This window comes from Polyodon spathula, chromosome 2, assembly GCF_017654505.1.
Source record: "Polyodon spathula isolate WHYD16114869_AA chromosome 2, ASM1765450v1, whole genome shotgun sequence".
Classification (NCBI taxonomy): Eukaryota; Metazoa; Chordata; class Actinopteri; order Acipenseriformes; family Polyodontidae; genus Polyodon; species Polyodon spathula.
The window spans coordinates 19,300,822-19,372,910 of record NC_054535.1 but is presented as its reverse complement, the minus strand read 5'-3'; the positions used below and the strand labels follow the sequence as shown (position 1 = coordinate 19,372,910).

Below are 72,089 nucleotides of genomic sequence, written 5' to 3'. Positions count from 1 at the left end.
AAAGTCGTATCCCAAATTGCAGGACTGAAGTTTAGCAACTAGCACTTACATGTTATCAGGGTAGTACAGATGGGGTTTTCCAATCAGTGGGCCTGGGCACTGTCAAGCTTGTCAGATGGGACCCGCTACTAAGCTGCTTACATAAGCTTAGCAATGTGATTGCAACTTTTTTTTTCCCCTGACCTGCTGGCCACTTTTATGATACTGTTATATTAGCCATGACACTGAACTGTCAGTATTAAAAAGCAGGAGTATTTCTCACACACTATCTGCTTTGCCAGTCTGTTTTACAAAGCATGGAAGAGAAAGTACAGTCTCAACTTGATTAGAGATAGCCACCGAGCACTTACAAACATATTATGTCATTAAATCTAAATTAAAGAAATTAAAAAACAAATGCAAACCTGACCTTAACATACTTAATCAGCTTATATATTTTATTTATTGCATTTATATAGTGCTTTTTATACAAAGGTATCGCAAAGCACTGTACAGTACATAGCAGAAAAAAAGAACAAACCACACATACAACTGCCTCAGTCAGACCATTTAAATAACAGATTTAAATAACAGTATACACATAATACATTAAAACCCACTAAGATAAGAAAGCCATTTTATAAAAATGCATTTTTAGTCTTGACTTGATAACTGTAACAGTCCCCGCGTCCCTGACAAACAAAGGCAGAAAAAGTCCTACCTCTTGTGTTGCTTTTGATGACCGAAGGAATAAGCAGCAGGCCAGCATCTTGTGATCTCAGAGTGGAGATACAGGGTCAGTAACTCTTGCAATTAACTAGGTGCTAATCCATTCAGGGCCTTGTAAGTGCACAGCAAACTCTTAAAATCAATTGTATAATACACAGGAAGCCAGTGTAAAGAGGCCAAAACAGGGATAATATGATCACTTTTCCTGGTTTTAGTCAGAATTCTTGCGGCAGTAATCTGAACAAGCTGCAAGCAGGGTTCCACACATTTTGGGACACCAGGAAGAAGTGCATTACAATAATCAATTCTCGATGAAACAAAGACATGCATTAGTCTCTCTGTATCAGATACGAAAATAATTGGTCTAAGTTTGGCTACATTTTTCAAATGGTAAAAAGATAATTTAGTAACTTCCCTAATCAAAGATCAGATCAGAATCAAAGATGACCCCCAAACTCTTAATTTCTAATTTAAGTTTTGATTGAGCTCATGTAATCCCACATTTCCTTTTGGTTGGTTCAGCGAGCCCACTAGCATAACCTCTGCTTTATCTGAATTTAGCATTCAAATTACTTAGTGTCTGTAAGGCAAGTAGCTAATAACACCTAGGCAGAAAAAAAAATACCTGGCTTTAGGAACATATATAGCTGGGTATCATCAGCATTGCAATGGAAGTTCGCTCCGTGTCTGTGCATAATGTCACCTAACGTAGCATATATAATGAAAACAGCAAGGGACCTAGAATGGAGTCCTGTAGAACACCACAGACAACTTCCGATAATGCTGATTTCACCTCCCCATTAGAGACGAACGTCACAAATCAGAGCTAACAGATTGCCTATAAGGCGGAATATAAAGCAAGAGCTCTGACAATAAGACAGTGTTAAGGTCATGTGATCACTCTGCTGGCCGATGTAAAAAGCGTGTTCCGTATTAATAAAATTACAATAGCTCAAATTCACTAACAAAGAATAAGTTTTTCAAAGAATACGTTTTCAAAGAATATGTTTTTTTCCAGGACCCTCTGAGTCACTCAGTCAATGTTTGATATCACAACTAATCGTTATCTCATCCACATAAGAAGATAAGAACATCTACATCTGTGTGATATGCTGCCATTACAAATTAGGTCCTGTCCCCTGTTGGTGAGATGAAAGGAGGTTAAAAGCTCTATAACCACAAATGCAGCAAAGCATTTATTCAAATGTTACTGCAGTGCAATCCTAAGAAAATCTTTTAAAATTCCTATGACTATGTGGCCATTATTTTAGTATGTTACAATGTTTGATGTTTATTAATGTTAGGAATGTGGATTTTAAACCCTTAAATAGATATCAGAAGAGTGGAGTGGTGTGTTGGTGTGTTTGGAGTGGTGTGTAGATGAGTTTGAAGTGGTGTGTAGGTGAGTTTGGAGTGGTGTGTGGGTGAGTTTGGAGTGGTGTGTGAACTGTGTATGGAAGTCTGTAGTGAAGGCAAATGCCCAGCTTAGAGTCGCTTGTGTATTGTTTTGTTTAAACCTTTTATTTTGGCCTTTGTGCCTGTTTATTTGTTCCTGTTTTTGGCTATTAAAAATGTGCATTAGCGCTTAAACTGCAGCTATCCAGACGCTATCCTGCTACAACAACTTTCACATACATGTCAGTTTCAGATCTGTACAGTATGCAGGTTCTCTTTGTAGCCCGCTTGTTGTAAAATTGGTTTCCTTATTGAACAGGACGAAAGGTGTTCATTAAACAAGATGCTTCTGTTTGTTTAAATGTACTTTCAGCAGCTTGTACTCATAACGACCTGGGCACTGCAGTTCAGTTTGACAACCACTCCACAGCCGAGCCTTGTGTCTTGTGTGAGTTACCTTTTTATTTGATCAAATGCAGAACAAATTTTATGTTTCTAAGTTGTCTTTCGTTTGAGTAGCACTATTTGCAGTCGATCGTCTTAATTTCAGACAAGTGATGACAAATCCAGCAACACACTAAGGCACTTTACATCATCATTTGTGCAATGCCGTTTTTTTTATAATACATGTACATGATCAGGCAATTATGTAGTTGTGTGCTAACCACATTTGGTAACTATTAGTAAATGATAACTGCAGTGTAACTACATGTAGCTAATGTACCTGTATTTACTTGTATTGAATAAGGGTTAGACACAAATTGAGACTTTGAGTTGAAACCTTTGTCATTGAATGTACAATTATGTTTCTTGTGGTATTTTTTAAATTCAGAACTATTTAATGTTTAATAGTTATGGATTTCAATTGAGGATATGGAAATACTTTCCGTTTGAACGTAGGCCAAAAGAAGGTTGATGACTGCAAAGCAAAAACAAACCTACATTTCTTAAATTATGTAAGCATTTAACATAATTCCTATGGACAACACTGTTTCAAGAATGCCTGGGGTAACAGACAGGGAAGAGCAGTGGCATGCATTCCTCCATAGTTACAAATGACATTAAATTAAGCAGTTTTTGTTTTGTAGCAAGTAAACCAAGCAAACACAATGTTTAGCTAAATTCAAACAAAATGTACTGGAATGCAGCATTCAGGTTCAAGACTATGTCTTGACCACAGTTTGATCTAATTGGCCTGCACTTAGATAAAATGCAGGACCTGTTAGTATTGCCTTTGTTATTGGTCCTGAACCCTGGGGCTGTGATGTTAACATTAGTTCCACAAGAAATTATGCCTTTGTGTTAACTTTTCTCGAAATCCCAGTTAAATAATTAGATGAACATCTTGGCACTTGAAAACAATCGTAGTAGACAAAGAACGTGGGAGTTCATAAAAGATTTGAGCCATTTCTGTGATCACATGCCTCGCAGTTTTCAGAGTGGCAGTTTGGAACCTCTGGTAATTCCTTCAGTTTTGCACACAGTGGGTTACACCATAACTGTACAGTATAGACATGTTACAGTAAACTAGATATATGTCAGACTATCTTGGGGAATACTATTTCTTAAATACTGTAAGTGTGGCTGGTATGACAATACTACTGACATTGATAGTACTGATAACTGAAATGAGTAAAACCAAGACCCTGTAGACATTGTATAACCAACCAGAAAACATTTGCTAAATATATTATGATATCAGAAGCAGCACCTTCTGGTGTGTTTTCTTTTGTTTATTTTAGGTATTTGACACAGAGGGGCAACATAGTTACAAAACAAGCCACTATTAGAAGGTCCAAAGGAGAAAAGAAGGGGTGAGTGGGCAGTCAGAAGGTCCATACAGTACAGCAGTACATTAAGAGCGCACCTCCGCATAACCGATTTCACTTCATGCAAATACTGTGGAGATGGCAAACTGTGCTCCAACATGCAGACCTTACTTCAGTACACAGGTGGAGGGACTTTCCAACACATTTGCCTACTTTTCCCAGTTTTTTATAGTATTACCTAACTAGTGAAGATTGAATGCAGATGTTTCACTGGGAAATCCAAAGAGTGAAGGAATAATTGGACAGACAAGTAGGTAGTAAATACCTGTGCACGAAGCTGGCTCAATTTGATGACTGGATAATTGTAGAAGATAAACGTGGCGTGTACTGTAAGAGTCAAATTAGATAACTTTTTCTCCCCCTGTAACATTGCCAGGAGCGCGGTTAGCTACGGAAGGAAGCAAACTAATTGAAGTAAGCAGCATCCAAATATAAACCTCAGGAGCCATTTTATTAATTATCAAAGATAGTTCATACAATGAAATATAAAGCACAAGCAAAGTCCTTACAGTAGGTGAGGTTTCTGCAGCAATACAAAAGTATGTGCACAAAATGCAAACAATAGAAACAGAAAAAAAACATACGTTAACAGAACTTTTATAGTAAATACAGCGTGTTATTACTTATTACTGAGCTAGATAGGTTAAAATCATTCAGATCCAGGTGGTCAAGGTAAAACACTAAATGGTACCTTATGATTCCCCAGCCCTGCATTAGAATAACTGTAACTCTTTATACCAAGTTTCAATTACAGCACAGACCACATTACAGGAATGTCAGGGTAAAATTATAAAGGTGTAGCTGTATACCTTTGCAGTCAGCATTTCACAACTACAGTATTTTGATAAGAGCAGTGAGTGTCACTGAAGCATAACAAGACATTCTGTAGACATTTCCATGAGGAAAGCGGCACAGCAGGAGAGATTTAGATAGTAGTCATATTACCTTTATTCTTTAACAATAAAAATGGAGGAATGTATATTTTAATAAGATCAAACACATTTCACATGTACAAAAACAGCCAAGTCTGAATAAAAAGATCAGTCAAATAAACACGTATTTTATCTACAAAAGGATCAAATTATAAAACACTGGGACTATGTGTTATTATAACAAGAACTACTAGAAACAAATTAAACAGGGATTTGAACCCATGTCTGACTGATACACTTCCTGAAGTATAATATATGAATGAACCATGAATGCTGCAATAATTAAACCTGTTTTAATAATAGCTTTGAAAAAAAATAAAAATAAAACCAAATACCTTTTTCCCATAACACATGCACCTACGAAATGACCATAAGGTAATAACTATCTTTATATAGCGCCTTTCACAGTGGAAAACCATCATAAAGCACTTACAAGATACGAGACTAGGGTGTGTGAACAATGAATCAGTTGCAGAGTCACTTACAATGTCTCACCCGAAAGACAGAGCACAAGGAGGTTAAGTGACTTATTCCGCGTCACACAATGAGTCAGTGGCTGAGCTCCTGGGACCTCCTGGTTACAAGCCCTTTTTCTTTAACCACTGGACCACACAGCCTCCTATAGGTTTACTGGAAGTATCTCGTCAGCTCTATGTACATTGAGTTCTTTTCTCAACAAGGAAAAAACTGCATTAAAAAGATACTGTATTAAGAAGAAAATTGATTTTTCACACTGCAGATCTATATGGCATATGCCACTTACAAATACTGTGTATGAAGAAAAAGTAACAAAAACTGTTCTACAAACACAAGATGTCTAAAATCAAATAACACTGCAGACAGTGTCTCAACAGCCTGTCAACATCAATGTTAAACACAAGAGTGTATCCTAATAGCATTTCAGCAACACAACGTTGGCTACAGCCACTCCTCCCTGGCTTAGTGACAGCTCTGTGACTAATCTGACAGGACACATACAGTATGGTAGCGCGGAAATTATATTTTGATGATAGGGTTTGTCAGCCCATTTATCTGTTTCAGTGTTCTGAGTCATTCATAATTAGATCTCCATTTTCAAGTTCTGTAGCTTTTAAGCTCAAAAGTTTAGGAGTGTTCTTTGAAGAAAAATACAAGTTTTATGATGACCCATTTTGAGTAATCAAGTTCGCTGTTCAAGAACACTTTTTCAAAGTGTTTATTTGTTTATTCTCTTTATTCTCAGAGCACTGCTAAACCAAAAAGAATAAATACTTACAGGCACCATTCATTTTACAAAACAGTGCTTGAAAGTTTGGTAAACAGAGCCCAGTGTATTACAAGGGTAACACTTTAAATTAAGTGCCTCTAATTACTGTGTATATACCTAGTAGTTACTTAGTAAGTGCTTGTATGTACACATAATTACAGTGTTATTGTGCATAATTACAATGTACATAATATGTACATATTTTTGCACAATATAACATTAAAACCCTAATCCTAACCATGTTCTAACATAACTGTGTACTTACATATATTGTGCAAAAAGATTTGCACACTAAGTACATTGTAACTATGCATAATAACATTGTAATTATGTGTACATACACAGTAATTACAGACATGTAATGCAAAGTGTTACCATTTCAAGACATTATCCCTCCATTGTCTTCATTTCCATCCAAGGCAGGGGTCTGGGACATTAGCCCTGGTGTCATTATCTTAAACACACTTTTCCATTACAACCAAAAATGTACCATAACAGAGAAAGTTTGGGAATCGCAGGCTGCAGTATTTTAGCCAAGTGGTGGTTTTATCAGACTGACTAACGTAATTTATATGAATATGTACCATTACTTGTTTGAAGGGGGTGTAGGCTTTTTGCTGATATACCTGTAGCCTTCCACAGCTGTAACTTACAGGGGAGTAAAGATAACAAATATAACACTGATCACATTCATTAGTTCTGTTGTTATTCTTATACTTTCTTGGCAATGTATGTTCCTTTCTAACTCATTATATCTGTTATTGCGTTTTGTAACTGCAGCTTCTTGCCCGTGAGTGTATAATACTTGTTTTAATTGTGTGTGTGGCACAGTAAATAGTAAAAGAGACTGAAAAATTACCCCCATTTAAAAAGAAAGTAATTAAAATAAGATACATTTTCAATAGGTATTGTTTACTAATTAACTAAATACTTCAACTGTAGTGTTAAGTTTCTGTCAGTAGGTGGAAGCACTCGCGCCAGCATTACAATGAATGCCACTAAGGAAAGTCCCATAGATAAAATATTGATGCCAAAATTAATGGTTAAGAAACCAAAAATATATAAACTGTTAACAACAGTAATTAGCAAGAAAGGAAATAAAATGGAAACTAAGATAAAAGGACAATAATATGTTAACAATAAGGAAGAGATGTTACAGCTATAAACAGATGGATCAAAAGACCCTAAACCTGGGAAAACAGGTTATGCTTGCTATAATATTGAAATATGTAAAAGGGGAAGATTATCAAATGATTTATCTGTATTTACTGCAGAGATGGTGGCAATTCTTATGGCCACAGACAAATAGAGGAATTTAAAGAAAAAGATATTGTGATTTTTACAGATTCTCTAAGCGCGATAGAGGTATTAGAATCAGAAAAAGGAGATATGATAGACCTTATATATAAAATTATCCAGAAATTATATTTTAGCTATAAAAATGGTAGAAATATTCTGATAGAGTCTAGATTCCAAGCCACTGGCATCTTAGGAAATGAAATTGTGGATTTTGAAGTAAAAAAACAACTCTAAATAAAGACATGGAGATAATAATACCTTATTATTAGTCCTGCAGAGGCGAGTGCTGTGGCTAAAGAAAACATAATGGTAATGGATGTATGGCAAGAACAATGGGAAAAACAGGGAGGAAGAAACTGATATTATTAGACTTAGGTAAGGGCATACATCATTAAATTATCACCTATACACGATTGGGAGTCAGGAGTGAAACAGTTCAGGAAATGCAATCCATTAAAATCAACAAAGAAACAGATTGAATAGGAAATTAAGGGCTATAGCCCAGATATTCGAAAGGTTTGCGCACCACTCAGAGGGTTACGCGCGCCACAAATGGCCGTTATGCGCGAATGCACAAAATGTACCATATTCGACATTTCTTTTTGCTTACCACAATACGTTTTGCGCCGTGCACAAATATAATGTATGCATAGCGCAATTTGGCAGGTGTGGTCAGCAATTTGCGAGATTCTGCCATGTTCAAAACCATGGTTTTGCGAGGCGCAAAATAACACTTTTAAAAAGCAAGCCATAACTCCGTGCACATCGACACAGCACTCACTCACCCAATCACTGAAGTGAAATGCAGGCGCTTTCCGAGGTACTACAACAATGAAAAACACCCAGCGATAATACAAGGTCCCGTCTACATCTATATAATGATTATATTCAAAAGAACAATTGTGATAGCAGCATCATTAGTGTTAATACGTGTATAAAAAATAAAAAGGGAAGCTGCAATCATGATCTTTCTTCGGACTGAAAGAAAACTAATCACTTTCCCAAGCCCGCTTTCTTGGTGCTGAAAGAATAACGCCCAAAACAGAATCAAGAGTACAGCATGGTATTATAGTACATCCTGTCGGTATGATCGAGAGGGCAGATACTAAACAACTACCTGCATAATGCAGGAAAGCTTTACTTTAACAGACACATACAGCAGTATATCAACCCTAGATCGATCAAGCAACAGTTTGCGCCTCCTTACCTTGCATTCACATAGATTTCAGTTTCAAAGACACTGCTTATACAGTAGTAGGCTAGGCTACTGATTACTGTATTGGTAATTTTTGTAGGCGTTTTGAATGTAAAATTATGAAAGGTGCCCTTTTCTCATTCCACTGCCTGTTCAGCCTGTTTTATTTAAGTTGAATTAATTGCCCCCAGGTTTGTCAAGAAAGTTTTTATGCGGTGCCATGTGTAAAATAAATAAATAAATAAATAAAAATGTGTTAATATTTTAACATGTCTTTCTTTTCCAAATTTAACTTAAATAACAAATAACATCCCAGCATGCTTAGGGTCATGAATAAAAATGCTGGACAGGCCTGTTTGCCTATAATTATGGCTAGCATGGCTGCATGAGGAGACCTCAGTGACTTTGAAAGAGGGGTGATTGTTAGGGCACACTTGGCAGGAGCTTCAGTGGCCAAGACAGTTCAACTGGCTGATGCATCATAAGCAATGGTGTCTAAGGTGATGTCGCCATGGAACTCCGAGGGAAAGACATCAGCAAAGGACAACAGAGAGCGGAAGAGCATACTCCAGGATCGTGATATCTATGCATTAATTTGAAGTGCAAGGCAAAACAGGTGAGCAACTGCAGATCAATTGACTGCAAATTTCAACCTGGGGTGTAAGCAGCCAGTTTCATCAAAAACGGTACGCCCAGAACTCCACAGAGCGATACCATAGTCAAGTTGCAGTGTCCAAACGCTCATCACACCTGACGATGCACGTTTGAGAGTCCAGTGGTGCAAAGAGCACAGGCAATGGACTACCAAGCAGTGGAGAAATGTGATATGGTCAGATGAATCATCCTTCACCATGTTCTCAACAAATGGATGAGTGCACGTGTAGCGCCGACCTAAAGAACTCTATAGCCCTGAGTGCCTGGTTCCAACAGTGAAGGGTTCTTGTGGTTCTGTAATGTTGTGGGGTGCATTTTCCTGGCATGGTTTGGGTGCACACATTCCCTTAGAAGGCAAGGTCAATGCCAATCGCTACGTAATGGTACTGAGTGATCATCTTCACCCCATGTTGCAGCATTTCTTTCCTGCCAGGAGCGGTGTCTTCCAGGATGACATTGTCCCCATCCACAGAGCCCAATGGTTTAATGAGCATGACACTGATGTTATCCATGTCATGGCCTTCTCGGTCACCAGATCTGAACCCAATCGAGCATTTATGCAATATTCTAGAACGATTTCCACGTCTATCAACCAGGCGTGAGTTGATTGACTTTCTCATGGAATAATGGTGCCGCATCCCTCCTGCAGAATTCCACAGGCTGGTAGACTCTATACCACGGTGCATACAAGCCGTACTGGCCACACATGGTGGCCTAGTGCCCTATTAAGTTACTTTACATTGATGTTTCAATTTATTTGTCCACTACCTGTGTGTATCTATGTATGTATAAAGTAGATGGGCTAAATAATTTCATCTAGGGTTTCTGTGACGTCATAAATTACCAGACTGAAGGTTGAATAATTTATAAACTGTCACAGTTTATAGGTGTGATTACGTCATCTACCAGCCCTGCTGCTGCCTTTCTGCCTGTATTGACCAATCAGGTTAAAGGGAATTTCCGATCCATTTCATGACTGTGTATTAAAGAATATAAGACACGTTTATATTCAATAGAGACACGCACTCTACTGTCTGTATAGGCACTAGTGGAATCTAATCATTGTAAAATGAAAAAGTGCTTATGACATATTATTTTTTTGGATTAAGCCTAATACTAATACCCATTTGTTGTTAGTTTAGCTTGCAACTGTATATGCATTTGAATAGGTTATACTGGTCTATGCACTAACGGTAATTACTGGAGTGATACTATTCAGACTTGTGCATTTTCTGGTTATATACTGTTGTATATAAATAAAGTGGTTGGTTAACTGTAAATAGAATGTGTTTTAGAAGTGACTACATATCTCAGTGTTGCAGTCTGATAATCACTCCATTTTGTTAAATTAAATCAAATTGCAGTACAATAAAGCCTTTCAGCTGTTTTAGACCAGGTTTGTTATTTTTCAAATCAACGATTAACATCAGGGGATGTTTATAAACACTATTTAAAAAAGACAGACCTCAAATAATAAAAACATTCCTTAACATTTTGTAAATAGGGCCCAGTATCACAGTTTTTGCTGCTATTTCGATGGTAAATGCACATTAACAAGAAGTACAGTAATTTGCATCTCATGCATGAGTACGTAGGTGTGTGGCCTTAATGTTGATCAGATAAATGGACATCCGTCACTCATGACATGCCATTATGTTGCATTACATCTCCTGCCTTTTAAAGCCTTTCATTATATCATCTAAATTTTCCTGTCTAATAACCTATAATATCATGTTCTCTATCTTTATCCAATGTTGTTTGTGCTAAAATCATTACCATATTTAAAAACTGTTCCAGAAATACATTGTAAAATCTTATGACATGATCACAAGGGGTTTGTGACTGTAATTGCAATTAACTGAGTTTGTAAAGTTAAAATAGCTGTACAAAATCACAGTATCAGAGCAGGGACATTCATCTGAGCTGTACTCCCCTAGTGGTCATTTTAAACCACTACATATCAATGTAGTATTCTTTTGGTTCTTATAAACATAGAGTTGTAGATAAACACTTTTATTAACTATTTAAAACTGATGGAAAAGATTTAATTAACAGGAAATTTGATTTCTGTCAAAATGGGCTTTAAAAAATCTGTCCTCAACCAAACTTAAACAAAAAGATAAGTGAATAATGTCCACTGTGCTATAGAGGAACTGTGTTTCAGAAAATAGGTCCATTACTGTGAATATTACAGAAAAGAGCAGGATTGTTAAACCCATTAGCCTAAATTAATTCCATTACCGGCCAGTACAAGAAAGTCTGGCTCAATCCCAGCTAACCTCCCCGATTCCCCCTTTCCCTGGTTCCGGCAATTTTTAAAAGCAGCCCTTATTTATTTATTTTTTTAACAGTTCCTGCTTTTTCCACAGGAGGTCGCAAACTCAACAGGATCATTTGATTGAATAGTGGGAGTTTTAAAGAAGAAGTACAAGCATAATTTTAATTAATTTTGTGTAAAAAAAAAAAAAAAAAGAAAACATTTCACTTTGCACATGTGTAGTGATGACTTTAATATGAGTAACATGACAAATTAGTACATATACATATTCTAAAAAAAACATTTCCAAGTTTTCAGAAACCTTCGTAGCAGTTTGGGCCCCTCCTTGTCTGATAAGCTGAAGGATCACAAAGCCACTTTCTGGATTGGAACTTTGCTTCAGGATAGGTTTCAGCCACTGCATTGTACACCAGGACAGACTTGGGGTTTGATACAGCAAAACTGCCTTAAATTAGGTCTCCTGTGGAGTCTGGTGGTGGTCAATAAGTGTGTTTGTTAAGCTTAGCTCTATGTGTGCATTTGAAACCCTCCATTTTTAATTAAGATTGTTGTAAATGAGCTTTACTTCAGTGCTAATCATTGCACCCCTGTAATTTGCTGTAATATGTTCATGTTCTTCTTGAACAAGGAGGCAAAGATCAATACGTTTTCCACTTTTTAACTGCCTGTTACTACTGAAACAGATACAACACCTGGTTTTTCATGTGATGATAGTTTCTGGAATAGTTTGGTATGTATACAGAGTGACTTGATTTAAGTCACTACCATGATCATCATGTATCAAAACAAAATAGTATAATATTTAAAGTTTATATAATTGCTATCTAATTAATGCCAAATAAATCATTGTTATCAACTGTTTCCATAGTAATGGTCTAATATTTAAATCCCTATTGAAAATGCCTATTTATTACCCTTTAAAAGGGTAATCCAAAGCATTTCTTATTGTATACTAACTATGTATTTGATATTTTGTTACGCTTACATCATACTTTTAAAAGTTAAATATCAATACCTCAGCATTTTACTTATTGCAATGTTCTACAGCAAAACACAGATGCTTGCCATTAATTTGGAACAAATCTTCTTCAAAGCTCCTCCTGATTTTGAATATGCAGAGCTCTGATGCAAAAGGTGAAGGTGAAACTAATTTCTCAGTGTTGTCTGCAGTGATGCTCTTGGATTTCCAAAGCCTGAAATGACTGTTTAATATTTACAGCCTCATGCTACTGGCAACTGGTCAGGGAAGGATCACGAGCCATGCTTGAGAGATGAGTGCCTTGTTTGCAAAGAGATGTTAATTCAGCATGCTCAGATTTATCCAGCTCCCATGATCTCTGTTTATTTTTTGACTCTGAACTTGAAAACTAGCTGGAAGAGCTGTGTACCAACAAGAGCAGTAAACTAACAAACTGGGAAGCTGTAGATATTTTGCATGAAATATTGTACCAGGCGTTTGGCAGCCAAGCCATTGTAAACTTGAAGAGGTACAGAAAATGAGGCAAATAAAGCAACAAGCCAATGTAATGGATCTCCTAGCGGCTGATGAGTTAATGATATCTATATCAGTATAAGACATGTACTTAACCTCTTTAGTTGAGCCATGAAGCTAGCAGGGGTCCACCCCAGCTCTCCATTCAGTTCAATAGACTGAGACAAAGCCATTACACCATGACTATATACCAGAGGAGGAAGGTTTAAGAGGATGGGTCAGATCTATAAGGATTTATCTAGTGTTCTTTAAAGAGTGCTTTTATAAAGTGTAGCATGCATTTTTGAAATGTTTTTGCACATTTTCATGCTTTAACTGTAGACACACTACAGCACTGCATCTGACAATGTGTCCAAACCCCAGCATGTACTGAAGTGAATAAATATCATCCACAGACAATGACGTACTACAGATGCTGTTGGAAGAATAGAAACCACAGAAATACAATGAACCTTTGTTGTAAATCTCTCTCCTGACCTGTGAGGGCACTAAGCGAAGAGAGAGTTTTTTTGACAGACTGGCTTGGAAGTTCTTTTCCTGGGTCGGGAAGTCAGTCAGTATGGAAAAAGGCGAGACTCTGTCGCAAGAACGCATTGACCAGGAAGGGAAACAACGTAGCAGCCGCAGATTGTAAAGGCAGCTGCATTAGTTTACCAAGGGGTCATGAGTGACAGCATATAAGGGAGACGGAGAAACGTAATCTGCACTACTTTGTAGTGAGTTAAAGCCAGAAGGACAGTCAAAGTGTTGTGTTATTGAAAACCGGTAAGTGTTGTTTTTTTGTTTGTTTGTAACTGTCTTGTCTTGTCTTGCATGTTACCAGACAGTTAACATAGTTACGGAGCTGTCATCAGGGGCCAGCATGAAACCGGACAACACTGCACCTTCGTCACAAATAAAACTGTATTTGCACCACTATCACTAAATCACACACTAACGGACTTGTGTATGTGTTTTGTGAACACAATCAACCACTTTGCTACAGGCCGGTACAAGGTATAGTGAAGAAACTAAATTACTTTAGGCAGCCATTCTTTTTTATTGTTATAACCTTCCCCCACACAGCTCAAGAGAACTGAAGGTTCAGTGGGTATCCTCCAATTCATAATCTGGAAATGTGCTAACCTTATTATACCACCAAAATAAAGTTTAGTATTTTTTGTTTACATTTGAATACATATTGAGTAAACCAATAGTGAGAAGCTTCCAGTTATTCAAATGCACCTCTGTCAAGGACATTCATGGTTAAATTCATTTTAATATAAGCATTTCTCAGAAATTTAATTCTGTTGTTTGTGTGACATGCTGCGAGGGTTGGGTTGTTAACATCGATTCCAGAACATTTTTAACCAGATCTACTACAAAGGTTGTAGGTAAGGCACAGAACACAAACTGTGTTAACTCTTTGAAGCTCGCCTTCCAAAATGCTATCTGATCATCCAGTCTGCTAAGGGGTCATAAAACTTACCAAAGCACGCTATAGCTACAATGCAATTGTACCATTATTGTGTTAAAAGTTAGTTAACATGCTTTAAGAATCATTTTAATTACATACCTTGTGGGCACAAGTTTAATAGTTATTTTATGTAAGTTTCCCAATAAATCTGAAGTTTGTTGTGTTTTTAAATGAATATTATACTAATAACTATTTTTAAATATTATCCTTTGATTGTATTATTATGTTTTTTATGTGCTTGTAATTGTAATTTTGTATAGAGAATGAAACTGAAATTTGTATGCTTCTTCAACGAATGTAACTAAAGTTATACTGAATAGGAGTTTAAATGATAAATGTAAAATGCTTTGATAACAAAATAGGCAGATACATTCAATTTCGAACACACCCTGTTTGTGTGACACTCAACTGTCTATCAAATACTGTAAACCAATGGACAGACCAACAAGAATGTGTTTAAAGTGCAAGGGAACTCCTATACATTGTGTTATTTAAACTCAAAACAAGGATTTTCACTCTCTTATCTGGTCTCTCTATTCTCTGCTCTTCTTTCTGGTCGCTGGACTCTCTGAATTCTTATTGGATTCGCTCTTTCTTCAAAACATCTAATCGCTCTCAAGTCATCAAACTCTGAAGTTCTTCAACGAAGACGCAACGGTGTAGTCTTCAAGCTGTCCCAGAGAAGATGGGCTACCTCCTGAACAACAAAAGCTTTTGCCTACGATACAGACTTCACAGAGATACTGCACCGCACTGCTGCCCAACAAACTTCTACAGAGAGGATGGCTGTGTTAAGAAGATTTTGTTTTAAACATCACACCAACAGAATAAGTATCAAACTTATAGTGTGTTTACAAGTAACTGAACTGAAGCCATAATATTGATATCATCACATGCATACTTAGCCACATGGAAGCTGGCACTGCATACGTAATGCGTGACTGAACCGAACAATGCATGATGAACTATTAAGACTGCTTCACTAATGTAGAACTCTATGACCAGAGAGCACATTAAGGATTTATTATGAACATTTATTTTTTCTTTAATATTTTAATTAGTTTCTTCTTTATACATAAAGTTTTTAAATATGAAGCTGTGGAATGGTGGTGGGTAATTCACTGACACAGGAGACAGACAGGTGGATTTGGCAACACTGCACAGGTGCTCAGTTTTATTTTGGGGTTCTCTTTTTCTTTTAGCCCGCAGAGGGCTCTGTTGGTCCGTGGTCTGCTTACCAACGATGGTAAACAGAACCACGGGAATACCAAGCGATGGTACACAATACCGATGTACTTGCAGGTGCTTCGAAACAATAATTCAAAACAGAAGGCAAAAGAAACAGGGAAAATAAAACAGTAACAAAACTACAAAGAAAAGGTGCTGCACTTGACAGCTATATCCCGGCCGTCGCTATCCATGCGACCCGGATCACCGACCTACACTGCTGGCTAACTAGCCTGCTTAGTTATTTTTTTCCCGGGGTCTGCCCAAGGGTTCCCCCCCCTCACCGACCTACACTGCTGGCTAACTAGCCTGCTCAATTATACTTTTCCAGGGTCTGCCCAAGGGTTCCCCCCCCTCACTGTCTCGCTGTGAAACATTTCGTTTCTTTTTCTCTCCCGACTGGTTCTCGGTCCTGGACCAGCACTTCGGCACTCTCGACTCGTCTATAAGGGCTGACCTGAGGAAACAGCAGAGTGTTAACTTATAGGGCTAACAATCTCCCCAAGACTCGCCTCCCAGCCATTCAGAGAGGGGGAGAGTCCACACACCCACTTTCCCACCTCCCCGTGTCACTGCCATGACTCACAGGCGATTGTTGAATGACTGCCACCCTCTTCCTGCAGCACTGTGAACACGCCAGCAGTCAGCACAGATCTCCCCCTGCTACAGAAGCCTAACCTTTATTCTTCTTCATTTGAAAATATGAATAAATGTAATAATAATTTGGATTGTTAGGTTTCTTTTGTCTTATAACAAATACACATTTATGACTGATTTGAAATACTTAAACATACATAATATTAATTGTAAATCTCTTTTCTTCATGAATCTAGGGATAATTAAGCCAGTATCGCTAGTTCTTATTGAGGTATTGTGTTTATTATGGTTAATAATTACATTATGAGCTATAATGGGAATTTTCTTTAATGGTAATTGGTGAGGACGCAGTTGTGACATAAACCCTAGATATACAATGTAAATATGCATGACACCTCAACTGCATTCGCCTTACGATGCACTACATTTAACCAAGGGCTCATTCATTTTGCCACAACCTATGTTCTGCACTCAATCAAAAAGTCACCTAAATGAACCCCAAGGTCTCAAAAAAGGTCAATCTGTTGCAATAAAAGCCTAGCAGTAAAAATAGACTATAGATATTTATATCTAAATTAGAGGCAGATGTGTTTTCCATTAGTGCTTTTCTTTTTGTTAACATATTTGTTGGCACTGAAGCTGACAGTAATATGCCGATGGGCAAAGTGGGCGTAGACATATGCAGACTCATCTGCATTAAAACTATTTGTGGGTAGACCATTGTGCGTGTCTCTTTTTCTACGTGAAAGGCTTTGTTACAAAGGCAGTACAATATCCTGACGTGACCCAACAAACAGAAATGACTGCTAACTTTCCATTATGACAAACTGCTATTTCAAGGTCCTTTGATGAAGGTCTACTGTAAGCTCACCACATGTTCTATCTCATCTGGCCACATCAGAATAGTATAATCATTAAACTGGATAGTGGTAGTTGCACAGATAGGTTACATTTTTTAATACCATAACTGCAACATATTTCAGAATGTCTTCTGAAATCCAAATGCAGACTTGGGGGTCAACAAGATGAGATCCAATGCACAAGAGACTCAAGAGCAAACCATGGACTTGCCAAACTCGTTTGGACAAGCATAGATCTGAAATATTTCCTTATGTGTACTACCTCCTTTACATCACAAGGGGTAGTCTGATATCGACTCTCACTGCACCTCAAATAAAGGAGACTGAAGTATAAAAAAACAAATTTCTTTTCATGGAAAGTGCAGGGATGAGAGATGCCTATCAGACACCCTCTTTCAGACTACTACAAAAACAAGAACATTTCACAAGCAAGAAATGTTTGCTAATTTCGCGTTTATCATAAAACCGCAAAATTAATGTACTGTGAACTATATTATTCATACATGTGCCGTACATTAAAAGAAAAACAAACGCAAACATTTATTGCAGCAAAAATGGACCTTGAAGGCCATTAGCGCAAAAAAATCCTGTTTTACAGTATTTTAAATCATGACTGCTGCATGCAGAGTTAGCTCTGGGTTTTCATTTCAGTCTTTTCTAATGCACTAAAGTCTTATAGATTTCAGAAATGTCTATCTGAATCCAAATTCAGTTTTGACTGCCTCGTTTTCTTGATGTCCCTGGCTTGATTAACATAACATGATGCAAGAATCTCAAAGTGGTTCTACTTTGATCAAATGTGGCTGGGTCTTTGTTACTCAATTTTCTTTCCTTAAGTGGTAGTCATATAAAATAGCATGGTCATAATGTCAGTGCATGAGCCTTGTATCAGGAGCTAAAGTTCCACAGACCTTATAGAAAAGTTGTTACATTGCTGCCAGAAAACACGCTCTGTGTTGTACATAGAGTACAGGTCAAATGTATCAGAACATCTCAAGATGTGTCACTTATAGCTTTTATATACCTACCTGCATGAAAACCCCTGGGTTTGAGAATTATAATTTACGGCCAGTAATAAGTGCTATAGAAACAATAGGCACGTGTGTAAAAATGTTACACCACTTTGTGCTCTAATTAGGCATCTTAAACAACTTCTAAAAAGTCTCATGCATTTTACCATTTGTGGCTATGTGTTCCTTTTCTCTTACCATTTTAAATGAATTGCATGTCTGGCCTATTAAAGTCATCGATTAAATTAGACAATCACCAATTTGCCTATTTTTACAATTTTATTTGTAACAATTTTAAGTTACTTCGGTTGTGCAAACCCACAGTTTCATCAGCTATCTGGGTGGCTGGTCTCAGACGATCCCGCAGGTGAAGAAGCCAGATGTGGAGGTCCTGGGCTGGCGTGGTTACACGTAGTCTGTGGTTGTGAGGCCTGTTGGACGTACTGCCAAATTGTCTAAAACGACGTTGGAGGCGGCTTACGGTAGAGAAATGAACATTCAATTCTCTTACAACAGCTCTGGTGGACATTCCTGCAGTCAGCATGTCAATTGCACACTCCCTCAAAACTTGAGACATCTGTGGCATTGTGTTGTGTGACAAAACTGCATATTAGAATGGCCTTTTATTGTCCCTAGCACAAGGTGCACCTGTGTAATGGTCATGCTGTTAATCAACTTCTTGATATGCTACACCTGCCAAGTGGATAGATTATCTTGGCAAAGGAGAAATGCTCACTAACAGGGATGTAAACAAATTTGTGCACAAAATTTGAGAGAAATAAGCTTTTTGTGCGTATGGAAAATTTAAAGTGGATTGTTACTACAATTACTCACTTTCGGGTGTTGTTAAATGTGTGAAATTGCCTTTTGTTAGTATGTTAGCTTGTAGCGATCACTCTGCACAACTGAGAAGCATTTGCACTGTCCTCCCTAAGGAGATACTACTGGCCCTATTCCTATAACTAAATAAGTTGGCAAGAGTGACAGACAGCAAAAGCTGGGACATCAGAGGTGTCACTTTCGCAAACAACCGGTTTATTGTTGTCAATAAATGAAATATATAAACAAAAACAAAATACAACTGATTATAGAACAGATAAAGAAAGCAGAAAAAGGTTTAAAGCAGTAATAATAATCATAAGAAAGAAAACAAATAATTACAGGGAAAAGGTACGTATGTAGAAGTACAGGTCAGTATTCAGAAGTACAGGTCAGTATGTAGAAGTACAGGTAAGTAGGAAAGTAAAGTGAACAAAACAAAAAGACCAAAAAATAGCACAAAGGAGAAATGGGTGAAGTGGTCGGTGGGCCTCAAATACCCCCCCCCCCCCCCCCCCCCCCCCCAAAAAACAAAACAATGCACAGACATACAGAGAAAGAAATTGAAAACCAAACAAAGTAACAAAAGAACAAAACCAAAAAATACAGGAAATACAGTATCAAATTAAAGTAGAAAAAATCCAAACAAACAGAAAAGGAATGATCTCACCAACTAATAAGGAAGTCCAGAAAAGAGCCCAGTACCGACGGTGATGGTAGAAGGTTGATGAAAAAACAAAGAACGTTGAAAATGATGAGTCTGTCCAGTAGTGCTGAGTTGAATGGTGAACAGTTGTTTGATAAAAATCAGGAGGATCAGGAAAAATTGGAGACTGAACCCACAAAACAACGAAGGCTAAACAGACCTTGAAAAACAGCTAAACTTAAACAAGTAACAGTGAAAACAAAAAGAAGAGTTTAGACAACATGCAACAGCAAAAGATAATTATTTGCTGCACTGGTATTTATCTAAAAATGCTAAAGGATTCACTGAGATTTAAGTAAAGAAAATGCTTTTGTGATCATGGATTCCTCAAGAGGAAGGGAGTACTTCAGCAGTCGGGCCAGGCTTATTCATGTATAAATAATAAAGCACTGCTGTGTGGTCCATGCTGTCCAGTGTTGAAGCCAGGGACATTTTCTTCTAGAATCTTCAAGGGCAGTTCCATTTAAATTACTTATTACAGTCGCCTTGCAATTCCCCAAATTGTATTTGCCAGATTAGCCCAAACCTGACCTTTCTTTGAGGCCTTGTAACGAATACAGTTCAAAGACAAACGTCTTACCATTTAAATAAAGAGCAAGTTCTGTAGTGGAGAGGTCAGCCGCTGGGAGGAGAAGATCCATTACAAACTCTGAGCCTAGGTGGGTGCGAGCTTGTGCTTCGATTAAACAGGGGAGAATCTAATGAATCTCCTCCATGAGGCTGATGAGTTAATAATACTGACATCAGCATCAGTCAGGTACTTAACTCTAGACTACAGAGATTGCTCTTTAATTGAATAGTATGGTTTGCGGTTCGCATCCAACCCTTGCCTTTCCATTCAATTCAGTCGGCTGAGATTCCAATTCGTGACAGCCTACATTTTAGCCTACATGATGGGTGCTTGAATTAACCATATAGTGCCTGCCTATATGCTACGCAGTTGATGTGCTGTAATTTTCCTGTTGTAGTATTTATTTTTTCTTAAAGGTATTCTACAGTGGCAATACAGTGCCTACAATTGTAATGACCGGAAATTGTGTGAATATCAGCTGACGCCTGATGTACAGAAGAAGTTTCACTGCAAATTTATTTTTGAAAATGAAATACAGTCAAACCTGCTGAATATCACTCCCAGCCTAGTAAGCATTGTGTTTCTGAAGCTTGCTTTGTTTAATTCAAATGCATTTAAAAGCTACAACAACACGCTGCCAACCGTGCTCTCCATCGTACAAAAGACAAAGCCTTCTCAACTGGTGTATTGAAACGTCACTGCTGCACACACCTGACTGACACATGCACACAGCCCATCTCAAAGGGGAATGCACCAAAAGGCTGATTGCTAGAGCGCTTTCTTTCCGTTTCAATTGAGACCTGCACTTGCTGCCAACGCCATTACTGTCGTAATCTAATTTAGTTATTTGATCAGGACTGTAATGTGACGGTCGGATACACGACGTTCCACTGTAATCAATCAATCAATCAATCTTTATTTTATATAGCTCCTTTCATAGTGGACCACCATCACAAAGTTCTTTACAAGATGAAGTAACAACAAGAAACTTCAAAGATAGAGAAATGCTTAATACATGATGTACAGTTATATATTAATATCAAATGGGGAAATAAAATCTTAAGAAGTTTTACATGTAAGCAAGTTGCTGCACAGTATTGGAGGGCATACCATAGGTATAAAGTACAATACAATATACATGTACAGCATAGTAGAATGCACTGATTGAAAATAATTTAGTAAACTAATAAACACTATTGTAATCAACGCAATATTGTACCAAGTACTTTATTTTTAGTTCCACAGCAAAACATTTTTCCAAGCCCCGTGGAAGTGATATTAAAAAGCTTGGACTGTATCTGAAAATCATCTATACAGTAACTGACACAGGACAATTAGAGCCAGACTGCATTTTTATTCCATATGGCTTGGGGTTGTAAATCCATTGATGCATGTGTACCCTGACCTTGACATTTTCTCAATTGGCCTGGTTTTATCTTGAACAGTATCGAAAATGCTTTTTAATATTGTGTATCACATTACAGTGACAGGTAATCAATATACTGGGCATTAGTGTGTCCTGGAAACAGTAATTGGCTTTTATACAGATGTATATGTGTTTCCTGAATGCTGCTAATCAGAACGTTATTTTACGCATTTATTGTTAATTGTATTTTTTTTTTTTTTTAAATGCAACCTGAACCAGTATTTTAAACTTGTCTAATGCCAAATTCCTATTTTTTTCATTTGTATCAAATCCCATGTAGGCCCACAATTCTGATTGCTTTAAGGTCTTTGATCACATGACCTTACAACACTGGAAGCTGTACTAATGAGAAAGATGGAATGTGACAATTTGGCTCCAATGGGGCAGGTCAGAGCTCTGCTGGTAAATGTGTATTATGATTAGGGCTTCTGATTTTTGGTTTTAACCAATAGAACCTGATAAAACACCCCTGATACAAAAATAAATAAATAAATAAATGAAATAGCCAATAAAGTCCGGAAAAATTGTTGAAATGGTTGATCAAGGGTGCGTTTCGCATTTGGACCGCAACAGAACCGGGTTAAGCGACCATTGACCAAGAACCTGCGAAAATGTAGTCGCATCAGTTATGAGTATTACTGATAAACCAACAGATTGGTTATGTTTATAACACTGACTAATGTCACAGATATGTTTGTCAGACGTTCTATACCAATACATAATGCAAAATATATCTCTAGACGTCTCTAGGCAAACGTGTTATAATAATAATGTTGGATGCCCCGATCACTCCAGCGCACACATTTGGTCCTGCAGTGGATGAGATGCTACAGCGCTCTCACTGCGCACTGGAATCCACTAAGGATCTGGTTCAGTGCTTCCCAAGCAACCACCTCCAGTATGTAAACCAGTGGCAAACTGGAGCCCTCAAGCCCAGCAGCCTCAAAGACTGGCACAGTCGGAAGCGACCACTGCCAGAGGTGATTTTCGGGACAGGCCAGAAACTGCTTACGTGGAGGTCATAAAAGGGTCTGTCGTCCTTCGCAGAGACAGAAGGCGCAGGCCTAGGGCCCCTTCTCAGGGAGCCATCTGACTACTGGCGTCAGTGCACCACAGATGTCCACAGAAATCTGCCATAAGGTCCCCGACTGGCCTTGCAAATTTGTGGACTTTATTCCAGGGTGCATCTGACAAGGACGTATGGAGTACAGCGGTGTAGGCTACTCCCCATACCTTCACTAGGTTCTACAGACTTAATGTTGTGCGTCCTCTAAATCCTGGTTTTGGAACTAGTGTTAAGGGCAGCTTCTCAGTCAACCCTTAAACAGGCATAGCGTTGAAAATTTCCCTCCATTTTTCCCCCCAGCTACTTGTTACTAGGGATCCAAATGGTAACGCACAGGGCAGCCTTTCTGCTTATCCTTGTAGAATTCCGGTTGTTCTGCAATCTTGCCATTGCAATGACTTTGGTACACTCACCCGTTTGGTAATGGTTAAATATTGTACTTGAAAGGAAACATTAGGCTATTATCATAACCTTGGCTCCCTGAAATAGAAACCATTAACCTACAAAACCACTGCCTCCATGATTGCAGGAGGCTTGATGGAAAAATGACAAGGGTGGGCCAGAACTGAGTCACATGCTCAAAGAGCAGCTTTGGTATACAATATTCAGAATTCGGGTCTTTAGGAGGTAAATACCCATTTGGTAATGGTTAAATTTCTATTTCAGGGAGCCAGGGTTATGATAATAACCTAATGTTATCAAGCTTCTTGTACATCGTTGGCTCCCAGCATCTAATATATCTTAATGGTTATATTATAGACTGCCTAGGAATAGCCAGAAACATGTGACTAATGTTTTGATTTTCAATTTTAAAAAAAAAAGTGTATGGATGAATCCATTCACTTGCAATGTGTGTTGGTGACTTGATTCTTGACCCTTAGGATTTCTCTGTGCCGTCAACCTAACTTATCAATTTTCCATATTGATTGTGGTCAATAAAGCAAAAGAAGAATAATTGTTTGTTTTTATTGTAAGACCACATTTTTGTACAGTAGTTCAAAGTAACATGACAAAATGTAAGAGTGGAGCTAATTCACCCCCATAAATTAGCATTAAATTATGGACAGCATTTTATTTTTTACTCATGACTTCAAGATAACGTTGCATTTTACTCCGTGTATAAACTGGGGAGTAAATTACTCAATGACCCAAACCCATGTCTGAAGCACTGACTGTCATTATAAAGACTATTTATAAACACTAGAACTGAACCCATGCAAGAATGTAACAATCAGAACTGTATCAACAGTGTGTCTCTCCTGAATGTTCTGTTTAGAGGCATTGTGCTCAATGTTATTTTTATCATCCCGAGTACAATAGGCAGCAAGAAACTACTGCCATGTTCAATAGCCTGAAATATAAACAAATGTATTTATTGCATAAACTATGGGGTGCCATGTGTTTAAAAAAAAAAAAAAAGCGTTTATATTTTAAAAAGTCTTTTTCCAGATTTAACTTAAAACCTCTTTCCCCCCCAGATTTATAAATGTTGTGAATATATATTATATATTGCAATAGATTCCGCCACTCACATGGTTCGTTGCCCCTTTGATTCAGACCCAGGACACAAGAAATGGAGTTTAAAGCGCTTACACGCTATTTTCAACACACACAAACAGAAACAATATACAAACGAAATAAACAAAACAAAACACCTAGCTCCTATTCAGAGTATTAACTATCACACCGTGACCTAACTAACAGAGGACCGGACAGCTAACCTATTTACCGGTTCACAAAAAGACATACCCTTTCGGCAACACGACACTTTACGGTTGCCTTGCCGCAACCGAGCTCTTCACTCACAGCAGCCCCGAACAGCCTGGCTGCTCTCTATAAATACCCTGCACCTGGGTTTAATTTAACGATAGCTACGCGGTGCAGGGGATAATTAATAATAAAACAATTAACAAAATGTGCATACGCACATGTTTTCTGCAGGGAGGATATTAACCCCCTCCCTGCTGTATTACAATATATATATATATATATATATATATATATATATATATATATATATTATATATATATATATATAATATATATAATATATATTTATAAATTTATAACTCTCATTAACAAGAATTTAATTTAGCTAAATAAATAACTGATCCCAAATAATAATAATAATAATAATAATAATAATAATAATAATAATAATAATAATAATAATAATAATACATTTACATATTATTAGGTATGGAAAAATGACACTAGGGGTGAAGTGGGTCAGTCACAAAATGTACAGATCAAGTCCGGGTCCCGGGTTTAATGCCTTTGGAACAGCATTTGTGCTGAATTCCTAGACACAGTGCAATGTTACAGTTTAACACCACAATCAAACCATAGCACATCAGCCGACCCTGCCGCATTATTTTACAATGTCTTACACTCGCTCGCAGTTCGGGGAAACAGTAATTTTATTATTATGATGATGATGATGATGATGATGATGATGATGATGATGATGATGATGATGATGATGTAAATATACCCCAACATAGGAAATGCCAGTTGTCCTGTTTTTATTTTACATTTTGAAAAGGTGGTCCTACTTGACACTCATTATCCCATTATAACTCAGAATGTGATCTGGGGTTTACATTAATAGCTTATCCAGTTACCAGAATTCCTTGATCGAATTAAAGCCTTATTATGTACATGCACAAGTAAGACCAGTGGTGGTCTCCCATATATTTTAATACTAATAATTTAATTACTTAAATATAAGTCCGTGTCACATTTCACATGCACAAAAAACAGGCAAAATCCCACTCGTCTCTGGGACTGCACGCTATTCCTTCATTTTTTGAAGAGGCTTATTTTCTGTTTTTACCGTTTGACTAAACTGTGGAAGGTTGCAGTTAACATATACTAAGCTCTATTTTAGGGTACACTTGCGCACGGTTGTGATGCACTTCAGCACTAATTTGATGCGGGAGGGCGATGTGAAACCTTACCACTACACAGGGTACTACCGAATGTGGATTTTTCATTCCTGAGCGATGACGTTAAACTCCCCTCCTCCCTCCCTCCGTCCCTCCATCCCTCCTTCCCATGTCTCACTAACTCTTTCCTCTGTCTCCCGCTTATGCCTGCCTTTCTGCCCTCGATAACGAACCGGCAAGTAGGAGTGACCTGGTTGTGTGCGCTACGTGCAAAACCGAAACAGAAGGAGATGTTAAGTACCAAAATCTCAACAGAGCTTTAGAAATCAGTGCCAGATGACACAGGCAGTAGTGCGAACTGCGATCAGAATCATTGATTGATAATTTTGCTATTCTATCACGATTTCAAGTTTAAGCATATCGTCTTCTGTTCTTGCTGCTGAAAAAAAATATTACAACGTTCCGGTGCATGGTCAAAATTGAAAGAGTTATTTACGGAGGAGAAAACTATTTCAGTTCCCTGTACTGTTTTTTGTCGTACAGAAGAGAACGTGGAACCGCTGCAGATATTGGTAAGTTCGTATAATGTTCGTGTAGTAACATAAGGCGGAAGTTGAGAACTTAAAAAAAATTAAAAATTTACATGTGATTAATATGGGTTGTCTTGTAGCTTTTTACACTTGAACCATATAATAGTTTATTACAGAGAACATCAGTGTAAACATGTATAAGGCATCAACTGATCATAACATGTATTCACAATGTTGTGTATATCCATGTGCTGACGTAGTGCAGTGCGCCGCATAGCAGGATTAATATGGTTTATTAATACATTACCCTCATCCATAGTAAATAAATGCTGTTTGATACTTACTCTTACCATAAGCAAACGTTCATTTACTCGGATTAAATCGTTTTGTTTACTACAGATATGTGCTTGACTGCTAAATCATATTTGATTGCAGTTTGTCTAGTATCTAATCTATTATGTTTTAAATAGCTAATCTTTATTTTATTTGTTTTGTGTGTGCCGTACACTTACAATATTGGAAAGCAGTGAAAAACAGAAAAGTATTACAATTTGAATAGGCTACTGTTTGTGTATTGCATGCACATTTAATGCAGTTTATAACATGCTTTCTAGCCGTTATTAAAGTCTACATCGTATGTTCATTGATAAATGTCGCATCTCTAAATTCCAAAATGCTTTTTTTTAATGAAAGGGTGTGGGTGCGCTCGGCGAAGGTTCTAGATGTATTGCTTGCCCCTCCCCAGTCTGCGAGGGAGCGTTTTTTGTATTAACCATGTTGGACTGCAAATAAATATAAGCACATTGCCGGATATTGTATCTGTATTTTTAACATACAGATACGTGTCCGATTCCTTTTTATGCCGTACTTAGTCCAGTGCAGTGAGTGAATGTAGATTTAAGAGGGGGGAGGGGACGATTCGACACAACGTTTCTTAACTTAACCCTTTGAGCACCAGTCGTTTTTGAGCTGCTGTGGTTCTTAAAATACCACGATGCAATGTGTGTGTACAGACACACACACTGCCCATTTGTACTATTGTACAACTGGTTGTTCGAAGATGCTTTGAAGTGCATGTGTGACTGTGCACACCACTAGTGGGTGGCTAATGCACCAGTATTTTGTCCTTTTTTTTTATTGATTTAAGTAGAGAGTCAATAACAGCTTGTTTATTTCTATGGTTGTTTTACTTGCAGTAAACACATCTGAAAAGGGGATTTTATTGCATTAATTTACAAAGGTTCACAAATATTTAAGCTGCAAGAATCCGGGGAGTTGTAGTCATGGTCAACATTTCACAGTGTGTATCATTAAAAATGTCTTGTCCAAACTAGATGGTGACTCTTTTTCACAAGGTAGTGAATGATTCTGCACTTTCTTTGCTACTTTTATATAGTAGTTGTGCTAGGACAAATATTCAAACACATAGCGTAAAATGGCTTCTGTGGTAAATACTGTCTTCATATTCCTTCATATAACAGAATTTATAAATGACTGTATTATTATGCTAATATCATGTATTATGTACTTTCCACTGTATATCAGGTATTATGCATTTCTCTATTTGAAGTATTATGGATTTTCTTGTATTTATTGCATCTTGTAAAACGCTTCGTGATGATGTTCCACTATGAAAGGCGCTATATAAAATAAAGATTGATTGATTATAAAGGACTGTATCAAAAAGAGACCCTGCAAAGGAAAACAATTAATAATTGTCAGGAAAAAAAAACAAAACATGCATTCTACTTTACTCCAATGAGAATATACTGTAATATTTTTCAAATAGTACTTATATTTTCCAGCTAATTCAGAATTAAAGAATATTAATGCTTTTAGAAACAAACTATCCAGGTAGTGTTATCAAAACAACTAGATGTTTAGAATATAAGCATGCTATGGCAAGGCAAAAGCCCTGCTGCCGATACTAGTGTGTGATGGGGAATGGCCACACCTGTGATTGCTGGCAGGGAGAGATTTAACCCCATCCCTGCCAACCTTACATTCCTACACACACACACTGTTTACAGCAACGAGGCTTCTGCCCTGCCACACATACATTTGTGTTTGGTCTTCATTAACGAAAATGAGATAAGCAACATTAGCAGTGGTCAGTCTGCTGTGTTTGAAAACTGATAACAACTGGAAAGGAATCTTTTTGAACTCATTAGCAGCAGTAGTTTAGATCAGTGGTACTCAACTGTGGCCCTTGAGATCTCATCCAGTCCAGGTTTTTACTCCAAACAGTTTCTAATGTAGTTAATTTGAAGCTGAACCAATTAAATAATTTGGGACCTGGCTGGAATAAAGACCAGGACTGGAATTGATCTCAAAAGCCAGAGTTGAGTATCACTGGTTTAGAACAGGGGTCTCCAATCCTGGTCCTGGAGGGCCGGTGTCCCTCCTGGCTTTTGTTCCCACTGTACTCTAATTACTTAATGAAACCAATTAAGTGCTTATTAGAAGCTTAATTTATCCAATTAAGTAATTTAGGGTACAGTTGGAACAAAAACCAGGGGGGACACCAGCCCCCCAGGACCAGGATTGAAGACCCCTGGTATAGAGAAGAAGATCAATACCTTGAAACAATATTCCATGGGTGGTCAACCCTGATCCCGGAGAGCCACAAATCCAGCAGGTTTTATAGGTAACCCTTAAATGATCAATTTCTGTAATTTCTGGAAAATGTAAATTGTTGATCAATTTAGCAAGTCCATTTGCTCAGTTAAATCAGAAGTTGACAGCTTTGGTGCATGATCAGCTTTTATTCCAAATTATCTCTACATTACTTAATTGAACAAATGACTACGTAAATTGAAAAAAAAAAAAAAAAAAAAAAAACAGTGCTTAACTAGTCAAAGTTAAATTGTTCAAAGTCTTTATAAATTGATGATGAAGGGTTACATATTAAACCTGCTGGATTCCAGGACCAGGGTTGGCCACCTCTGCAATATTCAGTTCCAGAGCATAATTATTTTTATTTATTTATGTATTTTGAAGAAAAGCAACACTGTAAGGTATTTCATATTATCTGTACTTGTTTCGTTTGGTAATTTATTAACTATCCTTGTATTTACATTGCTATGAATTTTTAACCCTGAGCTCTGTAGTAGCTGATTTTATAGAAAGCAGCAGTTTCTTTAAAAGGATAAGTTTGGTAACCCTAAAACAATTATTACTTAAAGCCTCTTGTACCTCCTTAGCTTGGTTGGACACCAGCTTCTATAATGCACCACCCAAGGGAAGAAAAGGGAAGGGCTTTATTATACTATTAAGCTTGGACGATAATTAAATGTGCATTTATCAATTAACAGATGCATTATCATAAATCACTTTTTAAACTCATGTTACTCTGCTTTTCATACTGTATGAAATTATTATTTTCAGTTACTTTCCACAAGTCTTGGGCTTTTTTTTTTTTTTTTTGTTCCTGTAACAATATGTATAGTAACTTGGCAGTACCACTTCACAAAAAGGAAGATATAAAAAGATTGAGAAAACAAGGAGTTTAACTGTTTTTAATAGTTTTTAATTGCTGGGTGAGGAACTCTGAAAAAGTGCTTATGTTTGTTGGTGTTACAGGGGATCCTGTAATTTCAGGGCATGAAGTTAAGGTCATAAAGGGCAAGGCAATATTGCCTTCACTGGGTGTGAAAATTCAGGGCACCAAGGCAGTTCCAGGGGGCAAAAAAGGCAAAACATAAATCCAACCCCAGAGCACCAAGGCGATTTCATACTCCTTTCATAAAACAACAACAAAAAAAAAAAAAAAATACTGGAGAGCCTATATGTTGATGAAATAGTAATTTAAAAAAATACACAAATCATGTTTTTCTGAGTGATTCACATACTAATTGTTACAAAAAATAAAATATAGGTCACTTCTCCATTGCAAAAATCAAATGATATAAAAAAATAAAATTTAAAAAAACATAAACTTTCATAATGAAAAAATACAATGGATAATTTTACAAAAAATAAATAATCAACTTAGTCACACACCACTAACTAATACATAGATTAGAGGCTTAGATTCAGCCTTAGTGCTACAACAGCACTAAGCAATGGCAATGAAGGGAAAGTTAAAAAAGATTTTCAGTAAAACTGTACGATTTACCCATGGCTGGAGTTCAATAACGATGGTGGTCAAATGAGTCTGCAGTGTAGTTTGCTAACCACTGTTACAAAACCTGTACAAACAGTGCGGCTTTGAAAAAAAAAAAACTAGAAATAGCAACTTCGTCAGGCAATGGAGAGTGCCCTGCAGCACAATGATGAACAGCTGGATGTTGACATTTGAGACTATGTAGTTTCACAGTTCTTGAAATATGCAGTTGCAAAGGATTGGCACTTTTGTTGTGCTGCATTGCTAGAAACTCGATTCAGGAAAAAAACAAACAAACAAACAAACAAAAAAGTATGTTGTTTTTAAGCATACGCATTGTAACCCCTTCGTGAAAGCGCACGTTTTACTAGTTAAAAAGCAGAACTACGTAAGGTAGTGAATATTGCAGTGCACGAGTGGGGTCAGTCGGGCTCCTAGGTGACGTAGTTGCATACAAAGACATAATCCCGATACACGCTCCTTACAAAGGAGCCGGCTCTCCTGTATAGAGGTATCGGAGCCATGCTTTAGGGTGAGAGGACCCGGGTTCGCGTCTGCCCTCCGCCTGTGCATTGATTTTCTCGCCCTGTGTGATTGCTTACCTGCGCCCTCCGCCTGTGCATTGATTTTCTCGCCCTGTGTGATTGCTTCAAAAAATATGTGTTAAAAAAAAAAAAAAAAAAAAAAAAAAAAAAAAAAAAAAAGTGAAAATAGAAGTCGATACACTTCTGACGATTGTGTTTTGTTCACTATGTAATCTCTCCTACTTCTTTCCTTATAATGCAGGGAGCTGCTACTTGAACCATGTCACAGCTACTTGCGCAGTTATTTATTTATTTTTTGGGGTGTAAGAATTTGAGCAAAACTAGTGATCTGCTTATTGTGTGCTATTTTTAAGTGTTGGTGTTTTGTGGTAATAACACCGAATTACAAAACAGCAACGGTCATTGAAATGTCTATATAAATTAGCAATTTATACACGCTGAGAGTTGAAAGGGGTTAGAATGTGAATTTTCCGAGTTGCAATTTAAGGTATTGCAATTTTTAGCCTGTTCTGTCAGAGTTCAATTTCATTTTGTCTAATCCCATCCTTTCTGCAATACTTGACAACTGTAAATTGACATTAATATTACTATTATTGCCGGGGACGAATTGTTGTGCACCCATTGTTTACCTGAACATTAAGTAAATACTAGAACACTTCGCTGCTGATTTAGACAGCTCTTCTTCCTCTTTAAATGTTTTTGGAGTTGGCACAGGGTTCACAGACCAAAATTTACAGTGACACTGCCAGTGAATACGTGTGATTGGAAAATCCTGGGAGCGCGGTCATACTGAGCTCAGTCTAACAGTGTTCCTCCCTCTGTTTGCCCAATAATACAGTACGTCTTTCTCATGGCTTAGTGCCGGGAGGTGCACAGTAAAAAGAATGGCAACAATAATAAATTATTATAATTTACTAGTTTTATCGCAGGATGAGATTAGACAGAATTAAATTAAATTGTGACAGAACGGGCCAGTTGACGCGGAGCAAGTTTGTGTTTGTATCTGTTGTGCTGGTGCTGAGGGACACCGGCAGCAATGTCTGGGGGGTTTACAGGCAACTTTTACCGTCAGTTTTTGTTTTAAATTTGGGAGGCATTGTGGCAAGCAGCTTGGGCACTTCGGCAATTGCAGCCGGTGCCATCAGTTATTTCGGTCCCTGTAATTTCATTAATCCATTATCCTTTACTGCAGTATGCTGAAATCTGCATTGATAGAGCGCTCCCAAGATGACTGTTCTGAAAATCTACATTATATGAGCTTCTTAATAAAATTATCATACACAGCGATTCTTAATAGAATTATCGAACACAGCTCTCATTGCGAAAAGACAGTTTCAGTTGCTTGCAAACCAGCAGCTTAACAACAGTTGAAACAATCACATATGCCTAAAATAGGCAAAAAAGGATTTTCCATTGAAACCTTGAAAACTCATAAAAACGTATTTGCTTACATTGTTACATAGTCAAGTTTATTAACCTTACAAATCCATGTATAATTCTGTTGTTGCTATTAAAATGCTTGCAGTCCTACATTCAGGAAATGAGTATGGCAGGGTGCTGTAATGGAGAGAAATATGTGAACTTGTGACAAGTTTATTTTCATTATTTGTTTGTTTAGCAGGCAAGTTACAGAGACTAGGGTGTGTGAGCTATGCATGATGATGCAGAGTCACTTACAACAACAAGGAGGTTAAATGACAGTCAGTTTGAGCCAGGATTTGAACCAGGGACCTTCTCATTACACACCTTTTTCTTTAACCACTGGACCACACAGCCTCCAGTAGACTTGGTAGTTGGTCTTTGAACACAAATATTTTAATACTGGACATATCTAATATTTGTTTCACCAAAGTGGTCACTGTTGACATCATATCCTGTTATACAGTTGGTCTTTATTACTGGTTTGACAGTGTTGCCAAGTTGCCTTCCTTTCCTTTAATTCATGTTCATTTTCAACCCAACGCCACCTCCATCTGCTACTATAGCTAGAAGCTGAAAAGTCAACTAGAAAACTACCATTGTTACTTGTTTGACCTTTGCAGATTTTATTTTTGGTTTGGTTTATCCTGCCAGATTTTTGTTTTGTTAAATACTCTATTGAGGGCAACATGTAATTGATGGTTCTGCATTACACTAAAATGAACTAGCTTCCTTATGCAGACGCCTTGAGGCAATACAGCCTTCTAACCCTTGGCTCATAAATCTGATGTGACAGCAGCCAAGATGTGGCCAGTGACGTCTGGAACTATTTGCTGCTCTGTACTTACTGGGGCATTCCATTTTGAGGCAGTGTCGTCCAGTGTTTAAAGTCCAGGGCTTGTAAACAGAATGTCATCGGTTTAAATCCCGCCTTTGCCACTGACTGACTCACTGTGTGACCCTGAGCAAGTCACCTACACTCCTTGTGCTCCATCCTGCGGATCAGATGTTAAATCAATGTCCTATTGTAAGTGACTCCGTATAATGCACAGTTCACAGCCTACCTCTGTAAAGCACTTTGTGATGGTGGGCCACTATGAAAGGCGCTATATAAAAAAAAGATTATTATTATTTATTTATTTATTTTAAAGTTTGATAATTCTTCAATATAGGACTACTGAACTTGAAAGCCCAAGATTTTTTGTTAATTAAATTCAGTGTATTCTGACAGACAGTGATAGGCATGCTGTTGTTGATGTAGCAAACGTCCATTTTCATTAAGTGGACCAATCAAAACAAAACCAAGTATCCTTATTAATGTAAGATTGAGGATTGGAACAGGCCCACAGTCTTAAAGCATTACCACCTATGTTGTTAATATGTTATTAATATAGGGGTCCATTTGAACCCATTTTCATAAGAGGTTTATTTCAGAGCTTGGCTGTAGTTTCTAATCACACACACACACATGCTTAACGTACATTATGAATAGGTAACAGCATTACTTCTTCCTACAATATTGGCCGCTTTTGTTATCTCCATGAAGGATCCTGGAAAAACAACTGAGAATCTGCCATTAATCTGTGGGACAGTGTCGCTCACTTAATACAAGCGTGGCGAGGAAAACCAAAAAACCCTAACCATTTAATTATATGGAAACCTCTGTGAATCCGTGGCTAAGCGGACCGCCTTCCTCCATACATCTAGCTGAAGGTCTCATTATGGTCACAGAGAGGGTTACACAGTAATGTTAATACAGCCTCCAGTCTGTTCTTGAAGGATCCGATAGTCTCTGCTTCAACAGCTCTGTCTGGCAGCCTGTTACAATGGTTCAGTACCCTTTCTGTGAAAACGCTCCTTCTCCCCTCGGTTCTGAATGCCCTTCAGCTTTCATCTATGGCCCCTGGTTCTGCTCTCTGTGACCTGTGAAAAATAATTCTCAGCAGTTCCTTTGTTAAACACCTTGACACTTTTAAATACGTCTATTAAGTCACATCTGGCTCTCCTCCTTTCTAGGCTCTACAGATTCAGCTCTTTCAGTCTTCATATGACATACAATTCAATCCTGGAATTAATCCTGTTGCTCTCCTCTGTACTCTCTCTAATGCCGCAATGTCTTTTTTATGATATGGGGACCAGAACTGGACACAATATTCTAGGTGTGGTTGTACCAGTACATTGTATAATTTTAATAGGCCCTATAACTTCTCTTGATTTAAATTCAGCTGTCCTGGCTATATAACTTAACATTCAATTTCCTTTTTTTTATAGCTTCTCTGCACTGTCTAGTTGGCTTAGGAGATTCATCCACTACTACCCCCAAGTCCTTTTCATGCATAGCCTCCTCTATTTTGTTACTATTCATGTACTTGCCTCTAATGTTTCTGTTACCTATGTGTAAGACTTTACATTTTATTCACATTAAATTTCATCTGCCATGTGTCAGCCCAAGCTTCAATCTTGTTTAAATCTCTTTATGTTGTTACAAGTTGCTTCCCGGTTTTGAATCATCTGCAAATTTGCATAGTTTACTGATTATGTCTTGGTCCAAATCATTTTTTATAGATTAAGAATAGCAATGGTACCAATACTGATCCCTATGGTACCCCACTTGTTATGTTACTCCATTTTGATTCCTGGCCTCTAATTACACTGTGTAACAATTTTTTTTTTGTTTTTTTTGTTCCTGGGTAGTAAGTGTTATTTTCTAATTGCTTATGCCTCAAAAGTATAGAACATGGCTATTATTCCCCACAAACTTAGCTTTTGTGACCAGGACAGTAATATTTCAAAATATCAGTATTTCCAATGGGAAAATTGGCAAATGTGTGTCTTTTCGTTCACATAAAGTCAGAAAAAAAACAACATATGAATCCAAATTAACATGTATTTATACTAAAGTAATACAAAGGTGACTACAAAAGATTTAGAAGTGAGCAGGTTTTCGAGATTTACAATTATACTGTAAATACAGTCTAATAAATACAGATACAGAACAGAAATCTAATAAATTAGTTAAACAAGATCTACCCTTCTTAAAGCCATGTTGGCTGACTTCTATAATGTTGTTACAATATTCCCCCATTTTGGTCCTCCTTATAGTTTCCATGATATTACATATGATTGATGTTAAACTTATAGGTGTGTAGTTCCCAGGGTCAAATTTGTTTCTGTTTTTAAATATAGGAACAACATTGCTCATTTTCCAGTCCAATGGTTGGCGCCATTGTTTATAGATGTATTGAATATATAACATATTGGTTTAAAAAATATGTTCTCTAGTTTCCCTAAGGACTCCTGGACAGATTCTGTCGGGCCCTCAGGATTTGTTTATTTTAAGTCCTGTTAGCTCCCTTAATACTTCATTATACTCTATAATAAACTCTGGTAATGATGTTTGTGTACATTCTGTTAACCTTGGTATACTTGTGCAACATATTGATTAAGTACATCTGTGATTTGGTAGTCTTCACTCTCTGAATCACCCCGTTACAGTTTTTAACATTAGTTCATGTAACTGAAAATTAATATATTTTTATTATTTTTGGAGATGCCTTCTTCAGACCATAGAGCACAACAGCTGCATGTAATAAACTCCTGTTTTATTAATATAGGGGTCCATTTGAACCCATTTTCATAAGAGGTTTATTTCAGAGCTTGGCTGTAGTTTCTAATCACACACACACACACATTTTAACGTACATTATGAATAGCTAACAACATTACTTCTTCCTACAATATTGGCTGCTTTTGTTATCTCCATGAAGGATCCTGGAAAAAGAACTGAGAATCTGCCATTAATCTGCAGAGACACTGTCTGATTGCACCTTCCTTCCCTTGGTGACACTCTTTTATATAGTCTTATGGATATCACACGAGCGGCAATTGTACTCAGACGTGATTTGCCACTTACAACCAACCTCGTAGACAATGGAGGTACCAGGAAATTAATAAATAAAGTTTAACGACTACTAATACATTATTTTATTATTTCTACATTGTGTCTAATTATATAGTACATTGGTATAAGTGATGCAGTAACATATAATGAGCTTATTTGTAACAGTTAAAAAAGGAGCTGTGTTTCACCCAAATCACGGCACTTGGGGTCCTTTTGTACCCCAGCAGTACGTTTTATGCTGCCATAGTTTTTTTTCATTTCTAATAAATAATTTACTCCTAGGACTTTATAAGAAACTATGTCTACAATACTCTGATAGAAAGTTTTGATTGTGGATAAAAATTCTAACTTTTTATGAATTAATTTTTATTGGGTCCAAGATTTGCGGATTTCTCCGCCTTGTATTTTGCTGACAAATAGTTCGCTATTCATGGATATTTCCCAAAAACTGAAAGTGAAACTAAAAAACCAGTTTCCCAAAAACTGAAAGTGAAACTAAAAAAACAGTTTCCCAAAAACTGAAAGTGAAACCACAAAGGTGATTTCCTGAAAATCTGTTGGGTTTCCATAAAAACAATCATGATTTCATGTGTAGTCAGTCACCTATAGGTATATGACTACACGTCAAATGTAGAGGAGAGTGGCGTTTGATTAGGGCACTCAGAAATTGTAATGCTCAAGTACTCGTCTCGAGCAACAGTAAATCCCACCCCTACTATCAAAGACCTCACACTTTTAAATCTCTGAGGCTGATTTTTTAATATCAGTCACAGTGCTCTTTAAAATTTCAAAATATTGTGCTATTTTATCACTGGTAATCGCCTTTTCCAGAAAGTATTTCCAACTTTTTTAAATTGTAAGCACAACTCGCTTTCGCTTTCCTGTAGCCATTTTGCATTAACGCTGTACAGTGGGTGATATTCGTCTCTTTTTAAAAATTATTATGAATTTTTAAACCATATAATTTTAGGCAAAAAGTGTGTGTGTGTATGTGTGTGTATGTGTGTAGATATGGTTTAAACACTGGCATTGCAAAGCGTTTAAACATTAATAAAAAATTACCAAAAGCACATCCCTATACAACAGGTGAGACATCTGAAGCTGAGGATCACCATTCAGGTACAGAACAAGAGACCCATGGTAATCTTAGTGATGAGGGTGATGGACAAGCAGAGCAAGATAGTCCACCTCCAAATCAAGCATCACTATAGGCTAGAGGATGTGGAAGAGGCCGAGGGAGCCTTGCAGAAATTACATGATTGGTAGTAATGGAAATGTATCTAAAAGTTTGCCTGCAGTGAAAACAATAGCATAACATTGCAGTAGAGTGAAAATGTGTTATGTGATGAACATTATTCACATGTGAATATGACATCATTCACTCTGTTACTAGAGATGGGCAAGTAACATCTGTAAAGGTGGCTGAGCTCATCATTTCCCCTGAAATACTGAATATCAAACAAATAAAGAAGCTAGACATGTTGAAAGAGTGGAATGATGCCCACCCAGAAAACCAGAAACAGTTGACTGAGACAAATATTACTGAAGTGAAGGCATTCATTGGACTTCTGCTACTTGGAGGATTCGGCAGAGGTCACCTGGAGTCCCTGTTTTCAAGAGAATCTTGAGATTCCTAAGATTTGACAACAAACAGACAAAACAGGAAAAAAGACAACTGATAAACTAGCAGCAATCTGTGATGTCTGGGAAATGTTTGTTGACAGGCTCAAGAAGCCCTACATCCTGGGTTCTGACATGACATTTGATGAGCAGCTTGTCCTGTTCCGAGGGAGGTGTCCTTTCAGGTAGTACATGCCCAGTAAGCCTGCAAAGTATGCCATCAAAATATGGTGAAACTGCAGTGCAGCTACATCCTATCCTTTTGAATGATGAAATGTGACTAGGCAGACAACCAGGAGAAGAGAGACAGATAGCAGCTGGAAAACAGTGGTCACAAACAGTGTTTGGCCATGGCTAAACACCAGACTAAATGTAGTACACTCTAACTTCATTTTAATGACCCCCCTTGGGACCTGGAGAACTGTTTGTTACATCAGGTTGTTCACTGTAATAGGGTTTGGCATTTTTCTGTGTCAGAATGATGAAGAAATGCCCAAATTGAACTGAACATCTTTATACAGTATACAGTAGTTCTTTCAAGACAACTTCACATTGATCAATATTTAAACTGTATATTTAAAAGAAAACAGTAAAGAAATGAAAAAATAAAATAAAAAGTGCACTTACCTGCTGAATACAGTAATTACATGCCCTTGAAAAATATATCTTGAAAAACATATCCAGTGTAGATTGCTTCCTATTTTTCGTGCTTTTCTCAATGCACGCTATTTCAATATTATTACCTCCTCACGCCTGTTGCCATAGTTGCAGTTTGTGTGAAGATGGCAACGGTTGCATATGTCACAAGTGATTCACACTACAGTAGGTTATCTATGAATCAGCTTTATCTTCAGGTTAGCCTACCAAGGTCTTTGTTTTCACTGACAGAGTAACACATTCACACTGGAGAAAGTTCAGTGTCAGTTGCTAGAGTATCTAGTTAAAGAATATTAGATGGCTTTATCTTTTAAATCATTGACAATTTGACCGTAATACTGTCTGCAGCAAATGCATGTCTTCACCTTTTAATACGCAAGTATTTCCTGCCTAACTCGCGTAACTCAGAAAAGCATGGAAATGCTTCCTTTTTCACCATCTGGAGTTGTCCATCAAATCAAGTTCTGGGAGAATTCAGACCAATTTGAGCGCACTCAAGTTGGCTGTAACAATCCTGATTACTTCAGTGAGTAACACTTGATTTATTGAAACAAGATACCACAAGTAAACCAACTGCTTCGCTTTTTTTAAATGTTTCTTCATCCCTGCTGCAATCTGGCTCATGGTGTGGGTTAAGCAGCAAAAATATGACTAAACAGAATAAACAGAAACCTTCCTTGCAGAAGTGAAGCCTTCATGCAGGTGTGGTTGTTTGTTATGTCTTCTGAATGGCTGTCATTCATTTTTTCTCTCTTAACGCAGCACCCAGGTCAGGACCTGAGTAGGAGTGGCAGTGTGAAAGGGGCTTAAGTTGTCCCACAGCTGTCTAGAAGGTTTTATTACTGCTGGATTGTATTACGGGCTAGCTTGACCTTTTATATGTGTGGAAGATCACTGGAAGCAGTTTGTTCCACATTTGTCCCTGGGGGTGTTGCTGTGCTGTACACCACACCTATCTTGGCTAGTCTTGCACAAAATAAAACTTCCCGTCACTCTGACGCTTTAGAGAAGCCGAATGTAGCGAGCACGATGCCCGTGTAATCAGAGCTGTACAGTGACTCAAATTATTTAACCACCTGCTTGTTTGTTGTGCTTCGGAGTGGGGCATCTGTTGCTGGTTTTGCCCCACTCCGACCCCGTCCTTACTAAATGTATTTGTATCCCTGAGCAGTTACTGTAATCATCAGATTTATCACCTCTTCAAGTGGATTCAAATTATTTTATTGAGCATGCGGTGTCACACGGGCTGTGATACCCCATTTATTTTCCATTTTCTAAGATACTTCACTTGAACCTCTCATTTTATCATTCCATTGCATTGAAGATAGGGGGATTATTTATTCATGAGTAATTTGTAAGCAAGCCATACTAGTGTGGTAAAACTGGCAAGCAAATATGTTCCATAAAGAAATAAACACCTGCAATATGAAGCACATGCGTCTGTAAATGGGCAATCTCTTGAATGACGTTTTAATTTGTTATGCAAATCCCTGACATGTATTTGAACTACAAAATATGCACAGCCCTGTTGCAAGTCAGTATCAGTCATGGTGGGCAAAACAGTAGAAGACTCATCATGCATCTACAGTGACGTGATATGAGAAGCGCGTCCTAGCGTTTCGGTATCAACCCATTTTAGGCTTATGGAAATAAGGTATAGACATCAAACCTTGGCCCTACTGTACATAGCTGTGTGTCATGTCAGTTAGACTTGAGCGAATAATATCATAAAATGAAAAGGTTTTGTCTTTCTCAAAGTAAATACACTGTATGGTGTCAGTATGCAAAGGAAAATTAGCAGCTGTTCCAACTTAAAGGCCATTCCTGTTGTGTTACCACCCAGCTCTGCAGAATCCCACATTACTAATGGCGATGTTTCTGTTTGTTGGTAGAAGCGCCTAATACGGTGTGTTTCATAGAAAACAGTGAGCCTGCATGAAACAGAACATTCTGTATTCTCTGGTGTATCTTGTGCAGTAGACCTTACACAGCAGTGTTACTGTTATGTGCTGCTCTCTGACTGGGTTATACTTTAGATTGCTACAACTGCTAATTCAATTTTGATGAAAACTTGCCATCAACATTCTTTAGCAGAGTCTACTGGGTGTATTGAAAGTGCTAGATTCTGATGGTATGTGTCTGTCTGTCGAACAGCGTGTTTCACTTGGTCCCTGCTGTAGCAGCAGTGGTAATGTGAGGCTCCTGTTCCTTGGCACATGCTGATCCTGTATCCACTGTCCACCAAGGTCTTCTGCATGAGGGAAAATCTCCAGCCATACCCTGCAGTTTACGTGTTGAAGTTCTCCTATGTCATTAATGAAAATACTTCCAAACATGTATATAATAGAATTTATATAGACCACACAGCCGAGGATTTTCTTTAAGTAAATTACACTCTGAAAAAGAGCTGAACTTCCACATGACTAATTGCTTTCTGGCTAGCGCAACATCTATTTTAATCTATTTCTTTTTTATTGCCTCGTGTAAGTCTCTTAGGGCAGGCAGCATGCAAATTTTCTGCCATGGGTGTATAGGAGAAGGACAGCTTTTAAATTAGGTTTTCCTTTTGTCTTGTAGGAACACACATCTGCCTGAAGTGTAAAGAACTTTAAAGTGCTGTATTTCCATCAGTCCAGCTGAATGCCGACCTGCTCCCCCCCTCATTCCCCCTGCCGCTCCCCCAACCGAGGCTGTGCTCTGTAAATGAAAAGCCTACAAAGCACAGCATGGTCATCTCTGGAAGGCACAGTGAAGTGACAGGATTGTTTTCTTTAGAGGCCAGAAGTGCTGTTGTTTTCATTACTTTAAAAGGCTCCATTGCAATTGTACAGGGTGTTGGGATCGCTCCACCAGACAAAGACATTTCACTGGATAATAATCTCAGTTTTGTGTTCAAGGAGACTACTTTATTACCACTTGCCAATTTTTAATAGCCTTTTGGGGAGCAAGACAAGTACATTAGCTTTATTAAGAGCAGGTCAAAAGGGTTTTAATATCAAGGAGTACTGTACTAAAACATCAGTACAGTAATCCCTCGCTAACCGCGGAGGTTAGTTCTTGACAACCCCCGCGGTTGGCAAAACCACGGTTGGTAAGTACCAGATCTTATGGGAAAGAGAGGGCTAGGTTCTCCACGGCCGCGGTTACACTTATCAAAGCCTATCTAAGTTGCAGTTTCCATCACTAATCACAAATGAAAAACACAGTAACAAAAACAATGCAAATACTATAACATACTGGGTAATGTAACATGTAAAAAGTTATAAAATTATAACATAATAAAAAGTAATGTTTTATTTACCTTGAATCCTTACAGTTGAAGGCCAGGGTGTTGTTGACTGGTGACAATTACGCTAAGTTAACACGGAGCAACGAGATCGCATGCGCATACTTCTATGACTAGTACACGAGACAAAGTGAGAGATTTTGCTAGTACTGGTAGCAGGAGATGTTGGCGAGATGGGCGCTCTCAAGAATACACACGATGGCACGGAAGCAAATGCGGATGCGTCATATGATTCCCTGCAAAACCGCGTATACACAAATCTATATGCCGCGGTTGGCAAATTGGTATACAAAAGGAAAACTGCGTATACATGAATTCCACGGTTGGCAAGGGATTACTGTACTGTAAATGCATTATTTTTTCTGTTTTTTGTTGAACTTATTCTCTGAAGGGCTGTGCAATGGAGAACGTGTTGTTTTTGATAAAGAATGTGTATGGTAGTAACATGACTAACTGTTAGCCGCTATTAGCCTACAATCACATTTATTATTGGGACTATATTTTTAGCTCATTATTTATTTATTTATTTAGCACTCTGTCTGCACCACCTGCCAGTGTGTACCTTGAAGTAGTCCAGAAATCTACAATTGTACTGATTTCATAGTTGCATTAAAGACATCAAAGGTTTTGTATCTCGATTAGAGTCGAAGCAAAGCATGGGGTATACAGTATTTAACTTAAACATTGTTTATCAGCTTTTTGTTTGTTTTGTTTTTTTTTAAATGGTGTCTGCCCCATCACTTCTTGCTTACAAGAACTCGTATTATTATCTTAATGGCAAAAGTAAATGAAAAAGATGAATGTAAAATGTTAATATGTATTTATATTACTGAAGAATGTAAGTCAACATTTTATTTACAAAGCAAAATCTAAGATTATCACGTTTGGCATTGTTAGTTGTATATTTTTTGAATGTGTACTGTAACCCCTTTGACAATGCCTACAGAGAGGTCTGGCCCTCCCGAGTTTGTAGGATTTTGCATGTTGCTTACTGTATCTAATAACACCGCCTGTGAGTAAACAGATGTATTTTAAACACCAGATCCAGAGGTTTATATTAGATGAGTCTGAAATGATCCTACCAAAGGATCTATGAAAATAGAAAAAAAAGCAGTGTGATTTCCATTGCCAATATGAAAAGCTGTACAGACTGACAAAGTGCACACTTATGCATATAAAATTCAATCTGCCCATGACAGTGAGAGCTAACTACTGTAGCATGTTTACTGTTCTGTTCCAGTCTGATGCAGATGCTACTCGCTCATATACTCTAACACTGATGAGCCGTTGTATTGTGTGGCTACGGTAGCGAGTGCACCCTGTGTATTCGAGCATGTTTCAATGTACAGTATGTATTGAATGCTTTACTTTTAAAGTGCATCTCAGAATCACAGAGCAATGAAAATGCATTAAGAACAATGACATTCAAGCACAGCAAGGTTTTGTGGTTGATGTTTTTATTAATGACATTTCTCTTTTCTTGCATTCAACCTCTACATGTCATTCCACTAATTTAAACACAATTCACAAAAAAATTTGATTTATTACAACATGGTGTGTGAATTTGCCTCCAACACTGTGACCTGATGCTCTGGAGGGAAGTGCTGATTGCTTCAGCTTGTCGGCAGCAGCACCCCTACGTGCTTTCAGACCGAGCTCCACATGCCCCTGCTGTGCAGTTCCGGATCCTGGGCAAATTCGTTTAGCGTCAGCTGGGCCGATTCCACGGTGCGCAAGGCAGTGGTGTCTGGATTCCTGTTCAGCTCATTAGGCTGTGAATATAGTGTAAACTACAGGGTGGCAATGTGTAGAGGAGTAAGATGAAGATTAGAGGATATCGTAATTTCACAACCAACCAGTCATTTCAGTCTACTTTTACTTTGAGAATAGAAATACTAAAAGAAACGTAATAAATTAAATTAAAACATTTCGACTTGTTATTTTCGTTGAAACGTCATTTTAATTTGTTACATTTTTTTTATTTAATCTATTGGAAAAAAGCCATTTTAACACAAAAACTGTGTTTTCCTGAACTTGAAGTCTCAAAAATGGGGGAGCGACTTTTACCTATAAAACGATTTTTACAGTACTTATATCCACAGCTCTTGATGGTAGACAATTATTTTTTTTTTTCCGTTGTGCCATACTGTGTAATCAGTAAATAGTATAACATTTTAGGAACTGCAGGAAGGCCCACATAAGAGAACTGGGTCTGTACCATAGTTTCAGGTACAGTAGAACTCCTATCAGAATTGTCCTTTTATCTGAATTGAGTGTGTATGTCTCAACACTTCCCACAGACAAACTCGACTCCACTATCTGAATGCTTTTTATACACATCTTCCAGAGCAGTTTTGATCAAGGGGATTCTTCTGTATTTAATATCAGGTGCTCCAGCTGGAAATATAGAGAGGATACCTATGGTACACAGAGGCCCTATCTTATGAAAACTGTCTGCAGTAAAGTTCAAACACTTATTTTTCATCTTACTGTAAGTTTTTATGTATTTGTCTAGAGACTTATTGCCATACTTTGGGTCAGCTGTTCCTGTGTAGAAATGGAAATGGCTCAAGAGAAGTGCAATGTGGCATTTCACAAGCAGCTGGCTCCCAGCCACAGCAAACTACACTCGTTAGTGGGCAGGATCTTTTAAACAGACACAGTGCCCTTGTCAACTTGAGCCAACAGCCGTCGTTATTCAAGTGAGCATATAAGCCAGTCCTAAAGTTGTTTTGTTTGGATTCGACTGAGGTACATGGGGAATTTCTGCTTGGTAATTTCATAACAATCCACCTATTTTTACATTGGTATGCAGGCTGTGCTTTGTCTGCCCAGAATTATACCTAGTTGAACTATCAACTTTAACAAAGTTAAGGAGCTGGTTGACAGTTATTCAACCCATAAAGTATATCTATGAGTAATATTGTGCAAACATTAAAGAATGTTAAAAAGATGCCTTGTTGTTCAATAATATACTGTATCTGTTTTTAATAATGACATGTTTTTGATTTGTCCTATTTGCAACATTGGGTTCAGTACTTTAGTACAATGATTGACGCAGTGTAGTGGTGTTCAGCGGGCTTAAAAGAAAAACAGTAGGTGGTAAGATGTTCTCACTAGAATTTGCAAACCCTCCACAGAGTAACAACTCTTGGGGTTAGCACTAAGGCCTGCAGTATATAAATCAAGCTGCATTTTGAAGGCAGTTATTCCTGTGTTAGAACCTCCGCATTTTAAAACCTGGGAGTGTAGTGAACCAGGAGGCCTGATTCGGAGATTAAATAGCAGAAGACAGGGTGTGTGGAAGTAAGTAGGATAAACCAGAGGAAAATCTGCAAGGAAGCATAAAGCTGGGTATCACATACTGGGATCAATTAGATTATCCCCCTTCATCACCATATACTTCTGAAGTAAATGAAATCAGCACCCGAAGGTTATTCACAGCTCTGATGGCTATTTGCCCTTAGATAATGTGATCATACAGCAGGCACTGTTTGGAACAACCCCACGTGTGTAGGACTCCGCTGTTGCTGGTTTAAGTGGAAAACTGAAACCTACTGTTCTTTAAATGCAGTGCATATTATCACGGTTTTGCAGAGGATGCACAGCAGTGCTGCTTGCTGGGTGGCAATACAATCAATGTAATCTCAGTAGCACAGTAGTTCTTCCTTAGGTGATTCAAAGAGCACGCGTTGCAATAGGCTAACCATTAACCACAGTTGTCAAATTTTGTGTAACGTTTATGTTAAACTGTTGCAATCAGGCTTTACTGTCGAACAGAAAATTAATTGCATTTACGCTGTCTTGCTATTTTTGTTTATTGGTTTATCAGTTTTAATAGTAGAATCTGAGAATGACACTCATATGTGCCTAAGTTCTATCGAGTTAATATTTTTAAATACATTAAAAAATAAATATGCATTGTAGTAAGTTGCCAAATTTATTAGTGCTGGCTCACCATTCTAAATTCTTAAAGCCATTTACTACTAAGTGAAAGGAATTACAAATCTGAAACCAGTAACAACCAATTTAACTACTGTAATCCATAACTTACAAGATCCTGACTTAATGTCTGAAATGCGTCCTTTTCATTTGCCAACTTATTACATATGCTTCTTTCTGAAAAAAAGAAATATGGCCCATTCCACATTACGTGTGTCACGGTTTGGAGCAAACCCACCTGCAATGTAATGTAAGCTGAAGACTTGGTCTGACACGTATTTTGAATGTTATATAGCCAAAACCTTTCTAAAGGAACACGTTCTTGATTTACATTTTTAAAAATTCTTATGCAGTGATTTCCAGCCTTCTAAATGCTGCTGTGACACACATAATGTGGAATGGACCTAATTTGGAATAAACAGCTTTGAAATTCTTTCCAAAGGTTTGCATAATTCCTCTCTGACTTCCTTTTCACAGACTATCCATGAGCTCTGATTTCAAGCACTACAGTTTCAGGATGCCTAACATCGGGTTCCAGAACCTGCCCCTCAACATCTACATTGTTGTCTTTGGAACAGCCGTATTCGTCTTCATTCTCAGCTTGCTCTTCTGCTGTTACCTGATCAGGTAAGAGAATAATGAGTGACCTGAGCGCATTGGTAAAAACCTTATTGCTCGGAAATATGAGCTTTTATACATTCAAGGCCATTTGTTGTCATGATTTCATTTATTGGCATTTTGACTTTCAGTTTTGCTTTCTAAGGTATTATCTGTTAACAGCACACCCCCACCCCCCCTCCCTCTAGCTTTTGACAAAGTTTCTTGACAAATGCTTGAGGCATTTATATTATGTTTCTGCTGATGTCATTGAGTTTGAAGCGGAAACTGCTGCGATGAGATTAAAACCACCCCTCCTTTTAGCAGACTGTTTTATTACCTGTGATTGATGATGAAACGGGTTAGGAAGGTGTCAAAATCCCTTCTACGTTTAATCAGAAGGCTGTCCTAGCTCATGGCATCGGATATGTTTATTGGAAGGGGTTACTGCTCTTCTTTCATCAGCATTTCTGGTAACCCGGAACTACATATGCAATAAACACATTCTTACATTTTAAGCAGCTCTATGTACAGTTTATAAAAAAAGCAGCATACTTGAAAGTGTAACTCAAATTAGGTTTTATACAAGTTGCCTTGGATAAAGACATCTGCCAAATAAATGCATAATAATAATAATAATAATAATAATAATAATAATAATAATAATAATAATAATAATAATAATAATAATAATAACTGTGTGAGACGGGATACACCACACCCCTATGTGTATAGGTATTATTTTGTGTTTGTGTTGTATTATTATTTCAAACATATTTTTTTTTGTTTTGGCCACCGTGCCATTTTGGGTTTTTTTTTTGGTATTTAATTCAGTGTTTTGTTTCTGTTTTGTTTAAACCTTTTATTTATTTTACAATAAAGCAGCTCAACAGTGCCTTGCACTCACCACCCTGTGTCCTGCATTTTCTGATCTGATGTCACCACACGAGCCAGCCTGTTCATGCTGTTACACTGATGTCTAGCCAGAGAAAAGCATATATAACTAGTGCAGGTTTATTTAATGTATTAGGAGGGAGGCGAGGCGTTTTAAATACAGCACTCTCTCCTCATTCAATAATTGTTGAATTTTAAAAGGAAGTACTGTATTCATGATGATGGAATGTTAAGAACCCCCCCCCCAAAACCACTGAAATGGGTTACCAGTTAATTCTCCTCTGACAACAAATGGCCTTTATATTGTAATATATTGCTGTTTCAAACTTTTTTGTTTAGAATGAAGCCTGTTTTACTGTACAAGTATTTGTGAAGTGAGTGAAAAAAAAGGAAATGCATAATTTTACTTTGCATATTAAATATGGTTTTAAACTAAGGGTACACAAGCACAGTATTGACTTGATAATCTGAACAAGCCATCACTAGGACCTATACAATATGAGCACGTATTTACTAAGTGGCTACTGCTTATATACAACATTTGCACTAACTGTTTGTGAAAGATCTACTGTGACTACTGCGAAACTAGCAAGAAGCAACTTGGGTTCCTACGTTAGCATCATGATTTTGAAACGTTGGGAAGCTTTGTGGTACATCAAACCCTTACAATTGCTGCATTATTTTGGATGCTGTAACTTTGCAGCCTACTGCATAATACTTATTGTAAGTATGAAATAGTCCTGCACTGTGCATTAAAAAATAAAAAAAAAATAATAAATTGTTTCAAATGCAGTAAACAAAAAAAAAAGTAAGGGGAGTCGTCGTCTGTCTGTCATTTCAGTTTTAACCCCGTCCTCCACCTCCAACTTGGTCGCCCTAGGAAACATCACCACACAATACATCACAACACAACCCAAGTTATTCACAAGACTCTCTCTGGTGGAGGCCAGGGCTAGAATGAAGATGAACTCATAAAATGCAATTACTTTCATGGTCTCAGTATAGCCCTCAGTGGACTGTTGTGTATTCCACACCATTAAGAAATGAGTGGATGGGGAAACTGAATTGTTCCATCTAAGGGCAGGATTGAAACAGGGCAATGAGAGGAAGCTCACATCGCCACTGCTTGTGCTGTCTGTTCTCTCTAGATAGACTGGGAGAGACTTTGGTCTCCAGGGATACCCATTTAACCCAGTTGTGTTTTGTGTTTCTGTTTTTTTTATTTTTCTTGGGGGAGGGGGGCCGATACAAGATGGCACATTATCACATGAGGCCTGTTTTGGGGGGGGGGGGCGTGGGATATTTATTAAATACTGATATAACAACAGCAACAATCAAACAATGAGTCCATAATAATTTTTTATAGCCCTGAGGTAGTTTTATACCCACTGTCTGTTTTACATTATTACCACAGTTTGTGAGCTTTTTAAACTGTGTTTTATAAGATAAGCTTATCTTTTTTAATAATGTGTGTTTAACCACAGATGTTACAATTGCAGTAGATTTTCCTTTTAATATCCTTTAATATCCTAGCCAGAAAATACAAACTCTAGGAAAATAAGATATGAGAAGCAGCTAAAAATGAAAAAAGTAATTAATTCATAATAATTAAAAATCCTTAATGGAAAAATACTAAACAGCAGCATGTTTGTACTGACCTCTCCATAGGTCTTATGTAACACATGCCTGCACTGAACGGCTGTGGTATTCAGTTGACAACTAAGTCAGTGCATTCAATGGAAAATAATAACTGGCAAGTCCCCCAATTCAGCTGACCTTCACACTCATTTTATTACAGAATAGGTTTATTGCATCTTCTTTACATGGTCACACACACATTCCGTGGAAAGAAAAATGTTTTTTTGAATTGATAATTTAGTGTAATGGGAGCTGTTTAAATTGTTTTTCTAACAATGTGGGATTTAAAAACAAAAAACTCCCTTGCACCAAGTGGGCACTGGAAACACAACATGTACACTGTATATAATGCTAGCAACTAACAGTCCCTGTTAAAGTCTTGAGATTTTTGCAGACTCAGACAGAATCTGTTTGGCTCTCTGCTATGTTGGGAAGACGGGGAGAGCATTGGCACAAGCCATTCCCTCATTTTTTTATTTTATTTTTTGTTTCTTTATAAATAATGTGCAATTGTAGCATCTTTTACCAAACACAGTGAGAGAACTGCTTTCCACAAAATTGCAGCTCGGCCCGTTGTAAGCTAACCAGCGGGCATATTGGTAAGTTGATTCCACATTTTTATTTACTTAGTTAGTACGTTTGTATTTCTGGATTACTGGAATTGAAAATACAGTGCAACCTCCATATTTCAGTATCTGCCTTACACATACAATTATAGTGAAATATTAAAAACAATGAATTAGTAAAGGGCCCTTATCAAATCGTGAAATAACGAGGGAGCACTGTATATAAATTGTGAATCATTTTTATGATCCTAAAAAGGTGGTAAAGGTGGTCAGATTACCAAGTCATTTTTTTTCTTTTACTCTGAAGAGGTGGGGAGGGAGGGATGGGTGCATTCACCTGTTAGGTATGAAATGTGTCAGGTGGAGGCAGTGAGAATCTAAGGCAGCCACATCCAGAAAGTGTTTGCTTAAACTTTTCAATATTGCTATCATTTCTTTCCCAAGGAACGATTAAACCCTTGGTATAAAGTTAACTGTGTTGACTGTTTTGTGTTTATTAAAGTTACTAACACCTGGAGGACGGTGCCCTTTACTTCAGGTGATGAATGTTCAATCCACAGAGGCCAAGTAACTTTCTAACCACCAAAAACTGACCCCCTTATTTTATGTCAGAACAAGAACAGTAGACAGACAGCTCTGATGCAGAAGGCTATATGTTTGAGCCTACCTGTGAATGGATTTATTGTGTTATAGAAGCATGACCTGGGCTACTTCACAGCAAATAAGCACGTCTAGCACGTTTGCCTGGAGAGCCTACATTGGTTTGTAAAATATTTCACTCTGCAATGTAGAAAGTGCTGTGGCGGAGGAACTATTTAACTGGAGTTGTCCATTTAAAGAAGTCCAGTCCTCCATGATCTCATTTTTAAAATGACACAGGGTGATTTTTGGCTTTATTTAATAGTGCTGGGACAAATATCTTAACAAATATTTTTGACATGTATTTGAATACAAAATTTAGGTCTTCATATTCGTAGAAATTACAAAAATACCTTGCATTTATTTACCGCCTTTGCCAAAAGAGCTCCGTGTGATATACAAGATTAATCTATAAAAAATAAAAAAAACACAGGGTCAACACAGCAGCTTTTTAACCTCTATTTAAAAGTTTTAGACAGCAAAAAGTAAACAAATCAATTAATGTGCGTGCATAGTGTTCTCTATGACAGCTATCTGGGTCAATAAAGCTTTGTGCTGCTTTAACACTAATGAGAATCTCATGTCAGAAAAAAGGCAAGCAAGTCATTCTGAAATGCCTCGCTTAAACAGTGCCTAACTTGCTGTGCATGTTGTGTAGTGATTTTAATATAGATTGTATATTATATATTTTTTTGTTGCGACTTTGAGGAATGTAATAAATGAGAACCAAAGCGTGAGTCTTTTTCCCCCTTCCTTTTACAATGGCGTTTCCATGTTTTGATTTATTTTAAGTGTTTAAAGTCAAATTTCAGTTTCTGTTTGCTGTTTCAGCTACAATAAGGCACAAGTAAGCCTCGTGTTGTTATGGAAACATGTCTGGCCACTGTTTACTATGAAAAGCAGCAATGGTAAGGAATTTAAAAAAGTGGAAAAAAAAATAAAATAAAAGGTGGCACCAGTCACGCTAGCCTTTAAAAATGTGCATTTGTAAAAAGCATGCCATCTTAAAGTCTGCGTTTTCAACAATAACATCTACGTATTGCATCAACATGGTTATATTACCGTATTTTAATGTATTTGAATACAAAAGTCAAAAAATGACTCGTTCTCTTTCCAAATGAAAATCTTAGTAATTCTCAGGAGCCTCCACTGAAATCATCATGTTTTAGATGATCCTCACGTAAACGAGAGTGTTTGCTGATCTGCACTGTGTCCTGACAGCTAAAACCCTGTTCTGCTCGTACATAAGATAAAGGCTTCGTAATTGCAATTTCTGCAAGTATTGTGAAAGCAGGAGAGATGTTGGAGTAGTTCTTAATAAAAACACTGCAGGCCTCATCCATGGTTTTAAAACCATGATTTTTGAGCATGTATTTTACTGTTCAAATTATTGGCTGAGTGTCAACAGGTAAGATGCTCTGATATAGATTACTGAGTCGCTGTAATACAAGTTTTTACACGTTGCATTGCATAAAACTGTTTTGTAATATAAGCAAAATTATTGGATAGGGATGAAAAGAGGAAATGTTGCATTTTACACCTGTGTTTTAGAAACGCACTGCTGTTATTTTTTGTCCTGTGTGTATAACACAGAATTCTGCGTAAACTTGACATCTGAAATGCGGTGTCAGCTTTATGTATTATTTATTTTGGGAATAAACAAAACACTGTTTATCTTGAACTACTATTTGGCATCCTTTGTGTTGTAGTTAATTCACTGGTGTAAAGTAAGGCCTACACAATGTATTCTTTACTCCTGGGATATTTTTCTACTTTGACATGTTACTGTAACATTTTACTGTAAAACACAGGCCACGCCCCCCTACCCCTGCTGCTATGCGGTCTCTGCCTGCGTGCTGAGCAATATAATGGCTTTTAATACTTTTTGAAAACAAACGAATATCCGAACGAATATTTAAATTGAGTGACTATCCAGACAAGAAAATCCTGTGTTCGTCCCAGCACTATTATTTAAAGAACATTGTATTATATTGCTTCAGGATCACAGATCAGATATTTCTAAAGCCTCCGTGATCCATAATGAAGTTTAAGGATAACATAGCTTTTGCTTTAAACATTTCAAATTGGGTTGATGAATGAGAGCCAAACCACATCTGCTGTGAAGTGCTATTGGCATGTGGACTCCCTGTATTTTGTTTTAGTCTCTTTAATGGAGGACTGCTTGCAACCAAGAAGGATTTCTGCCATTTTTATATTTAAAGATTGTGTGGAGTGGCTGACTCTGGGAAGCAGCAGGAAATATTTCCTATTAAAATCCTGTGCAATAATTTTGCTAGGATCAAGCAAGACATTCAAGACCATAACTGCAAGTTTAAAGCAAGAACTAGGATGTTAATGTTCCATTATTGCTAAGAATACTCAGTAACCCTTCAGGCATGCATGGAACCCTTCCTTGCATACAGTAGTTCTTGCTCTAAACTTGCAGTTCTGGTCATGCTTGATCTGACATGATCCTTGCATTTTTATTGACATGGGAAGGTGAGACATGATGGAATAATCAATTTACTGTAAGTAAGTAAGATCAGCAATCACCCCATGCCACTTGTAAAATGTGTTTTATATAAATTCATCTAATTTTAAAGGTGTAATAACCACGGGTTATAAAATATACTGTGTGTGAGTGTGTGTGTGTGTGTGTGTGTGTGTATATATATATATATATATATATATATATATATATATATATATATATATATATATATATATATATATATATATAGTACCAGTCAAAAGTTTGAGTACACCTGCTTGAAACCAGGTTTTTCATGATTATCTATGGTTTTACCTGTATACACTTGTCTAGAAACACTTAATATTTCATTATATGATACATTTATATATAAGCTGATAATCATAAGTGAATTGCATTAAAAAATTTCATTTTAAATGAGAATGTAAATCTTGTCAATTTCAATGAAATGGTCACCCAAAGCAAGGGGATTTCAGTCTGAAGCCCAAGTCAGTTAAAAGTCTGAAATGTATATAACATGGTATTAGAACACTGGCCTAAGTATAAAAGTGTCTTTGTTAGATGTTCTCCAAGTTAACTAGCATGTTACCTAATTAACATTTTGTCACCAATTATTGTTAACAGGTGAGGGTCCCTCATTACTATAAATATAGGTAGCATAGGCACAAGTTTGTCATTCCTGAATGTAAGGGAGTAGAAAATGACAAAATACGCTCAGTTAAGCAAAGAAAAAAGAAAGTCTGTAATTACTTTAAGAAATGAAGGTCAATCTTTAAGACAAATCGCAAAAACTTTGCAAATGTCTGCCAAGACCATCAAACGATTTGAAGAAACTGGCACTCATGAACAACACACGAACAAGATCAGGCAGGCCAAGGGTGACCTCAGAATCAGAGAACAAGTTCATTCGGGTCACAAGTCTGTGAAACCAACGATTAACTGCCCCTGAAATAAAAGCTCAGCTAAATTCTACTAGAAGTACAGATGTTTCAACATCAACTGTTCAGAGGAGATTGTGTGAAGCTGGCCTAACTGGAAGAATTGCTGCCAAGAAACCATTATTAAGAGTGCAGAATAAGAGCAAGAGACTTGCTTTGGCCAAAAAATACAGAAACTGGATGTTTGAGGAGTGGAAGTCGGTCTAATGGACCGATGAGTCAAAATTTGAAATATTTGGGTCCAACCGCAGAGTATTTGTAAGACGCAGAGAGGGTGAGCGTATGAGTTCTGCATGTGTGGTTCCCACTGTCAAGCACGGAGGAGGCAGTGTCATGGTCTGGGGTTGCTTTGCTGGTGACAGAGTTGGAGATCTTTACCAAGTCCATGGCAAGCTCAACCAGCATGGCTATCATAGCATACTTCAGAGGCATGCCATTCCATCAGGATTATGGCTAGTTGGGCAGTCCTTCATTCTTCAGCAATATAATGACCCGAAACACACCTCAAAGTTGTGCAAGAACTATCTGGCGAAGAAGGAAAGTGAAGGACAACTCAATCTAATGACCTGGCCTGCCCAGTCTCCAGACCTCAATCCCATAGAACTTGTGTGGGATGAACTGGACAGAAGAGTCAAAGCAAATCTACCCACAAGTGCCCTACATCTCTGGGAATTGCTGAAGAAAAGCTGGGAAGACATGTTGGGTGATTTCCTGCTGAAACTTGTTAACCGAATGTGTTGTGTTTGTGAGGCTGTTATTAAGGCAAAGGGTGGCTATTTTGAGGAATCCAAGATTTAGAGACAATTTTCAATTTTCTTGAACATTGCTTTGATACTCCTTATGTTTTGTTTTGTATATTGTAACATGTGTTTTCATTTTCAAGTATTTACAGAAACGTATACGACGTAAAACATTGTCAATTATGAAAAAAAACCTAGTTTCCAGCAAGTGTACTCAAACTTTTGACTGGTACTGTGTGTGTGTGTGTGTGTGTGTGTGTGTGTGTGTGTGTGTGTGTGTGTGTGTATATATATATATATATATATATATATATTATTATATATATATATTATATCTATATATATATATACTTGTAAAGGGTTCGTCTCTTCTCCAGTCCGTTCTTGTTTTGCTCCTTATTTAAAAACGTAATTTTTATTTTGACTTTGACAGTGAAGCCTGTTCATTCTATCATGCAACAGTGCTACTGTATTAGATCGCTAATAGGAACTCCTCCTTTCCTGTGGCACCAGGTGGGGACCTATTACCTGTATCAAAGTAATAAAAAGAAAAGGTGGTCAACAGCAAAACAAAAACGAACTATTGCAATTATTATTATTTTTTTTTTAACTTTGTTATTACCCCTTTAATGTAGCAAATCATCTCTTAGAGCTCTATACTCAATTGGTCCTATCCTGCATCTTCACATGCTGATCGTGTTCGGAATGTACGCTTTTTTTGTTGAGGTATTTTTTTCTCCTAGACCGTGCTGCCTGTTTTACAGATTTCTATCATTGAACTCGGAGAGGTTAAGGTTACTAGTAATGGAGGTAAATGTACAACATATGTTCTTTCTCTTACCTTTTTTTCTATATCCGTGTTTGTGGTTTAGTACACAAGCAGCATGGTCCTAACTGTGTTCTAGATGTGATTTTCTTTCCTTTTATGTATTAGTTTATTTATAATTTCTTTCATTATTCAGTATACTGCCCATTTTTCTGTTAATATCCACTATGCCTATACTAATTGGCTTTCAAATTCCCAAGTCAGTATTAAATGTTTAGCCATTAATACTAAACAGTTTTAATTTTGGTCAATTACAAAAAAATAGTGGGTTTAATTTATGAAACTTAAACATGAGCTTTATTAAAAAAATAAAATAGTAAAATAAAGAATGTTTCCTAGCAGTTGAAAAGTGTGAAAAACAAAAGGTTTGAATGTTATAGTGCAATAATGAACGCTAAATATCTGTTAGAAATGGTGTGTGGATTGTAGAGGCTACTGTATGTATCGGCTCTTCTTCCTATAAATGATCAGTAGATTCTTGGCTTTGCTCCTCACTAATGGCTTAATGGCTAAATGGCTTAAGCTCCCCTATGGTTAATTCTTGTCTCTGCTCAGCTATGGATGGATGAATGATTGTAGGTCTGGTGGTAAATCTCTTAAGGCCACAATACACTGTGCGATTTCCGTGCAATGCCATCGGATTGCAGCCATGGATCGCATCAGTATCCCATAACTATTGCATCACTATTGCACCCTGCAGTCGGCCTTATAGGATTGCATTCAGTCGCAAGCTATCGAGTGGGGCTCTAATTTTTTGCAATTGGATGCTATCGCCCTGGGCAAGTGTCCAATCAGTGAGCAAGGTGGAGTCACATGACAACGTAGCTGACAGTGACAGGAAAGAACCAGAACTTGACAGAAAAGAGCTAGCCACAGAGGCAATTTCCCGTTGCCTACGTACTGTACCTACACATGAAACTGTCAATTGGTAAAAGCTGTACATTTATAATTATTCTGTCAACGTACACACGTTTACAAACACCAAGTCAATTTCAAAAATAATGAAAGGGGAAATAAAAAAATAAAAAAAACTGATCAATACATGTTAGCATTATTGCGAGATTCAGGGGGCGGGCGTTAGGGCTGCTTAATTATCGTCTATCATTATTAACTCTATTTAAGGCACAATCTTGTGCACTGCCCCTGTCTAGTGTTTTCTCTTTGTAGCAAATGGTCAGATGCCGATATTCGTCCTTCAGCTTCACTATATCTAAACTTTGTTGCCTCGCTTCTTTCACTGCAGGCGCTTCAAGGTTAGTCTTTCCTGCAACCATCCATTCGCCATACCAGCAACATTGCCGTTCAAAGTGCAGCTCCATTACTCAACTTTCTCTGCGTCTTCATTAGAAAAAACTGGCTCTCCGCTAAACATTCAAAGCTCCGCCGATGAGACATGCCTTGCCTTAGCTCTATTTAAATCTACCACAAAGCTTTGTCAGAGGAATCTCTCTTTACTCCTCACCTGCAATCAGTACCGTCAACTTCTAATGCAGACTTCTCTCAGCAACCAGACTTGCTGCCCAGGCATTACAGGATCAAAACTTCACCTTATTTTATAAGGATTGGCCACTCACCTACCTTTTAAAAACACTGCACGGCAACAATAGCAACACCCAGGCTGGAACTGGCAGTAAGATGTTCTTCAATATTTTATTGTACCTTTTATATCTGATTTATATCTCAGAGCTTCAGGACAGGCCGGCAGCACCACCCTCCTCTCCAGCAAAATAGGTCCCACCCTTCAGCTTCATAAACAACATTTTCAAAGAAACGAAGCCCCTCATTCACCCAATCGCCGTCTCAATCGCTTGAGTTAATGCACGGCTCAACGATATGGACAAACAGGTCACTTCCAACACTGCAGCAATCTCTTTCAAGCCCAGTATTTGCCACTCCAGTCATGGCTGCCATCTTGGCTCAGTACTTTCGGTCCCCACAACTGACTTTCCTACTTACAACCTGGCATCAGCCACCCTCAATGGTCTATAGCATGCACCTGTAGTTAGAAGTCAAGTTCAGCGACCTCATGTGGCTTCTACTTTCGATTTCTTTTGCAACATTAAGGGCTAGATTCTCAAAGCTATTTTCCAGCTCATTTTAATTTATTTTCTGAAAGATAACATTTTCAAGTGCAGTTCTAATTTAAGACTGCTTGCAAGTACTAAAAGAAGTGGCTGAGTTGTTGTTTTGTGAAGTTTATTTTTGGAAACAGACTTCACATTGCTATTTGTACCCGACTTTCCCATCCTGTACACTTCAAGTTTTCACTGCTACTGAAGTAAAGATGTTTTCGTAATGTATCATCGCACATTCGCGATAACTTACACTTCGGTCCTGTTGCAGGCTTTCGATCCACAAGGTTGTCCTGCATCTTAGGCTGCAACTTCTATCAGTCTTCTGGGCTCAAAACTGGATTCTTCCTTTCCATTCAATCAAGACTGGATCCTTACTTTCATTGCACACGCAACAGACTCCATCTGGCTCTAGGCACAATTAAATCATGTATTAGTGGGATCCAGTTTCACAGTCGTTTATTGGCAGTTTTTCGCCTATCTCGCTGTCTATCCCAACAGTCCACACTGCAAAGAATCATCAAGCATAACCCGAGTAAAATTTAGCATCAGCAGTGGCATCTGGTTCTCATTCAGCCTCTACCAAGAGGCACCACGCTCTGTCCAAACATTCAAAAGCAAATAATAGGATATATCTGCTTCCACCAACTGGAAACATAGTTTAAACAATAACATTCAGGTATTTTACGAAATAAATAATTAATGGTAAAGATATCAGTGTTACATACAACATCAAGTTCCACAACCTCAGAGCAACGTATTCTTTATCCTCTCAGGTTCTACAGCGGCCTCAGATCCATGCATTCTTTATCTCTGCCTAAAGGCAGCCCCATCTTCTCTCACACTCTCGTCTCCAAAACCAGCCTTTTTCCCCAACCTTATTCTATCCTTACAGCCTCAACAAACAGCCCGTGTGAAATATATATATATATATATATATATATATATATATATATATATATATATATATATATATATATATATATGTGTGTGTGTGTGTGTAGGCTGACGCACAATATGAGTGTTATAACCGAACAGCTTTCGGGGGAGGGGGTGGGGGGCGCCACGGGACACACAACAACACACATCTGACTAAAATACAAAATAAAATAACTTGCTCTATAATGCACATATGGATAAGCAAAAATGTTAATTCTATGAATTAACCATGCATAAAGCACCATGTAATCAACGCTATGTTTTTTATACAAAAAAAAAAGAAAAAGGTCACTTGTGGATCATTTTAATCAGCAATTTTTAAACTATAAATAGCCTGGCTAAACAGCGATCAGGTGTTCAGTTCGAAGTGGTAGACAAGCAAACCAAGTGTGAGAAGGAGAGCGAGTCAGAAGAGGGAAGAGGGAATGGGCTTGCCCCAGGTTTCGCTTCCGGAATGGAAGCTTCTCGTCTCCCGGAGAAAGCCACAGATCCTCTCGCAGCAAAAAAGTAAATACATTTGGAAAGATAACCACATAATAGGCCTAATATTTATTTAGTTATAAAACGAATGCTGAATAAGATGTCTGTGTTATAAAGTGCCAGCGCAGCATTTCTTCAGTTCAGATACTGTATCAAAATGGAGAGATAGAAACGGGTTGTTTACAGTTTGGACAACACCAAAACTGTATTTACTGTAGAAATATTGCATGAATCACTAGTATAGGGTGTTGGGGGGTATGATGTAGGAGCATTATATCCGAGGCACATATAACCGAGAGCCTTATAGCGAGGGCTACATAGTGCCGTCTAGTCACTATATATATAGTCACCGTCTATATAGTGCATGAGGTTGCACCCTATTGCATGGTGTTTCATCTGAGGCGATTGGCCGCTATTGCTTGCGATCAATTACATGCAATCAATCACATGCGATTGCATCGCACAGAAATCGCATCACATGGAAATCACATAGTGTATCGTGGCCTTTAGGAAACCACCCCCATCTTCCAACATACAAAAGTTGAGTAACAATAAAGCGCAAGTATGGTGTCAAATAACTTCTAGCTGGGAGACTGGAATTCACACTAAATTCTATTGGAAGCATCTGTTCAAAACAGATTAAGCAGTATCTGTCTAATTCATACTAGACTAAATGGTTCTTTTTTTCTGGCCTGCTTTTGCCTTAAGATATTGTACACTAAGGTGATTACGTGAACCCCGTGGCTATTTATAGCATAAGTATAAAATGTTGCTGCAGTTTAAAGCCAGAGCATCTGTTTTACAGTTTGTTTCTAGACTAAGAACAGCCTACCAAAATTTGGCAACTAGCAATTGTTAATTGAGGTTCTAGTCACTAAAGTTTGCAGGAGACAGGTCTATTTTAGAGTTTCTGAAGGTTATGTACTCTGATTTTGCGGGTTTTGTACAACTTGTATAATAATATCTTACTAAAAGGTGATAATATTAATGAGTTAGAATTGCGTTGTTGTCTATAACTTCCTAGATTGTGTGACATACTGTGGACCTGTAATAAATACAGATTATAGTGCCAACATATACCCATTGCGATGCTATAGTCCTATGAAATATTATGTTACTATAGTACCATGAAGGCTCTAGTGGCTTTGTAATTTATATTTATCCCAGGTCTTAGCATTGCATTTTCTGCAATGAAGGAGATTGAAGGAAATTCGTATTTGTGATGTGTGTGTGTGTGTGTGTGTGTGTGTGTGTGTGTGTGTGTGTGTGTGTGTGTGTGTGTGTGTGTATTTGTGTTTTCTTTTGTAGATGTGTTGCATCAGTTTAATAATAAAAAAAAAACTTCTTCTTTCAGGTTACGACATCAGGCACACAAAGAACTGTATGCATACAAACAGGTAACTAAAACATATTGCTCAGGTTCCACCCCCTTAAAACCCTTTGGCAACTGTATGTATATGAAAAGGTGAAACCCAAACACTTATCAAACTTTGGCCACTAAAGGGTTGATAAGGCTTCGTTCAGATTCCCAGGACCTGATGAACAAAAAAAAAAAAAAAAAAAAAAAAAAAAAAAAAAAAAGGGGGAAAAAAAAAAAAAAAAAAAAAAAAAAAAAAAAAAAAAAAAAAAAAAAAAAAAAAAAATAGTCATTTATACAAGATAACCAGGCTGTGTTTGTGCTCAGATATCTGCAACAAGTGAGCAAGGTTTGACACAGACTCCCAAGTGTCGTTCTTTTTACTGCTAGGTTACCTATTTCTGTAACAAGACCTATACTTTGAGCCTATACCAAACCGGCCATCCTGAAGGTGATGCATATATTCCATGTATTGTAAGACATCCAACTAGGATGAGGAATGCAATAAGGTTTTTGGTAAGCCTGTCTGGTTCAGATCTTGTCTCTTCTGTTGTGATTTGCTTTAATGAGATCCTCTGAAGGTGCTGTAAATGGCTAAGGGTAACCTTGATGGCCTCCTATAACTCTCGCTTTTTTATCAGGTTTCTTTCTTGTCAAAGTGTCAGTCTGTTAGTGGCAGACACACTCGCACACACACACCCACGAACACCATTTAATCTTGAGGGTTTTTTTTTTTTTTTTTTAGGTTATTCAAAAGAAAAAAGTGAAAGAGCTTAACCTACACGAGGTAAGTTTGAACTGAAGTAGTGTCACTGGCTTGTCTGATAACTGCGGGGCTCCACAGCATTGCTGTCTTACACTTTGCAAAAGAGAGCTGTACAGTTATAAGACTGCATGCATCCTCTTCTGTTCATTGATGATCCAGAACAAAAAAATGCTAGAAAATGTATTTAAAAAAACAAACAAACTTTGAACTGGAGCAGATTGTCAGCGTCCTTGCCAAAATGATGAGTGTCATACGCCTCCTTGGTAGTTTTAAAAGATACTGTATATGTAGCATCAGTCTACCATTGTTCTGGCTATCGGACATGTAACATGTAACTAGAAAGTTACAAATGAACTACCCACTGCTGCACAAAAACATCTGTAATCCCTTGCTAAATTCCCAATCTTATGTTCAATTTGTTTGTATTATTATTATTATTATTATTATTATTATTTTATTATTATTATTATTATTATTATTAACAACAGCAACAATTCTCAGACAGGGTTGTATTGCAATTTCCCCAATAAAACAAACTTAATTCAAGAAATCGAGTTATTAGACTGCCTTGTGTTTGTCTTATGACATTTTTTTTTTTTTTTTCGGTCCAAGAAAATACATTTCTGAATCTTCACGTTCATTGTTAGTTTGAGAATGGAGAAGTTTTTAAGCATATCTTAGTGTTTTCATGCGTGGTTATGTTACAGTTTTACTGAAAACAAAGTCTTTCACAAGAGCATTTTGTTCAAGGGCAATGTGTGCAATTTCTAATGCCGTTACCTCGTCATATAACTGGCTTATGTGTTCACTGTCTGTTAACTAAGGCTCTTATGTTGACTGGGCTTTTTATTTAAAAAAACAGCATCACATGAAACTGATAGAGAACATATTCCTATTTGTCATCTCGATTGCTATCATATGATCTTTACAGCTTGACATTTTATTGTTCAGACATCATCTTCCAAGAAGTCTTGTGATCTGTAGCAATCTTACATACATTTTTGCAAGGTTCTATACAGCCTATACACAAAAGTGTTTTTCAAATCAAAGAAAGGTTACTTAATTTGTGGTTTATATTAGCATGTAGCAACCACTTTACTGTATTGCTGGCACAGAATGTGAAGAGTTTCATTTGTTTATTTTTTTACAAGTATTGCGACACCTTAATTTGGAAGGAGTGGTCACCATGAGTTATTTTTTTTCTTATTACCAGAGGAGTGTTAAAAGGATTCTTTGCATTCTGACAGAACTGCACTAATGAAATGTTTCACTTTATACAATTATGACAAAGGTATCTACAGCAACACTCCCATATTGACACTAACACAACTTTTGCAGGAGGTCATTCTGGAAGTTTACAACAGGTTGGTTGGATTTCTTTAAGCAACATCAACAAGACTTAACAAAGTATTAACGTTAAACTCCCTTTATAAATGAATTGCTTTAAAATAAAAATACACCTTTTTTCTGTTGATAGTTCTCAACAAGTTAGTGTTGTAATGAGTCACAGGCAATGATAAATTATGGCAGATACCCACTGGTTACTTGTTCATCCCTCTTCAGCAATTTCTTTGCTTCTGAATTAATGGAAACCGTTCTTATGTGCTACAGTAAAACCTGTATTATCTGAACTTCAATTGGGAATTCTTATCAGCAGTTTCACAGTTGTAATTTGATTATCAGGTAGCAGAGGTTTGAGTGTATAGATTTGGTTTATTTACTTTATTCAGACAAGTTATAAAAGAGCACTGGTACAATAAACAAGAGGTGCCACTGGGTTTTGACTATTACACATTTACATAGCTTCTTTGGCAACCATGAAACATTTTAACACAAATGCAGATATTCAGCTAAAGAAATTCAACCTTGTTAGAGACATGCAGATGCCATAACTTTTCAAGCCTTGCTAAAGTTCTTGGGTGACGATTCTGACCTCCTTAATGAATTTGTCAGTGCGCTGTGCTTTGCTGGACAGCCACTGTTTATTGCAGAGAGGTATGTATCGCTGACTTTGTGCAACAGTACTGTCTGTCCATCAGCTAAAACACTGCCTAACACAGACAATCTTAATCGTAAATATTTGACAGAAAATGGTGATGCTTTAGTTGGTAAACTTGTATGAAATGCATTGATGGAAATGTCCAGAGTGATTTGTGACGTGTCTCCCGATGGCTTGCACCACCCAGTTCTGTCAATGTTCTTGTCGTCTTTATGATTTCTAGGTAAATAAACCTGGCTTGTTTTGTGCTGATGTCATGTTCATACCTTCTGTAGGTACTATTTCCATCAGCACAGCGATTGCCCAAACATTCGCAAAGTACCAGCTAACTTGGGAAAACGTGGCTTTGACTTGCACAGATTCTGCTCATTAAACATGCCGGGGACATGATTAATGAGAAACCACGCATCATATTCCACATGAAAAGTGTGTTTCAATTAAAAACTTTTTTTTTTTTTTTTTTTTTTTACCTATTTTAATATGTGTAATTCCCTGATTATTATTATTTTTTTTTTGATAAAAACTGAAAAAACGGAACACTGTACATGCAGTATAAACAGAAATAATGGAAAAACACCACAGTGTTACATTTAAAGTTTAATACACTGTAGCTCAACAGTACAATACAAATTTCACATAAACTGCGAGGCTCTGCAATGTTATATCCCTTGTTCTTGTGTATTTTGCTGCCATCAAGATATAACAACTACTGTACAGCACAGAGTAAGTGCAAGATTCTGTTACAATGTTCGTGAGAATTAAAACAAAAAAAAATGTTTAAAACAATGCTAGTATTTAAAATATCTTGCTCGCAAACATTTCAAGTTTTACAGGGTGTATCTTGCGGCTCTTTTGATATGTGGCTTGTAGGGTCAGGAAGTTTGGCTAACCCTGCTGTGTAACCCACAATAAAGTGGTCAATCAGTAACCTTACGTTTAGACATGACAAAAGCCTGACCAGCTCTCCTGACTTTCCAAGGTCAGCAGTTTTTGCTTTGTGTCAGCAGTGTAGTTCATTGTGCAGGCAAACTCTCTCATGAGTGCTGGTGACCCAGTCTTTCCCTCTTGTATAGTTCAGGTCTGGCTTGTTTGAATCAGTTGAATAAAATTCTATAATGCCCTGCTTATGCTATAGCAGGACAGGGTTGTCTACCTTGCATTATGCTTCCAAGTCTAATGTCTCATTGCTAACCCAATGGATAAAAGATCATTAAGTGGCAGTAATTACATAGTGCTGCAGTATAATGTACTTATATATTACTTAATGGGTAATGACAGTATTAGTATTCACTCTACAGTATTAGTATTCATTCTTTATATAATGTTTAGTTGGTCAACCAGAGACTGACTTTTTGTTATTACAGACAGTGCACTAGTACATATTAGCTGCATTGTACAGCAAGTGCATTTCACTGACGTGATGAGACAGTAGCTGTATATTTATGTTGTGTGTGCAATTGCGGCCACTTAAAATTAAGTGGTATCAGTGTTTTTATGTTTGCACAGCCCCCAAAATAAAAAAGCATTATGCCCACATTGAATCTTGCTCTGTAAGAAATGTTTGCTGTTCCTTAATTTACAGCATAAGTTGAAGCCCATCCCATTATAATTAGTATAAAAGAGACATGACTAACTATTGACATATGTGGTGAAAATAAGTCATCAGACAGAGGGACTTGCCCAAACATACCGCTAGACATCGTAAACAGATCCTGTTGTATGTCTGAACTGGAGAATATTTTTTTTTCTATCTGTGTCAATATGAAACAAGAGATCAGCCAAGCGTCGATTTCTCTTTAGAAGTTCATCTTCATCTCCAGGAACCTGGTCCAGGCAGGCAGGCAGGCAGGCGGGCAGGCAGGAAGGCTTGGTTTGCAGGCATGTCTGTTGGAGGAGGATCAGTGTGCAGATTATCTGAACTGATAAGAAGCATGCTGGTGATGCACCTGGAATGAACCCCTGTGATTAGTTGTTCATTAGTTAACCTTTCTCCCATATAGTTGACTTAAGTGGACTTAGTTCAGGTGGCCTTAGTCAAGTTCAGTTCTTCATATACATTAGTCCATATCTAACAGCACCAATATAGTGTTCATAGAAAAAAAAAAAATATTATTATTTTTTTTTCCCCATAAATATATTAGGGCTGTCAGTTAATCACAGTTCACTTCTGCGATTAATGCGTTAATTTCTTTGACGATTAATTTTTTATTGCACTTTTGTCGTATTTCTTGACGTTTGCCTTTTTTTTTTTTTTTTTTTTTTTTTTTTTTTTTAACTTATTTTTTGTTTTAATACACTGTGGTTTTGTCAGTATCTAGTTGCGTTGATTGCTACCTGGTCCTGATTTGATTTTCCCTGGGGAAGAGCGTGCACAAAAAAAACAACACAAGAAAATCTCGCTTTGCAATAACTGTCTCTTTCTGTCTCCACTGATGGTAAGGCAGTGATGTGGGATGTAACAAAATAATCACACTTAACATAGCAGCACCTCTTTTATACAGAATACTCTTCTCATTGGTGAAATTCGACTCTTATTGCAGGTTTTTTTTTTTTTTTAAATACATGCGTATATATATATATATACATGTCGCTGAATAACTTTTTTTTGTTATATTAATGCTGACAGTATATACATTACCAGGACATGAAAACTTATCAATTCATCTCAACCTGACAAAATACTGTGTCTCCAAAATAAATAATTTAGTCATATATAATAATGTACGTGTGTGTGTTTATATACAGTTTTAAATGTGGTTTAAATTACATTAAAACACTGAATGCTCACACCTACAGATTGATTACAGATTGATGTAAAACATCTGGGGATTTGTCAAAGAAAGTGTTCTATGATATGCCAGCAAGCCAGAACAACAAAATGAAACTGAGCAATGCCTATGATCTGTCTAACGACTACTTTATTTTTTTTTATTTTTTATAAAATAGTAATTATAAATGATATATTGAAGGAAACCAATAAGAAAATATATGCATTAAGGTGAGTAATAAACTGACTCCATTGTGATTTAGCAGTTGGTTCAAACAATTTAACAGCAAATGCTGGACTGTTTCTGTTTAATTCTGTGAAAATAAATGTAAAACTATAAAGAAGGGGCAACAATATTAATCCAGAAATAGGAAAACAGGTTTATTTTATGCTGGGTTGTTTTTTGGAATAATAATAATAATAATAATAAATAATAATAATAATAATAATAATAATAATAATAATAATGTTTCACTTATATAGTGCTCTTCATGCAGGGTGCTCCTTACAAAAAAAATATAAAAACTTATGTGTAATTGTACAAAGTGCCCGCCCCTGTGTATATTATCTGTTATGTGTTGCGTGTGGTGTGTTTAAATGTTGGTGTATAGACATTGGTACACGGGATATAAATGGGTCTGTGTAACACAAGTGTTTAAAATGTATATGTGTATTTAGGCACGAGGATTGCACAGCACTTCACGTGCAAGTAAAATGTAATAATATGTGAGCACGGGGAATTGCACTTTATTAATTCAGCACTTTATTAATTCACGTGCTGGGATTCAAATGAATAATTAATTGGTAATTGAATCCCAGCACAATAGTATATATAGATGCACGTTGTCACATACTGGCGGTTGGGTGTTCGGTGAGCGGAGAACGGGATTGGAGACGGAGGAAATTAGTAGTAGTAGTCTGTTTTTGTTTGTCTATTTATTTTGGCGTAGAGTGCCGTGTCCTGTGTTTTTCGTGTTTCCTTAAACCTTTTATTTTGTAATAAACCGGCGCCAAAAATTTCATTTATAAAATTTCACTTATGTGTAATATATAATCCAGATGCAAACAAACAGACCCAAACAAATACGTTTTCAAACAGGATTTAAATGATTAAATTGTGCTAGCATTCCTGATATGAATCGATAGCAAGTTCCAAAGACGAGGGGGATTGTAACTAAATGCCCTGGCTCCAACAGAGTTCAAACAAATTTTAGGGACTGTCAGAAGATTAGCATTTTCCAATCTCAGGGAACGCCCAGGGATATATAGGGTCAGCAGATCTTGAAGATAAGAAGATCCAAGACATTATAGGTAATACCAATAACTATAAAATAATAAAAAATAATAATAGCATCCGTAAAAATAATTAATTAATGCATGCAATAATTGTACCAATTAAATATGCACTTAAAAACAAGATTAATCGCAATAGATTTTTTTAAATACATTTTGAAGTACGATTGAGTCAAGTCACTCGTCTGTTTATGTTAACAGTTGTTTGAGACTTGAAGCCCAGCGTCTGCTGTTTGACTACATGTACTGTAGCAGTATACTTTCAGTAGAGCAGGATTGTCAGGTTATTAAAACATTAAGCAGTGTCTGACTCCTGTTCTCACCAACATGCCACCTAAACGCACTCATGGAAGGAATGTCTTTTGATGTCTAAGAAATCCATGCTGCAGTGCTGTGGACAGTTTGTTAAACTGAAACTGCAAATACACGTATTGCTTACATATCATATTGCAGACTCCAGCTTTCACATTCTTGGGTATCAAATGCAGTTTATCATGACAATTGCCCCTGTGGTTATGTAACCTATAATTATGGGTTCATTGAATCACCCTTCCTTTTACATAAGGTGGGAGCAAACATGTTTGTTCATTTTGCAAGCGATGGTGTGCATTAAGTGTTGGGTCAATTCTTTTGCCTGTTTCACTATCTGTGAAGCTGCAGATACTATTGGCTGTTTGTCTCAAAGCCTGGGAATACAATAAAAAGGTTTAAAAAAACTGGAGTCTGAAGTCGTACAGAAATGGTCAACTTTCCAAAGAAAAACAAGACCAACCAAGACAGTGGGGGTTTTTGGTCCCCTTTTTTCCTTTTTTCTTTTTCCTTTGCCATGCATAGTCTTGACAGAGAGAATTAGCCCTGGGGTCAGTTAATTGCTTCTTTCAAAGAACCAGATGTTTCTGTATAGACTCATTTGTTTCTGGGCAGCAGCAGTGGAGATTGTGTTTCAAACTGCCTGGGGATATTGGAAGCAGCTCTGAGTTAAGCTAAAGCAGTCGCCAAGCATTATTTGAACTAAAAGTAATACCTATAGAGCACCATCTATGCCAGGCATAGGCAAAGTTATACTTTTGAGCAAAGTTCTGTGCTCTAACCATGTTCTAAATTGTGCAATTTAACAAATTAACCTCCATACAAAGTACTTTAATTAAACTTAATTTTACTTATTAAACCTGGAGTGGAATGGCCCACCACAACTGTGGTTGGAGCTTATGAGCGATTTATTATTTATTTACTTTAGCCATTCTCACCATTTTGATTTTTGCTATTTAAATGGTAAGTTGTCTTCATGCTTCCAAAATGTTGAAAAAGGCAACACTGCTGTAGGTTATTCCATTAGCTTTTTGCAGTGCCTCTGTTGAATCCATTGATAGTAACTCCATGGGTGCACCCCACAATTTGGGGCTGTTTGTTGTTGGAAGAACTTTGTAAAGTAGCAAACATTCTTATATGTTTTATCCAGACTATTTCCTAACTTTCATCAGTAATAACAAGAGCCTTTCTCTATCCAAATAGTGTTAGGTTATTATTTAATTAGCAGACACCTTTAACAAAGGCGACTTACAGAGACTTGGGGGGCGTGAACTATGCATCAGCGGCAGGGTCACTTACAACAACATCTCACACGAAAGACAGAGCACAAGGAGGTTAAGTGAATTGCTCAGGGTCACCCAATGAATCAGTGGCTGAGCAGGGATTTGAACCGGGGACCTCTTGGTTACAAGCCCCTTTTCTTAAAACATTGGACCACACAGCCTCCTTTTATGCAACATTGTCAAGTCGGTTATCTTACATTGGGACATTTATCAGTTCAAGACACAAATGTCAATGTTGAGCCTGTTTGCCAGGTTAATAAAAGGTCAGGTCTCTTGTGTACATTGTTTAAAGCAAATCTGAAAACATAGCTAGGAGTCACAAACAAAGTAACTGGCTTTTTTTAAGACCTGGGGGGGGGGGGGTGTTGGAAATTATTTTTAACCTCCTTGAATTTCCCTTCCTCAGATATGTGCAGTTTGTTTGGAGGAGTTTAAGCAGAAAGATGAGCTGGGAATATGTCCATGTAAACATGCCTTCCATAGAAAGTAAGTACTATCCGGGGACAAACGATTATGGATTCATAAGAGACTGTGGTAGGGGTGGTTTTTAAATAGAACATCCTTGCATAAAAATTACTAGATTGGTCTTTTCTCATAATTGCAGTTTGAATTATACAATCGTAAGAGTTTAACTTTGCAGTAACATGTGCTTCGCTGCAAGACATACAGTACTTCTACTACATGTAATGGTGAAAATTCATATAAAATGCTGTAAAATTGGCAACAGTGTGGCATGAAGCTCCTGATCTCTTACAACATTATAAACTTCTCGACTACTGAGCAGTCTGTATCCTAGGTGTCTCTCTCCAAGTTAAAGAAGTGACATTTGCTTTTTATACCAGACAAGTGTGGCCCTTATTCAACTGAACGGTCTAGACATTTTTTATGTCAGGTTTCCTTCCCACCGTATCAACTTTTTTTTTTTTTTTTTTTTTTTTTTTTGTATAATAAAAAGATACAAAACAATCTGCAAATGGTGAATGGTGGGGGGGGGTGGGGGGGGTTGTCAGTACATATCGCCCAAATTTATATATATATATATATATATATAGTTTTATGTATTTATTTTAGGCAAAGCTGCTGCCATCACACTTGTATCTCAGAAGCCATTGGAAATAGTAATTTCATATTTGCATGGTTATATAAAGGCTCTGTGGTGCTTGTGTGATTGGATTGGGTGTGTTTGACACTGCATTGTGTTTGTTCCACAGGTGCCTCATTAAGTGGCTGGAGGTGCGGAAGGTGTGCCCCCTGTGCAACATGCCCGTTCTTCAGCTGGCACAGCAACACAGTGCCCAGGAGTCAGGACCTCAACAGCAGCCTCTGCCAGGGGTGGAGAACATGGTGTAGCACGTTCTGCAGACACTGCCTTACTTATTACAAATATACACATATATATATATATATATATATACACACACACACACACACACACAGAAATAAGTGGTTTATCTATGCAGGCACCCACAACTTGTGAATCTGCTGCTTTCTCCTGACTCTTGTGGATTTCATTGAACAAAAAACGATGAACAATAATAAAATACAAATCCAGTGTCAGGGCAGGGCATGGACATTGTGACTCTTCGCAAACCAAAGCACTTTTTTTGGGGATACCAGCGCAACAATTAGAATTTAGAATTTAGAGTTAATAAGAAAAATAGTGAGGATAAATGTTTAAAAGATTTTTTTTTTTTTTTTAAGGAGCACTTTATAAGGACTTTCCAAAAGTTGGGTTTTTACAAACACTACCATCATGTTACAGTATAAAAAAATATTATTATATTATTATTATTATTATTATTATTATTATTATTATATTATTATTATTATTATTATTATTATTATTGTTTTTACTTAAATGTGTACAGAGCCACACTGGTTTTATTCAAAGTAGAAGGGACATTAATTTTTTTTTTAAATGGCTAAATGTTTCTCAAGGATAAGAAACAAAAAATACTAAACAAGCAAGCAATGGGAAATAGTATACACTTGAAGCCTTTTTGACAAATGCAATAAAAGCTCTACATGTTGGTGGATCCTCAGAATTATAGTATATTTCATAGAATTAAAAAAAAAAAAATCTGTTCAGCTTACTGAGAATACAACTACTGCCTGGCAATATTGCAAACTAATACAGCAATCTCAACAGAATTTGGCTCTTATATGCGTTCCATGAAAAAATGCATCTTAAGGGAAGGTGGAGTAATACTAATCCCTCTGCAGTGAAATATATGATGTAATACCTGCAGGCTGTGTGTTATGTTAACAGGGGGGTTCAGGACAGACTGACCTAAACAAAACTAGTGGAAAGGTACCTTTTTTCAGTTCACATACTTTTACAAGCGTGATGTATACACCATATATTACAATGGGACTCTTCTATTATATCCACTAAATGGACTGCGTACAGCAGCTTGACATTTATATTGATGTTTTGAACCACACCAATTTGTAAAGGTGAGTTAAAGTCACAAGGGCTCCATTTTGGAGGCCCCTCTTTGGTTACCATGTATTTATGGAACGGTCAAGTTACTTTACGCTGATGAAAAGAGATTCTGTTACATCTGCCACTGCTGATTACTGTTTTTAACTACTGTGAAAATTCTTCTTACATTTAAAAAAAAAAAAATATATATATATATATATATATATATATATATATATATATATATATATATATATATATATATAGTAATAATATATATATGTATTCTTCAAGAGTCTGTTATTACCAGGATCCTCCAGTGCATCAGGTGCATAAAATGTCCCCCTGTTCTAGTAAGATGTGAGACTATGCAAGCATTGTTGTTAAAACGCAAAAAGCCTGCTGTAGTACATGTCTTACACTGACATTCTCTGTCCTTTCATATTGAACGCTGTGTTGATATGCACAGGAGTTGCTGCATTCAGAGACCAGGCTTTTGAATGTCCCTTTACCTGCTCTTGTAAACCATAGAAGGGCTGCATGTACACTAGTTTTAGAAATGCTCTTGGAAAGTTGTGCATAGCACACTGAGGTCTATAGTTCACAGCAATTGAACCCCATAGTCTATCACAGAAAGCTCATAGCTCAGCTCACAAGACTGTAAGGCCATGTACTCTACCACCTTAAAACCTTTTTTTTTTAAAGTGAGTATTTAAGAGCTCCTTCACTATTTCTATTTTGGTTACTGTAATTGTTTTTTTTCATCAGCAACATAGTTCTGTTTAACAGAGCTACAGTCCAGAACTGTACTTTAAAGGTCTAACGGATATCTTTGTAAATGGCAAACATTGCAAATTGCACTGAAAGTGCTTTTAAACAGTGAATGGGGGTTTTACCACTCATTCTAGCATTTGCTTTTGACTACTGTGCATTTACTATGTAATTCCACTTAGCATACTGGGCTCACTTGCTCATATGAAAGTGCTGTGCAGCCTGCTTTGGAACAATTAAGAGGGATCATGGCAATCCAGCCTACCTTTTTGTGGTTTATCAGAGGGATAAAATACCAAAATCTTGCAATGCCTTAGACTGGATCAGCCCCAGAATAACACTTATAGTTCTATTATGAGCCAAAGCTGTCCAAACAATAAAGAATTGGCCTATGAAATATATACAGTATATATCCTGGCCCTTACTGTCTGTTGCTAGAATGAAAAATTCTTCTTTCTACCCAAATTATGTCACACAGGATGCAACATTGACTTCAACGTGATTTTAATAGCATTGCATTCTCCATTTGTATTTTTTATTTTTTGTAATCCTTTTGAAGAACTTACAGTACCATTAGTCCAGTAAGGATAATTTGAAAGCCTGGTATGTTTATTAAAAGTAGATTAATATCTTTTAATCT

At 37.2% G+C, this 72,089-nt stretch overlaps 1 protein-coding gene across 2 annotated transcripts; it reads left to right on the top strand.

Annotated features, from left to right (window-relative positions):
- The first annotated feature begins 25,836 nt into the window (after positions 1–25,836).
- On the top strand, positions 25,837–69,966 carry LOC121331113 (RING finger protein 24). 2 transcript variants are annotated; one of them, XM_041278321.1, is made up of 7 exons: positions 25,837–26,226; positions 41,009–41,315; positions 46,137–46,286; positions 59,834–59,876; positions 60,582–60,623; positions 68,660–68,739; positions 69,465–69,966. In XM_041278321.1, the coding sequence occupies exons 2-7, from the start codon at positions 41,158–41,160 to the stop codon at positions 69,601–69,603; spliced, it is 612 nt and encodes a 203-aa protein (XP_041134255.1). In that variant the 5' UTR covers positions 25,837–26,226; positions 41,009–41,157; the 3' UTR covers positions 69,604–69,966. The 2 variants fall into 2 exon arrangements, with proteins under 2 accessions (XP_041134255.1, XP_041134263.1); XM_041278329.1 differs by lacking the exon at positions 41,009–41,315 and having other exon boundaries at positions 25,842–26,226.
- The last annotated feature ends 2,123 nt before the right edge of the window (positions 69,967–72,089 follow it).

Bases quoted from the DNA above. Each gene is read 5' to 3' on its own strand.
- LOC121331113 (XM_041278321.1), top strand. From the start codon at position 41,158: ATGGTCATCTCTGGAAGGCACAGTGAAGTGACAGGATTGTTTTCTTTA. The intron at 41,316-46,136 runs TTTTGTGTTCAA...TCCTTTTCACAG, and splicing joins TCACTGGATAATAATCTCAG to ACTATCCATGAGCTCTGATT. The intron at 59,877-60,581 runs GTAACTAAAACA...TTTTTTTTTTAG, and splicing joins AACTGTATGCATACAAACAG to GTTATTCAAAAGAAAAAAGT.